General features: G+C 37.8%; 3 protein-coding genes across 3 annotated transcripts; all 3 read left to right on the top strand.

The window, feature by feature from the left end:
• The first annotated feature begins 1,959 nt into the window (after positions 1-1,959).
• LOC110737384 (CO(2)-response secreted protease-like) lies at positions 1,960-5,708 on the top strand. Its single transcript, XM_021917738.1, has 7 exons — positions 1,960-2,671; positions 2,953-3,493; positions 3,587-3,687; positions 3,981-4,223; positions 4,327-4,441; positions 4,557-4,770; positions 4,993-5,708. Exons 1-7 carry the CDS (start codon positions 2,508-2,510, stop codon positions 5,541-5,543), a joined length of 1,929 nt encoding a protein of 642 aa, XP_021773430.1. The 5' UTR covers positions 1,960-2,507; the 3' UTR covers positions 5,544-5,708.
• A 3,756-nt stretch (positions 5,709-9,464) lies between these two features.
• Positions 9,465-10,491, top strand: LOC110737459 (uncharacterized mitochondrial protein AtMg00810-like). The gene is made up of 3 exons (XM_021917819.1): positions 9,465-9,735; positions 9,826-10,064; positions 10,111-10,491. The coding sequence occupies exons 1-3, from the start codon at positions 9,465-9,467 to the stop codon at positions 10,489-10,491; spliced, it is 891 nt and encodes a 296-aa protein (XP_021773511.1).
• A 3,556-nt stretch (positions 10,492-14,047) lies between these two features.
• LOC110737385 (protein SIEVE ELEMENT OCCLUSION B-like) lies at positions 14,048-17,968 on the top strand. The gene is made up of 7 exons (XM_021917739.1): positions 14,048-14,781; positions 14,874-14,984; positions 15,138-15,586; positions 15,690-15,799; positions 15,936-16,081; positions 16,200-16,673; positions 17,032-17,968. The coding sequence occupies exons 1-7, from the start codon at positions 14,110-14,112 to the stop codon at positions 17,701-17,703; spliced, it is 2,634 nt and encodes an 877-aa protein (XP_021773431.1). The 5' UTR covers positions 14,048-14,109; the 3' UTR covers positions 17,704-17,968.
• Positions 17,969-72,089: the final 54,121 nt, after the last annotated feature.

Raw genomic sequence — 72,089 nt, forward strand, 5'->3', positions numbered from 1 at the left:
TCCGACGGATTTACATGTCCGTTAGAAGCAATCCGTCGGAATTCAGCTGATTTCTAGTAGTGAGAACATTGTTAAGTTTAAGGTTTTTGTTTGTAAGGGAGGTATGACCATAACCAATAATTGGAATACGATGTCCATTTCCTACTAAAATGTGATTTTTAGTGCTTAAATTAAAAAGGGGAAGAAGAGTACCGGGATTGTTTGTCATATGAGATGTTGCACCCGAGTCCATGTGCCATCCACTTTCCGGAGTTGAAAGACCCATTGACGAATATGCACTGCCAAGATCAGTTGGGGTCATTGGTGGGCCATATGAAGCCGGGCCCATTGAGTAAGCTTGCTGAGGAGGCCTTGTGAGAACAGGCCTAGGCTGATATGGGCCGGACGTGGGAAAGGGTGCTGGAGGCATGGCCCAAGACTGCTGCTGCCAGGCTTGTTGCTGATTGGGCCACTGCTGCTGTTGTTGGGCCCATTGAGGCTGCCCAATAGAGGTGGGCTGATTTTGCCATTGTTGTTGAGTGTTCTGCTGCTGTTGCGTGTTGGGAGATGCACCCCGACTTGCACCTCCGCGACCTCAGCCTTTGCCACGCCCCTCCCGCCGCCACCGCGACCTTTCCCGGTGGTAGTGGCTCCTTTGCCGGCGGCCGGTTGAGATAGTTGCTGCGGTGAGGAGTCCAATTGCTGTCCCGTTTGTTGTTGAGCAACGAACGAGGCTCGAGGAGGTGAAGAGTCATAGTTGCGCCGAGTTTCCTGCAAAAGAAAACGTGAACGAGCTGTGTTGAACGAAGGCAACGGATCGGTCTGAGCTATCATGGTAGCCACCGTATTAAAATCCGTCTTGTTCAATCACGCAACCAATCGAAGTACCAATTTTTGATCGGAAACCGGTTGGTCGATATTAGCTAATTGTTCAGCGATGCTCTTCAATTGTTGATAGAAAGCAGTAACATTGGCAAAATTTTCAAGATGAAGAGTATTGAATTGATTTTCAAGGTACACTGCCCGAGTACTCTTGTTATCTTGAAAAATATCCTTTATGCAGTCCCAAATCTATTGAGCGGTTGATTTCCCAGCCAGCACTGTGGTAAGAAGATCAAGAGAGATTGTTCCGTAAATCCATTGCTTGACTATGGCGTCTAAGCGAACCCAAAGAGTATCGGAGATATCAGTGGGCTTCGGAATTTTGGGATCGATATGGTCGAGTACGTTATATGCACACGCATGGTTCTCAAACAATTCCACCCAACTGGAATACTGAACATTGGTGTAGTCTAGAGTAATTGGGATAGCATTTTTTATATTGTTGATCGTAAGGGCCGGGTGATATTCATTCACTGGTGGCGGTGGAGGAGTATGTTCGCCATCTTTAGTCATAGCGTGAGGCTAGATGAAAAAGGCAGTGAACGAAGAAGAAGAGGCAGTGTAGTGTAGCGAAAGCAAGAAAGCAAAAAAGGAAAAAAAGGAAAAAATAAGGATCAAAACCTAAAGCTGTGATACCATGTTAGATTTCGGGAAAACTCCTCAATCTGGAGTGTGTACCATTGATCACTTTAAATAATGTTACAAGCTTATCCTAATCACGTTAGGAATATAATAAGATAATTATACAAAAGCTAGTAAGATAAACATACAACTATATACAAATATATCCGACAAATATTAACTAAAGATAATATCTATCAATAACTAATACTAAAATAGTAACCGCTGACATCATCTTATTCAAAAATTTAACACATGTCATGCTGTCTCTAAAAATTTTCCCTCCAAAATTATAAATGATGTCATAAATTTTTTATTTTTTTATTACATTTCGGTAAACTATATTATTATTAATATCAATTTCTGAAAAACAATCTATTTTTTCTGACATTATATTTTTTTTCTTCCTCAAATATTGCTTTCATCATTCAATTTTTCTATGAGCTTTATTTTTTTTTTCTTTTAATATTTGATGTATAATTTGTTTTGAGATTTTTTTGCTTTTAATTTGATATGAAAAAATAAACAAATATAGAAAATTTATTTGTTCAAATCGTGTATCGCACGAGACGTACTAAAGTGAGATAATTTTTGGTGGGATTCGTCCCTCATAAACAATATTACTTATTTTATTTTATTTTAAAATCATTAATTTATTTATAAACTTCATTATTTATTCATTTATTTATTTATCGTGGTTGACTATTGACTTATATATTTTTTTTAAAGGGTTGACTATTGGCTTATATTTATATAGGGACTTCTATATTTTAATTAATACTCAATATTAATTTAAGACCCGAGCATGGCTCGAGCATTATCTAGTTTTATAAAAAAAATTTAGCCATAATGTAAATTTTATTTTGACTTATTGATGCAAGTGTCGATTCGGGTGAATGTTTGGTCGTGTCAAGTTGGGTCATTTCATTTTAAGGCAGATGAGGATGTTAAAGGCTAGGTCAGTTTTTGACTTCTTTATGTAAGTATGTAATAAGGCAAAATTTTCATATGTAAGTACGTACATTATGAGTAGTAATATAACACAATATCAGCTTACCATTATTGTTACTGTTTCAGGAATATGGCCTGAATCTCCAAGTTTTACCGATGAAGGTCTTGGAGAGATACCTCCAAGATGGAAAGGAGCTTGCATGGAAGGATCCGACTTCAAGAAGTCTGATTGTAACAGGTACTTACTCGGAATTTTGTCGCTTGATTCACTTATCTTACTTGCTCAGTTCCGATTTATCACACCCTTTGTTTTTTGCACATAGCTTTAGGTGATCAGGTTGAAGGGTAGTTAATCTGGTTATCAATTGTTTGTAGTTCATCTCGAGACATGCATATATCTATGACTATTTGTATTATCACTTGATTTTCCGGAACAAGGATTAAAGGGCAAAATATGCTGCTATGTGTGCTATCCTAAGTAAACATATTTACTTGTATGTTTTAATATACTTTTCACAGGAAATTAATTGGAGCAAGAAACTACATCCAACAAGGCGGCTTTGGAAAATACAGCAACTCCACAGCCACCAAGTCAAGTGATTCAGCACGTGATCACGACAGCCATGGAACTCATACAGCATCAACTGCAGCAGGAGTCCAAGTTATGAATGCTAGTTATTTTGGATTAGCACAAGGCACGGCAAGAGGTGGTCTACCATCTGCTAGGCTTGCAGTTTACAAGGCCTGCACAATAGACAATTGCTCTGGTTCCACAATATTGAAGGCTATTGATGATGCTGTCAAAGATGGTGTTGACATAATATCAATATCTTTGGGCATGGATTTACTTTTACAAGCGGATTTCTTGAGTGACCCGATAGCCATTGCAGCGTTTCATGCATATCAAATGGGGGTTATGGTGGTATGCTCAGCCGGAAATAGTGGTCCTGACCCATATACTTCAGTGAATACAGCCCCGTGGATATTTACTGTTGCTGCTTCCAATATTGACAGGGATTTAGAATCAACCGTGCTCTTAGGAAACAATGCGAGTTTCAATGTGAGATGACACGTCCGAATACTTATACACCATTGTACTACATTGACTTAGAAAGTTTGGCATTCATGATGATTGATTTCATTTTCTATGTAGGGGTCTGGCATCACGTTGTCAAATCTTACTATCTCTAGCCAGTATCCACTAGCATTCGCAGGAGATATGGCTTCTGCATTCACCCCTTCATCAGAAGCGAGGCAAGTCTTGTTCATTAATTTCCAGAACCAAGTATCCTCAGATTGAAGAGACTCTAAACACACCATTATGCTACAATCATACCCATGTCAGACTTTTGACATAAGTAAAAGGATACTCAAAAACTGATCTTTAGTCTAAAATCATCGAAATTTGTCATGAAGTAGCATTTTCAGACAAGACACATATCAGCATAGTCTATCAGACATGAATTCCCAAGTTAACATACTGTGGATGTAGGAGCTAATAGTATAGTCCTAATATCTCAATATTTAACACTCAAGTTTTCTTGCAGCAACTGCTATCCAGGATCTCTGGATCCTAAGAAAGTGGCTGGGAAAATATTAGTTTGTTTGAACAATTATCCTACTATATCACGGCGGATAAAAATGTTGGAGGTACAAGATGCAGGTGCAAGGGGCTTGTTATACATCAGTAATGTTGAAAAAGGTGTACCATATGATTCAGGTTCTTTCCCATTTATACAAATTGGAGAAGATGATGGAATTCAGATACTGAAGTACATTAATTCTACAAGGTATGTGATTTCATTAAACCTTAAATTGTCTTTGATGCTAGAAATTTTTGTCAAAACGTATCTTAAGGTGAAGTACGAAAATGACTTCCAATGTCCACTACAGGGAACCAACAGCGACAATTTTGTCAACCGTCTCTGTGGAAAAATACAAACCAGCACCAACTGTTGCAGAATTCTCATCAAGAGGTCCTGGCGAATTCACTGAAAATATACTTAAGGTACAAGTTAGTACACTCTTAGACGGTCTTAGTGTTGATAGGTTCACCTAGACACAAAATTATATACTAATAAGTTAGATATCTATTCAATATTCTGTTTCTTATATCATTGCAGCCAGACATTATGGCTCCTGGGGTTGCAATACTTGCAGCAAATATTCTAGAAATTGAACCAGGACAAGAATCTGTTGAAAAAGAGCCGTCGAAATTTGCTATAAAATCCGGAACATCCATGGCTTGTCCTCATGTAACTGGTGCTGCGGCTTTCATTAAGTCCATACACCCTGAATGGACACCTTCCATGATTAAATCAGCTTTGATGACAACAGGTAATACTGCAACAGTGCAACTCCCCATATTTTTACACTGTAAATACTCGAATACATATCCTGCTTGTTTATTACGGAGTACAATACAAGTTATACAGTCATACAGACAAAAACTTACAGCAAAGACATGTTTAACAATAGAGCTTGCAAGTAGATAATCATTACTATATGTTATATAACAATGTTCCAGTGAACTCATAACCTTTCTCATATATCTTACAGCAATTGTTGCTGATAACATCGGGAAAGGTTTAACAAATAGTTCCGGAGACATTGCTAATCCACACGAAACTGGAGCTGGGGAGATAAGTCCAGTAAAAGCCCTTGATCCAGGACTCGTATTCCCAACCACTACAGAGGATTACTTTCATTTCTTATGTTATTGTGGATATAAAGAGAAAGTCCTTCGATCTATGTCAAGCACAAAATTCAGTTGTCCAAAGGATACTTCAGACGCGATAATATCCAACATAAATTATCCATCCATCTCCATAGGTGAACTGAAACGTGATCACGAAAAAAGAGTTACTAGGCATGTTATCAATGTTGGATCATCAAATGCATCATACACCGCCACTGTACAAGATCCAGAAGGCTTAAAGGTAAATATATTTCCAAAGCAGATAGATTTTCACAAGGGTTCTACCACAGCTATATTCAATGTTTCATTCCATGGGAAACAAGCTCAGAAAGGCTATAATTATGGCTCATTAAATTGGTTCGATGGTGTACACAATGTTCGAGTTGTATTTGCTGTAAATATCGTAGATTGATTGAGGAACCACAATCCCACACGCACACCAACAATATAACCAATAATTTATACATTCCTTACAAATGATATATAGGAAAAAGATTCATTCTTTCTGCTAAATGTATAATATATGCTGTAACATGTGTATATTTCATACTTACCTCGATGATTTATCATTTGAATATAGTATAGTGTATGAAGCAGTCTGACATCATTTATCCTACTACATTTGAATGTATTTATTTAAAGGAAAATTTGCGAAAAAAGGTCCATTTAAGTGGATTATCTTGTGAGATCTCCTAACGTGTTTATGGCTCACTCTTGTAACCCTATATATATTTGATCAATGGAATCAATCCAATCTGAGGAGTTTACACAAAATCTAACATGGTATCGTAGCACAGGTTTTGATCAAACCTCGTTTCTGCGATTTTTTTTTTTTTTACTTTTTATTTCTCCTAAACCTAGCTGCCCACCTCCCTTCACCGCACCTCTAGCCGCCCACCATGACCAAGGACGGTGACAATTCATCTTCCTCTTCCCCTGAATATCATCCAGCCTTTGGAGTGAATAACATCAAAACTGTCTTCCCCTTGATTCTTGATCGTGACAAGGTTCAATTTTCCAATTGGGTTGAACTATTCGAATGCCATGCTCATGCTTACAATGTTTTAGATCATATAGACCCCAAAACTTCACGGCCAACAGGTTTATCGGATGATTTATGGAAGAGACTTGATTCGATTGTTAAGAACTGGATTTATGGCACAATCTCTCATGATTTGCTTGAAACGATTTTGTGCAAGGGAGCCACGGCTCAGGAAATTTGGGACAAACTCAAGGCAATTTTTCAAGATAATAAAACAACTGGGGCGGTTTATCTTGAAAATCAATTCAATGCTTTACACCTCTCCAATTTCAATGACATCTCTGCCTATTGTCTTGAGTTGAAGAATTTGAAGGACCAATTAGCCAATGTCAATCAAGCGGTGTCGGAACAAAAGATGGTGATTCGGTTGGTCTCGGGTCTCGTACGTACTGATTTTGACACTGTTGCTGCCATCATACAACAATCGGACCCTCTGCCATCGTTTGAAACGGCTCGATCTCTTCTTCTTCTTGAGGAGTCGAGGCGTGCCAATGATACGAGTGCCCCTGCTTCTTCCTTTGTAGCCCAATCCAGCAATTCGGGCTCCACCAGCACCACCACCGCGCCACCACAACAGCAGCAGCAACCGACAGGCAGGGGTGGCGGCAAAGGTGGTCGCGACAGAGGGTGCGGTCGCGGCCGGGGCAAAGGCCGGGGCCGTGGGCAGCCACAACAGCAGCAGCAGCCCCCACCTCAGCAAGGTGCGCCTATGTGGGGGGCTGCACCGCAACAGCAGTGGCAAGGGGCAGCAGGTCAGCAGGCTCCGCAATGGGGCTACGCTCCCTATCCGCACCCACAACATTGGGCAGCTCCTCGACCTGCCTTCCCTCAGCAGCAGCACCATATGCAGCATCAACAAGCCCACTTCACAGGCCCCCAACAACAACAACAATATAATCAGGGTGCGCAATCGGAGTATGGTGCTACAATGACTCCGACAGAGCTAGGCAACGCATTTGCAACTATGAGCTTGCCAAATTATGACCCATCATGGTACATGGACTCCGGAGCTACTTCCCACATGACCAATCAAGCCGATAAACTCTTACCCCTTTTTAAGTTAAGCACTCATAATTATATTCAAGTGGGAAACGGTCAACGCATTCCAATAACGGGTTATGGTCATTCCACTATTGCTAATAAATCCCTTGCTTTACGTGATGTTTATTAGCTCCACAAATTATCAAAAATTTAATTTATGTTCGAAAATTTACTTCTGATAATTCCGTGTCTATAGAGTTTGACCCTAGTAGTTTTTCTGTGAAGGATCTTCGAACGGGGAGTCTAATAACCAGATGCAATAGTACGGGGGACCTCTATCCTGTGACCACCACTCCGTCAACTTGTCTAGCCACCTCTCTCATAGCCTTGTCTCCATCTACATGGCACAACTGTCTAGGACATCCCGGGGTGCCTACTTTAGATTTACTTAAAAGTTGAAATTTGATTGTTTGTAATAAGGAGCATGACTCCAGTACTTGTGTTGGTTGTCAACTGGGAAAACATATTCGCTTGCCTTTTTATCATTCTAATAGCACTACTCATTCTGCTTTTGACATCATTCATGCCGATTTGTGGACTTCTCCTATTCGTAGTGACAAAGATCACAAATATTATCTAGTGCTTTTAGATGATTTCACTCATTATGTGTGGACTATTTTGCTTGCCTATAAATCTCAAGTGTTTCAAACCTTTCTTAATTTTCGACAATATATTCTTACTCAATTTGAACGTCCTATTAAATCCTTTCAAAGCGATCATGGTCGCGAATTTGATAATGATCCGTTCAAATTATTTTGTGTTAAAAATGGAATGGTTTTTCGCTTTTCATGTCCTAACACATCATCCCAAAATGGCAAAGCCGAAAGAATGATCCGTACGATTAACAATGTTAAGCGTACCCTTCTATTCCATGCTTCCCTTCCACCTTCCATGTGGCATCTTGCTCTTAAAACCGCAACTTGTTTACTAAATATTTTGCCAACAAAAACTCTCAATCAAATCACTCCGGCTCAGGCTCTCTTTGGGGTAGTTCCGTCCTATGATCACCTTCGGGTTTTTGGGTGTCTTTGTTTTCCGAACTTGTCCGCTACTATGTATCACAAACTAGCACCTCGTTCCACACCTTGCGTGTTTTTGGGTTACCCTTCCGACCATAGAGGTTACCATTGTTTGGATCTCAAAACCAACAAAATCATCATCTCTCGTCATGTCACTTTTGATGAGAATACTCTTCCATACCGCAACATTTCTATGTTTCGCCAATCTGATTATGATTTTTTGTCCTCCGATGATCCTTCTCCGTATTTTTTGCATCACCCTTCATTGCGTTAGTTTGATGCAACAACATCCCAAAAACACACCCCCTAACCCCGGACAACCTAGTCCGCAGGCAGGCCGCGGCATTCTGCCTCACACTGCAGCCTACCCGCGGACCAGCCTGCTTGGCCCTGCTACCCCGCAATCTGCTGGCCAGGCAGAGCTTCCAGCCACCGCAGCTGCTTCGCATAGCCCCACACCGAGCCAGACAGTGCATCTAGGCAGCCCAGCCACGCCTTCTGCTGGCTCGGGTAGTGCTGCTGCACCACACAGCCTAGCCACGCGCACTGCTGGCTCGGCCTCCCCTACCTACACACCTCCCCCACTTCGTGGCTGCACCCCTATCACAACAACTCGTCCACCTCCCTCTCCTCAAATGCAAACACGTTCCAAACATGACATATTTAAACCGAACCCAAAATTCGGCCTTTCCATTACCCCCCGAGTCATCCAATAACCCGCTCCTCGCTCCCTAAGAATCACAAACAAGCCCTTTCCGACCCTAATTGGAATTCTGCGATGCATGATGAATATAGTGCTTTAATTAATACGAGGACATGGGAATTGGTTCCTAGGCCTACGGGGGTGAATATTGTTAATTGTATGTGGCTTTTTCGTCATAAATTGAATTCTAATGGTGATTTGGAACGACACAAAGCTCGTCTTGTTTGTAATGGAAAATCATAGGTTGAAGGAGTGGATTGTGATGAAACTTTCATTCCAGTTGTGAAATCGGCCACTATTCGCACGGTGTTAAGCTTGGCTATGACTCGTAAGTGGGCTATTCATCAACTTGATGTTAAAAATGCTTTTTTACATGTTGATTTGAAAGAGTGTGTGTATATGCATCAACCCCCCGGTTTTGTTGACAAGAGATTTCCAGGCTATGTTTGCAGACTCCTTAAGGCTCTCTGTGGTCTAAAACAAGCCCCCAGGGCTTGGTATCAATGATTTGCTAACTTTCTCTTGCAGATGGGGTTTGTCATTTCTAAGAGTGACAATTCTTTATTCATTTTCCGACACAGGAATGATGTGGCATACCTTCTATTATATGTTGATGATATTGTGTTGGTCACATCCTCGGATTTGTTACGTGAGCGAATCATCTCTCACCTGCGTACAGGATTTCCAATGACTGATTTAGGTCCTCTGAATTTTTTTCTGGGCATTGCTGTCACTCGTACTCCATCATACTTGTTTTTATCACAGCAGAAATATGCGCAGGAAATTTTAGAGCGCGCAGGCATGGCTAGTTGTAAATCTGCGACGACTCCAGTGGAGAGCTAGACAGAACCTAAATTTCATGATCCAGCACTATATCGCAGTCTTGCAGGTGCTCTTCAGTATTCGACTTTCACTCGCCCTAACATTGTTTATGCAGTTCAGCAGGTTTGCTTATTCATGCATGACCCTAGAGAGGCTCACTATGATGCATTGAAGCGCATCCTGCGTTATATTCAGGGCTCCATTAATCACGGGTTATACTTATATCCTTCATCATCCTCGCAATCGATTACTTATACTGGTGCAAATTGGGGCGGGTGTCCTGACACTCGTTTGGTCGACCTCAGGGTATTGTTAATTTCTAGGTGACAATCTCATTTCTTGGTCTTCTAAGCGTCAACCTACTCTTTCTAAATCAAGTGCAGAGGCAGAATATCGTGGCGTAGCAAATGTTGTTGCCGAGGCATGTTTGCTTCGTAATCTTCTTTTGGAGTTACATTGTCCTCTTAGAAAGGCCACCGTTGTTTATTGTGATAATGTCAGTTCCATTTATTTATCTCATAACCCCGTACAGCACCAACGCACCAAGCACATCGAAATGGACATTCATTTCGTTCGAGAAAAGGTGGCGTTGGGGCATGTACGGGTCCTGCACGTTCCTTCACGTTATCAATTTGCTGACATCTTCACGAAAGGCCTACCTCGACAACTATTTCTGGAATTTCGGTCCAATCTCAGCGTACGTCCTCCTCCCGCTAAGACTGCGGGGGTGTGATAGAATATGATAAATATTCTCGATATTATTTTGTATAGAAGGATATATATAGTTTGTTAATATTCTGTAATTATCTTGTGAGATCTCCTAACGTGTTTAGGGCTCACTCTTGTAACCCTATATATATTTGATCAATGGAATCACTCCAATCTGAGGAGTTTACACAAAATCTAACACTTTTTATAAAAAAAAAGGTGGCACAAAAGGTCCTTATATCCCATTTGGGTTGTTGAGAGGGTCCGTTGACCAAACTCCGGCGTTGACTAGAATTTTTCCGCCCAAATAAAGTCGTGACAACTTAAGTACCTCTTTTTTTTAACTTTTCCCTCCTTTTCCCTCTTTTCCCCTCGATTTCACCCTTTTTCCCCCTTATGAAACCCTAATTTCAGACCCAAAGTAATCACAAATCTTGAATTCTTATCCTTGAAATTACTTTGTGATTACTTTGGGTCTGAAATTAGGGTTTCAAAAGGGGGAAATCGAGGGAAAAAAGAGAAAAGGAAAAAAAAAAGGTAACTAAAGTTGTCACGTGCTATGCAAGTGACTTTATTTGGTCGGAAAAATTCTAGTCAACGCCGGAGTTTAGTCAACGGACCCTCTCTACAACCTAAATGGGATATAAGGATATTTTGTGCTTACTAATCTTTATTTTTATTTTTAATTTTTTATAGAAGGACCTTCCTCACAAAGTCGACCATTTAAAAGGACTTTCCTCGCAAATTTTCCTTATTTAAATTAAAGTGATAGCGCAGTTCATATTATTGTGAGGGAGTCCTACTTTATCTCCTTGATGAACATCGTTAGATTTGGGGATAAAAATGGTTAGCGGTTTTACACACTTTTACTCTAAGATAGACACTTTTAGAAACAAGCGTCATGGATATAATGAAGGTAATCTATGTGAGAAAACAACATTACAACTACTAGCACACAAAGGCCAGGGTTGCCCCACAATACAATTGTACTCAATATAAGCAATTTATTTGTTTTGGAGGAAAACTCTATGTCCCACAATGGTGGGATAAGGAAGATTTTACTTATTTTATATATTGGAACTTTGGAAGAAAAGGGTTTAGTTGTCCTGCACTGGTGGAGGAAGAAAGTTTTACTTGGTTTTTATATGAGGGTTTAATGTTAGTTGTTTAAAGTGTTTTCCTACCGCTCTGATCCTTCTCCGGCCCCTAGGGCGAATTTTGCTTTTAAGATAGTGTTCTTAACACGTCACAACATTATTGCCGATATACATAGATGATACATTAAACAATTTGGCCCACATTTCAATCTTTATTTTCCGATTTTACAATATATCTACCGACAATTGGTGTTGTTATGAAAAATCATCTAGGTATCAAAATACCCCGTCAATCTTTTAACCATGGTTTCTCTATCCTTTGTGTTTTTTATTTTATTTTATTTTATTTTATTTTATTTTTTATATTTGTTGATAGAGGTTAAATAAAGAGTCTTATTGGGACGAAATCCTTATTGGTCAACTAGCTAGGCATGGGTTATTCGACATTTTGGCAATGTCACCACTCGTCATATCTATCACAAATCTAACCATATAACAGCTTATGTAACAGTTTTAAACCAATGCATGCAAACTCACAAAGATATCGATTCTTTTACAAAAAGTAATTTTTTTTTTCCACATAGGTTAGGTTTTAATCTTGATATAGAAGACCTATAATTTATAACTCCTCTGCTCCTCTCTATGACTCTACATATAATAAAAGAGAAATTATCTTATTGGTTTAAATATCAGTAAGTTTTACCGTGCTCATCATTTAACTTCAATTTGATAGAAATTTAAATATATATGCCATTTGTGCTGCTGAAGTTTTTCTTTATACTGTTTTTAAAATTTATTCTCCCCTTGACTGACTCATAAAGGAAAGTAAATCACATTCTCGTTACACGTGATTTTGGCTACGTAATACCATTGACATCATTTGTTAAAATTTACATGATTTGGCAACTTCAAGCTTTCACCATTAATCACTCTTAACATTCTTAGTTGTTACTCCCCCGTTTAATAATGCTAGTCTCGTATATTATTTTAGCCATTTTAAAAAAATCTACCCATATTAAATATATAACATTTTTAACTTAATTTTTTTTGGAATTGGTTGGTTGTGGATTGATGACAATAGTCTATGTAAGAAAATCTTTACCTTGAATTATACTATTATGAATTATGCTTTCCTAAAGAAAAAAAAAATCAAAAAACTTAAGGTAAACTTATTATGAATTATATTGTACTTTCATGTTAGATTTTAAATATTCTTCTTTTTTTGTTATATGTAATTGATTCCACATGGACTAACATTATGAAATGGAGGGACTGCTAATTTTTACATAGTACAACCATTCTTGAAATTTCGACAAACTTTATATGTAGTGTATTTTCAAGGTTGTTTTTTTTTTTTTATAGAATTTCACTAAATTTCATTTCATTCCATTTATGTCAAACTCTGTATATAGCCTCACCCCTTGGTTTAGCCTATGCACTGTTTGAAAGCTTTTTTACTCATTTCTTACACTATATGTTCATAATTTTAGAGCTAATAATGGACATGATCAATACATAATTTTAGAGCTAATAAAAGGAGTATGTACATTAATTCGTACAATATTGATTTGGATAATACTCGATTATTCATGTTATCATTACTATGTATAGTGAACTAGAATGCAGAATTTAAGATTCTTTTTGTAGCTTGGGAAAAGAAGCAAGGAATGAAATATTTCTTTTTTGTCTGTTCTTGTAACTTTAATATGTCTTCTTAACTGATTAAAGAAAATTTGTGTGCAAAAGAGCAGCAAATGTGATATAGAATCAAGTAAAGTAGCAAATAAATAAACCTAGAACTTAGTTTATGCCTTTTACAATGCTTTTATCTTACGATTAATTTATCATTGTCTTACCCAATCACATAACAACATCAATTATTCAATGTTTAGGATTAAATTTAGATTATTGTGTTTAATTATGGATTAGAAAGTGTAACTTTTAGTAGCATCTCAGGATTAACTTATTTAGATTCAATGTTATCAAATTAATTTGCTTCATTATTGCAAAAAGAGGCCGAAATCCTTAGACTTCACAAAGTAAGCTCTACCTTCGACATTGTATTATTAATAATAAACCAGTAAGCTGGACTTTAATGGTCAAAACATAAAAATTTCGATCATACACTGGTTGATATTATATTGGGTAATGGTGTTTTTTTTTTTTTTTTCTCTAATGATGATTTAAATTGTCACGGATTATATGCCATTGGTTTAATTTGTAGCAAGGGTCATTTTCGAGAATGGTTTCCTATTAAGGCTACATCCAATATTCTTGTTGAGATCTTATTCAAGTAACTCAGAACAAACCTACAGCAAAAGAAAGTGAAAGCTAAAAATGAATGGGACCTTTAATACAAGGCTTCCACTTAACTACACAAGTTTGATAATGTTTATCAATGGAAGTAAGGAAGTTGATTCAGATCGCTTTATTCCTTTTCGAATGCTATATAAAGGGTCAATAACATTACCATGAAACACACAACTTTACCCTGATTTATTCTATTTCAAACACAAAAGAAAAGGGTACCGCGCTTTTTAAGCACTATGGCAAACAACCCTCTGACCTCCAATCTTTCAACTCCACTGTCTTCTTCCTTGACACCAGCGTCAAGGACTGCTGCTGCTGCTGATCAGCGAGGCATGTACTTGCCTTCTGATGATGCTAGATCACAACTGCCAAGGGGTGTTGCTGATCAGCGAGGCTTGTACTTGCCTTCTGATGATGCTAGGTCACAACTGCCTAGGGGTGCTGCTGCTGCTGATCCGCGAGGCATGTACTTGCCATCTGATGACCGAAGGTCAATGGTAGCACCACCAAGAGGTACTGAACGTGTTGGCAAGTCACCATTGCCTTATGATGATGGCAGCAGGCTTCCTTTAACAGCATATGATCAGGGAGGCCGGCTACCTTTATCATCGAAAGGTAATGACCTTGGCCTGGCCCTTGTGCCATCTGATAGCCTCGGAAGACCTCTGCTACCAAGAGGTACTGAGCATGGAATGCGTTATCCATCTGATCGTCATGAGCCCTTGGGGCTACTACCGAGGGGTACTGAACGAGGAGGCATTTTTCTGACATCTGATGATCATTCTCTCGTCAGACAGGTTGAGCAGCTGCATTTTCCTGATGCTCGAAACGTTGATGTCAGGCCACTACTCCGTCTTGTTGAGGATATCATTGACCGATCCACTCAAGCTATTGAAGGGGAATCACTGGTATGGTGATTAAATTACTTGTATTATTCAATCTAAATTGTAGACTACAATATTTCCTATTTTTACTAAAAACTCTGTTTTGATCTTTGCAGCAGGGTACTATTATCTCAAAGAGAGAGGCTTCCTTGGAAGGTAAATATACCCTGAATGGTCTGCAAGAAGTTCCCGAATTACCACTTATCGTCGAACGAATTTCCTGTGAGGTAATTGCATATCAGCACTACATTTTACTTATGTCATTACACTAAGCTAAATAGCTCAATAAGTTATCTATACCTCAGATTTTAGAGTTAATCGAGATATGTGTACAAAATTATACAGCATTTGACAGTTTATATTTTATATACCTGATGCAGATGACCTGCAAGGTGCTAAGTGGTGTTGATGCACACAATACCACCCTCGCGGTGCTTGATATGTTGCAGCACTTTTCTTGGGAAGCCAAGGTAGTGCTGACACTAGCAGCATTTGCATTGACATACGGAGACTTTTGGCTTCTTGTTCAAATTTACTCTACAAATGCCCTGGGGAAAGCCATGGCGCTTATCAAGCGATTGCCAATGGTTATGGAAAAAGGAGGAGCATTTAGGCATCAGTTCGATGCAACTAATAATCTTATAAAAGCTATGCTTGAAACAACCAGGTGCATTGTAGAGTTTGGAGAATTGCCTTCAACATATATCTCACCTGAGGATCCGGAAGTCAAGGCTGCAATTCATCATTTTCCAATTGCTGTTTATTGGATTGTCAGAAGTGCTGTTGCTGCTGCTACGCACATTACAACTTTGTCTAGCAGGGGACTCGAGTAAGTAAACTGACCACAAGTTAATTATATTCATATTAAGTTTAAGCAAGATTGAATAAATTCATTACAAGAAATAATAATTTTGTTTTCATGGAATTATCAGACATGGAGCAGCTACTTCTGAGTCATGGGAGCTCTCCAACTGGGCTCACAAGCTTAAAACCATTAGCGAACATCTCAGGGAAACACTGTCTAGGCTGTATCAGCTCATAGGTTCGTGAACATTACCTTCATTACAATGCTTTCATGCAACTTGAGTCTTAAAAATAGCGCGACAATATAAGTAGTATACATTGTAATGTAAGCATGTTACTAAAGCTCTAACTGAGGATACTAAAATTTCATACAGGGGAGAAGAGGGACATTGATGCTTATAATATGATAAGAAAAATTATCTACGATACAATTCATGTTGACAACATGAAAGTCTTAAATGTCCTCATCTATGCCCAAAATGAGGAGCCCCAACTGTATGATGGTCCATCAAAGAAAAGGGTAAGTGATCGTTTTAATTGTCAGCTCCTATCAGTGATCATAATAATTTATATATATGAATTTCTTTAATTTGATTTGTGATGATACGAGTTTGTTGGCTTCTCTGGACAATTCTCAGGTCCATCTTGAAGTGTTAAGGAGGAAAAATGTGCTGCTTCTCATATCAGACCTGGACATCACTCAAGAAGAGCTGTTTATGCTTGAGCAAAGCTACACGGATTCAAAGGTGCACTCATACGACATTGTTTGGATCCCGGTGGTAGATAATCCACACCAGTGGACAGATGCTATGCACGCTAAGTTTGAGAACTTGAAGATTTCGATGCCCTGGTACTCCGTTCACCATCCTTCAATGATTGGAAGTGCAGTCATCAAGTTCATCAGAGAAGATTGGCACTTTCGGGGTAGGCCTATCCTTGTGGTGTTGGATCCTCTTGGGAAAGTTGTTAGCCCAAATGCTATCCACATGATGTGGATTTGGCAAAGCCAAGCTTTCCCCTTTACAAGCGTAAAGGAGGAGAGTCTTTGGGAGCAGGAGACTTGGAGGCTTGAGCTCTTGGTTAATGGCATCGATTCAAAGATTTTGGACTGGGTAAATACACTTAACATTCTTCTACTTAGTTTGGCTTCTAAATGAACAATCATGTTTTGCATTGTTTTTTGTTTACGATTTTCTGATTTTTTGAAAACAAAAATAGGAAACAAGAAGAATAATCATGATTTGAATAATTTTTACCAATTTTAAAATCATTATATGACATATATCATATGATTGAAAAACAAAAAATTTAAAAAACAGAAAACCACAACAATACCAAAACAAAGCAATAACAAAAGTTGTTTGTTTTTTAACCCTTACATGTTTAGTAATTAAGTTATTGTGCTCACATTTGTTTTTGTTTCTATCAAATAAAGTTTGGACTTAAGAGTGTTTTGATTTGTGTGAACAGATTCGAGAAGATAAGTACATCTTTGTGTACGGAGGGGATGATCTAGAATGGATCCGTAAGTTCACAAGGGAGGCACACGCAGTTGCACGAGCTTTGCAAGTTTCAGTGGAGATGGTGTACGTGGGAAGAAGCCACAACAAAGAGCTAGTTCGAAGGGTAACTGAAGCTATAATGACTGAACAACTGAGCCATTGTTGGCAAGACCCAACATTTGTTTGGTACTTCTGGACAAGGATCGAGTGCATGATATACTCGAAGATACAGCTAGGGAAAGTCCATGACCACGGTGATAACATACTTCAAGAGGTTGAAAGGCTACACAGCCATGATAAGTCCCACGGCGGGTGGGCTATTCTTGCTAAAGGGTCAAAAATCATAGTCCATGGACATGGAAAACTTACCCTGGTTACCCTGCAAGAGCTCGAGCTCTGGAAGAAGAAAGCTGAAGATGAGGGATTCCATTTAGGATATGCATACCATTATAACGAACTCCATCGAAAGGAATTTCCGTGCCATAAGATTGAATTTCCATCTAATGTCAAGGTTCCTAAGAGTATGCTCTGCCCTGACTGTCGTCGCCACATGAAAAGCTACCACTCCTTCATCTGTTGCCATGAGGACTACGGCGTTTTTGGATCGGAGTTTGTTCCTGGTCTTACGTACGAGGGTTGAATTGAGGCCTAATGAAGCTAAGCCATCTTACTAATAGTTTTGTGTGATTTTGGCGTGCTGCCAATCTAAAAATATATGTTTATTTCCAATAATATAACTATATAAGCATGTGTTATGGCAACTAAGTAATGTGTTAAATAATTTCTTCAAGGCTATTGAGAGGGAATGATGATTTGTAACTCAGCCAATTAGTGGTTGAAATATTTGTCTTGTTCGACAAATGTTATTACTTATACAATAAAACTATATGAAATCGTTGTTTCAATGTTTGTCATATTATTATCATACGAAGTATTAGCTTCTGATTTTTTCTGATAATGATGTATTTTTCTTCTGCTAAGGTGATTTTTCATGCACTTTAGGGTTTATCTTGTTCTGAAAAATAATACTCATGATGACTAAGGTAATTAGTGAAAGAATAACGGTTCTTTAAAAAAAATACATAGCTAAAATAGCAATTGTTTGTAGCTTTCTACCAATTGTAGCTGGGAAGAATTGGAAGGTATATTAGATAGATGTACACAATGCTTTTCATTCGGAGATTTAGATGAAGAAATATACATGAAAATGCCTCCTTGGTTTTAAAATTTTTTATTCTAACACAGTTTGCAAAATGAGAAAATTATTTTATGGTCTGAAACAAGTGTCCCGATGCTTAGTTTGAAAAATTATCAACAAGTCTAAAACTTTGAAAAGATATTGGTTTAAACAATCATATTCCGATAATTCCTTGTAAATTCTTTTAAAGGGTGCGTTACAGTTAATGTCAATGATATCAATATTGCAAGGAATAATAAGTGTTTGGGTCGAATTAAGCCTAATTGGGCCCGGTCCATAAATGATTCAATCCAAGTCAAGATCAAGACCCAAGCTTCAAATCCTGCCAAGTCAAGCTCAAGTCAACAGCCCAAGTCATCATGGTCAGCCCATATGATTCAAAGCCCATCTCTTCTCCTTGTTATGCTAAGGTATAAAAGCTTTCAATCACATCATTTATCATTCATTCACATTCAAGCCTCAAGCAATTAATACTCTTGCATAACTTTCTCTCTCTAAACACTGTTTAACTTCGGCATCGGAGGGGCCTTCCTCGGCACAACCCCCGAGACTAGTTTACGTGTGTTTGCTGTGCAAGAAACCCTCGCCCCAGCATCTCTTGGACCGAGACAGTCTTCAGCCACCACTCAGGACTTTCGACAAGGTCCCATTGTTTACACCCGAAACAATAAGTTTGCTTTGGAGTGTTTTAAAGTATATTTGTGTGACAAGGCCGATTTAGAGATTTTGGAAACCCAGAGCGAATGAACTAATATATTGGGGCCCAATAAACTAATATATATATATATATTTTGAAAAATGCATAACTATAATTTTGTTTTATGTGTAAATAAATATTCTTTTTTATTATGAGTACTTTGAATAAACAGTCGAATTTAATTAATTCTCTATTTAGAAAGAGAACTTTATACTATCTCCGTTACTTATTATGTGCAACAAAGGGGTTATTTATGAGACATAAAATATTCCTTTGTTGCACATAATAAGAAACGGAGGTAGTAATAAAAATCCAATCACATACAAATAAAAATAATATTCTAAAATATACATATTTTACCTCCATAAATTACTAAAAATTCTTGACACTTTGGAGTGTGTGTCTAAAGTTGGTAAACATTATTTACCATAAATTCTAATTATTATATACATTAAAGCATAAATATGTGAAATCTTGTTAAATTGTTTCTATTTATATTTTTCAAATTTCGAATTTTATTAATTTTACCACATATAAAATTAGATATATTAATGGTTTGATTTTTGCTAGAATCTGTGTAAATAGCAAGTGTACAATACTTTTAGAAACAAAGGCATGTCTTGTCATAAAAAAAAAAAAAAGGTATGTAGTATATCATTATTAAAAAAGAATATAACACAGTAATTTATGAAATACAAGAAATCGTTCACTATATGTAGACACATTAATGAGAGTGAAATAGCTTAACACTCAAGTGGTTAGAGCTTTCCTCCCGATTCCAGAAGATCCTGAGATCGATTCTCACCCCGCCCTTGTGGCTATATCTAAACACCAAAAAAAAATGTAGATACATTAATAAATAAAAAAATTTATTGAAAATCTTTTATGAGCACCTTTGCCATTTTATTATAGTACCAATATTTTGGGTGCAACTATATTAAAAATAAAAGAAGAAAGTTAAATATACTAGCTACGATAGTAAAAAAAAATAACTTACCAAATTAGTATATGAATAGAACTACAACTAATTTTATGGATTAAGTTTTAAAGTTCAAATATTTAGAAAATTTATTGTATTTTGTATCCAATTTTTTATGGGTCTTATTTGGAGATAGGTTTAAAGTAATGAATAGAGTAAAAAGAATTTGAAAAAAATATGAGGGTGTTCGAGAAGCTTTGAACCCCCGACATTAGGGGGAGAGATCTTGGTTTTCAAAAAATACATGAATCATTTAGGGCTTGTTTGGTTTACCTGATTTTTACTTATTCAATCTTATCTGATCTAGTCTGATCTGATTTGATCTGATCTGGTCTGATCCGATTGGATCTGATTCGATTGTCTGATTTGACTAAACTCTGACCTCAAATGTACGATAATCTGTAAGGAAAAATAATATCAAGTGCGATCTAGTTAGATTCGTAATAATGTGTATTTTTTTAATTAATATGTAATTTTCATAATTTTTTTAATTACAAAATTAAAGATATTTAGCGATAAAAAAATGCATGTAAAACGATGATCTAATCTGAACTTATTTTTTCATTTGATGTGAAACTTGTTTTTTCTGAAATAAGTAAAAATAAGGTGAATTAAACAATACAAACTAGATTAGCCTCGTGCGATGCATGGTTTTAACAAATCAAATTGTAGTGTTGAACTCGCAAATACTTTAAAATAATCTTCCCGTTAGATAACTAATTAATATACTTCCTTTTTTTTAGTTGACACCTTTCTATTATCACGCTTGCCAATGCTTGTTTTCAACGATTAATAGCTCTAATTATCAACATTATAAAATTATTAAATGTGGATATTAATATAAAATATACATTGAAACGATTCAAACAAGTTCCCACCTGAATATGTTTATCTTATCTATAAACCACAAAAGCGAATCAAAGTATGTTATATGAATAGTATAATTGTACTCAAACGGTGTCAACTAAAAAAAAGGAGGAAGTATTACTTAAAATAGTGTTAAGTTTGTAATGCATGACAATGTCAATCGAGTAGTTAATGTTAATTTTACTTAATATTTTCACATTTTTGCCATAGATAAAATCCTATGTTGTTAAGTGATACTCTCTCCGTGTTTAAATACTTGCTCAATTTCTCCATGCACGGAGTTTAAGGAGAAATTGGACAAAGTAATAAAATATGGAGGTAGTGGGGTAAGTGAAAGAATAAAAAATTGTAAAAAAAAAAAGTGTGGAGAGAATTGGAGGAGAGAGAATATGAAATTTATAAAATATGATTCATGGTGGGTCCACTAGGTGGGAGAAATTAATTAAATATTGCAAAAACATTCCAAATAAGGAAATGGAGCAAGTATGAAAAAGGAAAGTGGAACAAGTATTCAAAAACGAAGAGACTAATAATACAATCAATGCTTTCAATATGATTGACCTGTAGTGGCCTAAAAAAAATATAATTGACATGTAGTGGCCTACTTAAAATTAAATGAAACAACACCCAAATTCTCAAATACAGAGATCCGTAAAAAAAAAAAAAATACATAGAAATACTACAAAGCTCCATTATTTATCAATCTTTAAAAGGGAAAAAAAGTATCATCAACAACACGTTCTATAGTATGTCAAAATATTAAGCTTAATGATTTTTTTTTTTTAAAAAAAAAACAAAATTTTTGTATTAAGAAAATATTTTCATTTGAAAAAAAAAAATTAAAATTCTTATATTAAGAAGCAACCCCAACAATATGATTAATCATTTAAAAGCAAACCAATCATTAATATGAATTCTAAGTATAATATTTAAATTTCTGAACATACAATATGCTCTAAATAATATAACATTGGTGGACATTAATATATTAAAGGAAGAAGAGTAGAACAAAAAAAAATGATCGTAGGTTATAAGGAAAAAAGATGATCTTCATCAATGGTGGTCGCAAGTGTAGCCACAATCAATATTACCACCTTTATCAATCGGAATTCGAAACTTCCCAAAAGCCTCGATATTATGACCTTTAGAATAAGTTTGACAAAAGAAAGACGACAATCCCATGATATTGACATACAAACATCATTAGATTTGTTTCAGCCAATTTGAATAAATAATTTAAATTACAACAGTAAAACCCAAAGAAGAAGGATTAATGGAATTGGAGAGATGATTAGTGAAAGTTTAACTAAGGGAGATATATTAGTAGATGTTAATAATAAATTAATGGAATTGGAGAGAGAATTTCAGAGCATTGGATTCACATTAATGAATTCAAACAAACAATCAAATTGAATTGAAAATGTATTTGTAAATTTCTTAAAACTTTTGGAAGTTTAAACATTGGTATAAAGGAATTGAGGAAAGGGAATGATAGATATTTTAAATCAAAAGAAAGGATAAGTAGAAAAACAACTATCCATTAATATCCCTACCTTTTAGAAATACAGTAGTCAGTTTATTTTTATTAATTTAAATTATTGATTTATGTAAAATGTATAGTAGCTATGGATAAATACAAAAACAATTGTACCAAGTCATATCTCATTATTTTAGGAAATAATAGTTTACTAAACTATCACTTAATATATTTTTTTTCTAAAAATAAGCCATACACTTTTGTGCGGAATTTTTTTTTTATAATAAGTTGACACGTGTACAAGTTTGGGCGAAAGATGACGTAAACAGTTGCTACTTTAGCATTATTTATAGATTTTTCTATGCACCCTGGTCCATCTAGAATAGATGGATCACCTACCAAATGGAACATATATATATTGAATGAAATGCAGCTACTCTTCTTATTCTTTTCATAATTCTGTTTATCTCTTTTACCTCTTTAAATTTCAATCATGATTTTAATTCATTGTTTTATTGTCATACTCGTTTAGGACCTGTGCCATGCACGATAAGTCTAAAATTTAACAAACTCTAAAAAACAAAAACAACTAATTTTTTTTTTGACAAAGGCCACTACAAAACAAACAAACTAACAACAACTAATGAAAAGACCAACAAAGGAAACGCCGCTCACGAGCACGGACGACCAACCAGTGCGCAGGGACAACCCATTCCAGAGGCACTTTACAAAGCTGGAAAGAAGAGAACTTAAGCAGAATCTCCTGAATCTCATGAAACAGCCACCAACAAGAAATATCTACGGATGCGGGACAACGAAACAAAGAGACCAATTGAGCACAATCTGTATATAGTAGGATCCAAAGATAGCCATGTCGAGCAGCCATGCGAAGAGCCCAGGTACAAGCCTGAAGCTTGGCTTGGAGAGCACTGGCCACACGACTTTCCCTAGCACCGCCAGCAATGACGGTAGCCGACGAGACTCGTCGAAGAACCCAAGTTGCTCCTACATCATTATCATCACATAGCCAGGCTCCATAAAAAAGGAGACATTGGTTAAGCAGATCTGATGTATTCCCTCGTAGACACTGACAATCCGACTCTCTTCTCATAGATAAAGGCCGTTTTCCTAAGGAAAGAGAATGCTGCTGAAAGCCTTGAGCTAGAATTGCCCGTGCAGTCCATTCTTGAGAAAGATGAAGGATCAAGGAAGGAGACCACACAGCCTGCCATTTAGAGAAAGAACAGTTGGAGCCCAAAGGAGTCTAACATAGGGACAATCTCTAAACATATGAGAAGTTATTTTAGAATCCGTACGACAGAAGATACAGAGCGGGTCCACTAGGATACCCTTGGAAAGAAACGAAACCAGAACCGGTAAAGCATTATGAAGAAGTTTCCAACAGAGGAGCTTAAATCGGTGAAGCAGCAGGACACCCTAGAAGCCTTTCCACCACTGATCAGAAGTCGGGGTACTAGCCATCGAATCTATCGATTGCTGCACTAAGAGGGAGTAGGCTGATTTTGTAGAAAAGCTACTATCCCTAGGAAATTTCCATAGAAAAAGTCATCCATAGCTCGGTGCGGCCTTTCTAGCGCAAAAATACGCTGAGCCGACTTTCTGTCAAAGAGCATATGGATTTTAACTATGTCCCACGCGCCAGAACGCGGAATAATAATAGAAGAAACATGAGTCGGGACATCCGACTCAAACATAGAATCTTTAAGTTTCAAGCCTCCAGGCAGCCAATCATCCTCACGTAGTGTAACCCAGGAACCCGAGCCAACCTTCCATGATAAACCTCTATTTAGGACCGATTGTCCCTCCAGCAAGCCATAACATCCCCAAGAAGCTCTGGAGGTGACGTTGAATTGAAAGAGCAAAGGGAAGGATACTTGGCTCTTTTACTTTGGACAAAAGCAACTGAGGGTGTTGGAAAATACGCCATTGTTGACGGGCAAGCAACACCTTGTTAACCACTGCCATACTACGGAGACCCAAACCTCCTAAACCTTTTGGAAGGTGCAGAAGTGAGGTAGAACAAAACACCATACCTCTTGAAGAAGAAGACGATTTCCACCAAAACCGGGCCAACATATTATCAATGTAGTTACAAATCGAAGCTGACACTTTAAAGACTGATAAGACATGATTGAAAGAGGTCACCAAAACTGAATTAATGATGACCAACTTTGCCGCCGCAGATAAATGGAGGGAATTGAACTGAGATATACGATCAAAAACCTTGTCAATTAAAAACCGGAACTCATAAACCTTACTCCGACCAAAGTTCATCGGCAAACCCAAATACGACCCTAGATATGGCTGATGTTTCAAGCTCAGACACTTGCCAGGTAATCCTTGTAATCAGGAGGGGTATTAGGACTGAACTTGACAAAGGATTTCTGAAGATTGATCGTTTGTCCGGATATCTCACAAAAAAGGTGAACCAACTAGTTACGTATAACAAACATAGTATGATTAAAATTATCAAAGATATGGAACAAATTATTGAGTCTTAATTAATTAATGAATAATAAAATGTAATACATAAAATTATTAAATTGAGTAAAAATATAATCATTCTTAATGTAGGTTAGTTGGGATACCAACCTTTAATTTTAGTGAAATTAGAGGAAGCATTAATGCAGAGTTGTGAGACAAATAAAAATATATCACAACATAAAATAATACTTCCTCCGTTATTTTATTATTGCACCATAAGGGTTTGGCACAAATTTTTTGATAGTGGAAAAAAGGATGAGAGATAAAGGTAGAAATACCTAGTTGCCCATGTGATTGTATGCACAAAATAAAAGTAAGGGTTGAAAAGCAAGGGTATATTAGGTATTTATAGTGTGAACACATAAATTTCTTTTCCTAAAATGGATATGGTGCAATAAATGTGAAACTTCCTTAAAAGGTAAGTGGTGCAATATTAAAAAAACGGAGGAAGTATAACAAATGTACTAGGAAGAGGGAAGAAGGAAGGGAGATAAAGAGAGAGTTATAAAAGGTTGGGGTGGGGACCACCTGAAAGGTAAAAAATGATTTCACATGCAAAAAAGACAAAAAAGTATTAGGACCACAACTAATGAGAGTATATTTTGTACCACTAAGGATTTTTGTAAGTACCATTGAAGATGTATTGTGCACCACTAAGAGTATATTTTATACCAGTGAAGCTCCAATGGAAATAATTGATAGCTTAATGGGACATTTGAACCTTTTTTGAAATACCACTGAAATTATATCTTATACCACTGAGGGTATATTTTGTACCACTGAATCTATAATGACAAAATTTAAATCCCGTATGAAATGACCAACCTGCCCCTGTGAGAAAAAATGTTGGAGGGAAAATAATAGACTTGATATGTATAGTGTTGTTTAAATTTAGTTATTTTTTTAAATAAAAAAAGGAAAGAAAGAATGTTGGAGGGAAAAAACAGCACCAGGAAGTGACACGTGTCAATCCGGGTGTCTGTTTTAGTATTATGTTATTGATTAATTTTTTTTCATCATAAGCTTATTTTCTCCATCCTTTGTTCTTTGATTTTTTTTTTCTTCCATTAATTTCTACATTTTACCGTTAACGTGATGGATTTACTCGTAATTCCTAAAGAGACCAATCCAGGCTAGTTTTATTATTTCATTGTGATCAACTGAATTGATATCTTGATTTTGAGATGAATTTGCGGATGCGTTGATTATTTTAATATAAATTGAATTTTCAAAAGCTAATACGATCGCTTTCAATTCATTCTCGATTATGACTGATTAATCTATTTTAGTGTGATGAATATTAATGCAAGTTTCTTAATTTCAATGAACTTTTGATTAATTGATTGTATGATTTGATATTGTTTAATTTGATGAATTTGATTATTTCACTAGTAGAAAAAATGTCATTTGTAACCCCTTATTTATAACCAACAATACTTTCTTAGTTACCTTTTGTGTATTTGTAACTACCAATTAAAAAATCCGTTACAAATAATTAGTAATAATTTGTATGACTCATGTAATCGTAACTGACTAAGATTTGTTGGTTACAAGTAATTGTTACTGTAACTATCAATTTAATTGACTGTTACGACTACTATACTTATAATTTATATAAATATATATTTGTAACTATCAACACATAGTCGGTTACAAATAATAATTTCATTTTATTTTAACTTTATTTTTTCCAATAAAGAAATAGAAAAAAACTAAGCTCCCCGAAATAAAATAATAAAACCCTCGACCTCCCCTATTACCCCCAACCTTAGTCTAAAATTCCCCCCAAAATAAAAAAAAAAAACTCCCACGAAAATTCACCCCCAATTAACTCAGAAAAATTGGTTTTCTTTTGAAGACCACCACCAGCAAATTGGGCTTGAAGATCGTCATCCTCCTGCTCTTGAAGACCGCCGAAGTTCAGTCGGAGTTCTGCCCTCCACAATCGCTGGAGTTCCGCTAAAGTTCCACAATCGCTGGATTTACGCTGGGTTGAAGACTGTCGGAGTTCAGTCGGCTAGTTCGACCGTTAGCCACCGTCAAGTAGTTTTAACACTTATTAGGGTATGTTCGATAATTATTTGGGTTTTTTTTTACATGCAAATTGGGCTCTTTATTTCTTTGGCTATTGTACTATAGAAATCCTAGGGCTATGCTTCTTTGTTTTTGCAAGTTCTGATTGTTATGTGTCTGAATTTCTGAATTCCAAGGGCTATGCTTGAAATTCGAGAGTCTTGCTATGCTTGTTTGAATTTGCGATGCTAAGAGTTTAGGGGTAAATGCTATTGAAATCTAATTTGGAAAAAACCAGGGGGGATATTATTTAATAAATGAGAAAAATCGTAATAACACTGCTCATAAGTGAACAGTAGCAACTTCTCATACTTTAAATGGTATAGATTAGGAAAAGCACTCAACTTCTTTGTGCTGACAGAACTTCCTTGAGACCACCTATATTAAAAATGAGTGATCAACAAGATAACAACAGTTCAAAAACATTTGGAACAATGACACAACAGTAATGGACCTCCTATACTGGCCACTGATGCTACCATGCTTTCACTAAGAAATTCACAATCAGAGATCCAAACTACCAATAAGCAGCAAATCCATGTAAATCCTTGAATATAAGACCAACACAACCTTAAGGGTCATAAGAACATCAATCTTACTTCTTCATACTAAATACTGACACTAATTAAAACATGTATGCAACCATACTAAATGTTTGCTAATCATTATGTGAGTTTGATTTTATTATATTGAATTTAAATTTATATTGAATTATAATGGATTCAAATTTCTGTTTTAATTTTTTGTCTAAATTTTCAGTCTATATTGTATTTAATACCTATTTTAGTTTTGGGTTGTGTAATGTTTCTGAATGCTTTGATTAGCTTGGTTTTAAGTGTTATATGTGTTATCTCATTGTGGACTGAGGTGGATTTTGTCGATCTTCGGTTTATGAAAATTTAGATATATAGTCCATCTTCCTTAATTAGTGTGCATTATTATATCATGGATATATATACTTTGTCGTTTAAATTCTAGTTATGAATCACGTCATAACTGGGTAGGTATTTTGCTTTTTTTTTGGTATTGAATATAACATGTTATTACATTTTAGAAATGAATTTTGAATGGATGTATGATGCAATTCGAACTTCACCTGCATACTTGGAAGGAGTTAAGGAGTTTTGTAAAATTAATGTGCAACATCAGTGGAGTGTTGTTATTGAACAAAGACTTACTAGGGCAAGACCTATCTTCTACCCCTATTGTCATTGCAAGAACGTGAAGAGGTGGGATGCTATTATGAAAATAGAGGAACATTTTATTAATCATGGGTTCATGTCAGACTACACCATTTGGTATTGTCATGGAGAAAAACTTATTCTTATGGGTAGTTCATCTTCTGTTAATAATGATACCGAACGTGATAGGGAGTAGGGTGGTAGTGATAATAATGATGGGTTTGATCATGAAAACATTGATGATGAAGATAACATTAATGATATGATGGAAGGGTTGGAGGATCGTGTGAATGAAAATTCTTGTAAAATTGAGGAGGTGTCAAAGGCTGCAGAGATACCACTATATCTTGGTTGTACAAAGTATTCGAAGCTTTCGGGGGTGTTAACATTATTTACTTTGAAAGCAAAGAGCGGTTGGACTGACACGAGTTTCACTTTATTGTTGGAAACTCTTTTGAATATGTTCCCTGAGGGGAATGACATTACTAAGTCTACCTATTATGCGAAGAAATTGATGTGTCTCATGGGTTTGGGGTACACCAAGATCCATGCATGTCCTAATGACTGTGTGCTTTTTCAAAAGGAGAATGAAAACTTAGATGCTTGTCCACAGTGCGGTGAGTCTCGATACAAGCGGGAGGGTTTAAACTTGAACCGTAAGAAGTGGCCGCCAGTTAAGGTCGTATGGTATCTTCCAATAATTCCAAGGTTTAAGCATCTGTTTTCAATCAAGCAAGTTGATAAAAAATTGGTGTGGCATGACAATGAGAGGAAGAAAGATGGTTTAATTAGACACCCGACTGATTCATTGCAATGGAAACACATTGATAAGACATTTTCAGAGTTTGGTAATGAGCCTAGGAACTTGAGGCTTTCGTTGAGTATAGACGTGATGAACCCTTATGGCACTTTAAGTTGCAAACATAGCACATGGCCAGTTCTTTTGTCGATATGAAACTTACCTCCTTGGTTGTGCTAGAAGCGAAAGTACATCATGGTGTCACTATTAATATCAGGTCCTAACTTCCTGGTCATGGCATAGATGTGTACTTGGAGTCGCTCATAGATGATTTGAAGCTGTTGTGGGATGAAGGTGTTGTGACATTCGATGCTCATACCGGGACGAATTTTAGACTAAGATCCATGATTTTCTATACCAATAATGATTTTTCCGGCGTATGAAAACTTGTCGGGGTACAAAAAAAAGGACATAAAGCATGCTCAGTATGTGAAGATGATATGCCGGTTACATACCTAAAATATTGGGGTCAAAATGTGTATTTGTATACTAGAAGGTCACTTCGTCGATACCATCCATATCGAAAGATGAAGAAACAATTCAACGGGTTTACTGAGAAAGGAATGAGTCGTAAGTGTAGACACCCATTTGTGTCTCCCCAAAACCAAACCCTGTGATGAATACCTTTCGCGTCGAATCATAATCGAATAAAGTGAAGGAAAGTTTACCAACAACAAACCAACTTTTGCCTCATTCTCTAAAAATAAAACAACCTTTAAATCTTCCCAAAATAGACAGAAATTTACATTTTTTCTCCCAAAATGAACCAAGTAGGTCACCCTACCTGTTATACCGGGTAAAAAACCACTTGTCATAATATCATTGGTCAACGTTTTTTTTATTTTAATTTTTGCTACTTTTTACAAAAAAAAAAAAAAGAAAAAAAACCCAAATTCATCCTTTCCCACCACTATCAGTCCCACTCCCAACCAGCCACCTTCTTAACCTTCACCACCATCACTTCCACCCCCCTACACCACGTCACCACCACCTATGTACACTACCAACAACAGCCACCATAGAAACCACCGAAATCACCATACCAACCACCAAATTACTATACCAACCAACGAAACCACTAAACCAACACATCCGAAACCACCAACCAACCCACCAAAAATATCGAAACCACCATACCAACCCAGTAAAAGCACATAAACCACCATACCAACCCACTGAAAACACCATACAAACCACCAAAACCACCATACCAACCCACCCCACTAACACCAAGATAAAAAAATCCACCACCCGTAACCTGCCATAACCACCCTCTCTCACCACCACCAAGATCCAAAACCACCCCACCGACACCCTTAATTTTCCAATCTTCCAATTCTTCTTTATTTTTACCATCAATTTTTCACTTTAATTTTTTCGATTTAGGGATTGTTGGTTTGGGGGTTTCATGGGGAGTGGGGTATGGTCGAAAAATGTAGTGGAAAGGGGAGAGGGAGTGGTGGCTAGAAAGGGCATGGTCGGAATTGGGAGGTAAAGTCGTGAAGGGGGAGGGGAGAGGTGGCTAAAAAGGTGGAGGAGAGGTGGCTGGCTGTGAGGAGAGAGTGGTCTCTGTTTTTTTTAATTATTTTGTTAATATGTAAAAAATAATTAAAGGTTTTCAATTAAAAAAAAAAAGATAATTAAAGGGAAATTATAAATATGACCGGTTGTATAGGTTGCTGGTCATTTGGGTTCATTTTGGGAGAAAAACTGCAAACTTCTATCTATTTTGGAAAGATTTAATGGTTGTTTATTTTTGGAGAATGGGGAAAAGGTTGGTTTGTTGTTGTTAAATTTTCCTAAAGTGAAAGTGTGGAAAGTCTAATGTTGTGGTTAGTTTTTATTAAAAATCTTTCTTTCTGTTTTCGAAAACCTACTCTATTTTATGGAAATAGTCAATCCAGTTTAGTTTGGTCCACGACATGGGCTCGATAATGATGTAGTTGGATTGGGGTCAAAAAGAGCTTTCCAACGATATATTATAAGCCCAATTCCAATGAATAATGAGGAAGTTATGGTCTAAATACTAAATTGGGTCCAGTTTGGTTCTTATATGCGGCCCAATGATCTAGAGGAGGGCTTCTTATGAATTATTAATCCTAATGCAATTAGGATTGATTATAATCTTCTAGATTCTTCTAGAAGGTTCTTTTGAATCCTAATGGGATTAGGATTAATAATTATGTTTTATGAGTTTTATTTGGAATAAAAGAGGTGTTTTTTGTGAAATTACAATTTTACCCTTTGTACGGACTTTTATGACTTGATTTTATCAGAAAGTGAATTCCGCGTTGAAAACGCGTGGAAAACCTTCTACGTCACCAAATGACAGGTTTTGTCGCCTGGCGACAGACCCTGTCGTTGGCGACAGAAGCATGTTTTATTCCTTTTCGAACTCTAATTCTTTTTATCGATTCCGGACTATTTTTTTATAAATAGGGTCGCTGGACCTCCATTTTTCAATAACCAGAATTCTCTAATTCTCTTCTCTCTCTCTAAGCTAAAGCTTATTCTCTCTTTCTCTATCTCTTTCTAAGCCTAGCCTTTTACAAACAAAGTTCCTCATACATTAGGACTAGACACACCCAGCCAAATTCAAAGTTGCCTACGCCTTACACGTGAAAGGTTTAATATTTCTGTGGGTTTGGTCCCAATTCTCTATTTCAATTATTTGATTTAATTGTTTGATTTTTTATTTTCCTTGAAGTTACTAACGTGTGTATTTCGTTATTAGAAAGAGGTACAAGGCATCCAAGTAAGTAATTTAATTGCTTTATTGATATTTGATATAGAAATCATGTTTAGGTTGTTATTTTGATTCCTAGTATCATGTTAGGATGATTTTCCTAGTATCATGTTTAGGGTAACGAATAAGTTTCTTATATCAAGTATGATTTCTATGATGCTTCCTATTTTCTTTCATAATATCATGTTAGTATCTTTTTAGGGTTAAAGCTTTGATTTTTATTGTTTAGTGACATGCTAGAGTTTGTTATTAATCTTGTTAGTATCATGCCTATGATCTTGCTATTAGTATTATGTTTTAACATGATTATGATTGTTATTATGATTATTATTATCGTAATTATGATTATTTTGGTGATGATCAAAGTTATGATTATGATCATTATTATGATTATTATTATGTTGCTTGATTATATTATCTTTGCTTGATCACGCCTTTTATGCATGTTTAAAGTGTAAAGTCCTATGATTTTAAGTGGTAAGGACATTTAAGGAGAGTACCCCTTACGATGGGATCACCCTCCTTACAGTGGCGACTCCACCGGGGACTTAGAGGTTATATGATTAATTCGTAGTTATGGTCCAAGGTATCCAACACTAGGTTGCCTATGGGTTGTAACGAGAATTAACTTAGATAATCTCTAGTTAGAGAGCGAAACTTGAACGCATAATATCTTCCTTTTGCACAAGAGTAAAAACCAAACAAGCAACATTGCATCATGCATAAGCATATCACGCTTAAACCATTGGGGATTGACTCATTGACTAGGGGTCGCCAACACTAGGCGTCTATCCCAAAATCAATAACAATCATCCCACCCATATCACCAACAAAATGTTGGGAGGGCGATGTCATAGGTCAACACGTTGAGTGATTGATTTATGCATCGCTTTTTAAGGTATTGTACCTTTGGACACTCAAGCCTTTTTTGACCTTAGAATGGCATTGCGTGAATCTTAACTTATGACATGCTTATGTGATTTTGTGACTATGTGCAACGTGTTAGGATAGTTTTTTTTTTTTTTAGTTTGGTCTAGATTCCCAATTACGAAGTTGTCTCTTCGTGGTTTAGCGTCATATTCAAAGGATAACATAAAAAAAAATCAAGTAAAAAAAATCGAATAAAAGAAGAACGCTCGAATTAAAAAAAAAAAGAGAAAATGTTACGAGTAGGTGGCGCGCGCAACTCAAGAAGTTGCGCGACCCCTCCCATTGCAAGTTATTTTGTTGCGCGCGATAGCCGCGCGCAACATAGTAACTTGCGTGCACCCACTGGACGAGTCAGTTTTGATTTCTCAAAAAACAAATTGACTCGTCCAAACAATATCTTCATTGAAGAAATGTTAAGGGCAATGTTATCCGTTTGAGTATATTTTGCGTCTTTTTTCTTTTTTCTTTTTTCCTTTTTCCTTTCAAAAGCAATCATATCGATTTACTTATCCTTTTGTACTCCTTTAGGGCCGATTTTCAAGCTTGGGAAAGAGGACCCCCGGGCACTCGCATTCTACGTTTACCACCCAAGGATCAACCCCTTTCAAACCATTTTCCTTCGACAACTAATCCTAGTCCAACAACAATGACAACCGTCGAAGAACTTCAACAAGAGATTCTTTGTATGAGAGAGAAAAAGGCTCAAGAGGCCGAGGAGAGGAGAATTAAGAAGATGGAAAATGCTGAAAAAAAAAGTCGAAGCGTTAGCCTTACAAGAAAAGATGGAGCAATTATCTATCAAAGAAAAGTCATTAGAGAAGCTTGTTCTTCGTTCTACAATGGGGAACAAGTACTTTGACGCAGAAAAGTTTACTCCTCCCCCAGGACTTGCTTTACCAGAAAAGTTCGTAGCTACGGACTTGCCAATATTTAAGGTGACCAATAATCCACAAAATCATTTAATGTGTTTTACTGGCACTATGGCACTAAAGGGAGTTGATCCTAAGCTTTATGCTTTGACTTTCCCTTTATCACTAGACCCAACCGCGAGAGAGTGGTACTATGGACTAGATCGTAAATTTAAAGCAACATGGGAAGATGTAGTTTCGGCTTTCATCACCCAATACGAGAGTAACGTAGAGTTCAAGTCAACTTTACGTGAACTCGAGATGCTTAAGCAAGGCGGCGATGAAGGTTTCCTTGCTTTCTATAGTAGATGGCGAGAAAAGGCGGACCACCTTTGCCAAAGGCCTCCTAAACTCGAGTTAGTACAAAAGTTCATTGACAGTTGTCATGAAAAGTACAACAAACATCTACGTTACCTTGGTCTAAACACTTTTCAAAAGGTCTATTCTGTGGCTACTAGGATTGAAGATGATCTTGCTAAAGAAAAAGCAAACAAACCTCATTTTCATCATCAACCTAAGAATAACTACACGAAGGGGAATGATAATGCATCATCCTTTATTGATGTATTTGCGATTTCCACGCAATACAATAAAACAAATCGATATGATGATCCTAGAAAAAGATGGACAAAAGAGAGAAAATTTACTCCATTTCCTGTAAGCTATAAAGAATTGCTATAAAAACTAACTGAAAAAGGCTTACTTGCCCCAATAGGGCTAACACCACCCCCTCCACTAGAAAAGAGGTTTCCTCAATGGAATGATAGTGCTTATTGTGCTTATCATAGAGGCGTTGGACACGATACAGAACATTGCTATGTTTTAAAGCACAAAATACAAGATTTAGTAGGCGATGGGAGAATTCCCACGCCTAAACCTAACGATAATGCATCCCCCTTAAGGGTATTTCACGTCGAGGAAGACCATATGGGAAGTGACACGTTAAACCTTTGGACTATATCACACCCATAGGAGAACCTCTATCCACAATACTCATAGGGCAACTAATGAAGTATGTGGACTATGGGATCATGACTTTCGAGACTTATATGTCTCTAAGTATGCCGCCGTCCCACCTCCATCTTGTTTGCAAAATGAAACAAATGTAGCGCTTGACTGGGATCATTTCTTGGGGAAATCGCAAGATTTATCAAATCTCTCCTTGGATGAACAATGGCATCAAGCACAACTAATGGAGCATCTTGAAATGGAGGCACGTCCAAAGCCTCTAGAAGAAAGTTGGTCTATGAATTCTATGACTAACCCAAATGAGATAGATCATTTTAACTCGTTCTGGGCGAGTCTACCAAGCACCACCACCAAATGGATCTTCGACCACACAAAATCAAACTCAAGGTCAAACACAAAATACAATACCACCTCCATTTGAGGTGGAAGATCCATTGGTCAAACAACTTCGCCAATCCAAGGCAAATGTTAGCATTTGGGAACTCCTAAGTACTTCTACAGAACATAGAAATTCTATCATGAACGCTTTAACGGCTTTGTCTGTAAGTACGGACACAACCCCTCAGGACCTCGTTAGCTTGCTTACTAGAGAGAAATCCAACAAGTCAATCGTTTTCACTAATGATGATTTGCCTTTAAAGGACACTACCTACAACAATTCGTTATACTTAACTGTGGGATGCAAGGGATACAATATCCCTCTAACTTTGGCAGACAATGGGTCGACTGTAAATGTATGCCCATTACGAACGACAAAATAATTAGGCCTAAATCCAGAAAAAGATTTCCAATCAACAAAACAAAGCATAAGGGCCTATGACAATTTGAGAAGATCGGTGTGTGGAACTGTTAAGCTACCAATTACCACAGGCCCAATTCAAAAGATGGTTGAATTCCATGTTATGGACATAAAACCTACATTCAATCTTTTACTTGGACGTCCTTGGATACATGAGCTTGGTGCAATACCATCCTCACTTCATCAAATGATTAGGTTGAACTATCAAGGGCTTCTTATGACTATACATGCTTCTCCACTCAAAATAGCAATAAATGATAAATCACTCTTAAAAATAAACCATGATAATGATGAAGAGGACATGTGGGGATTTTCCGTGGAGCCAATCTTCACAATTGAAATGGAAGAAGACTTGGAAGAACATTGAAGCTTGATCCATATTCCACTCGGATAGTAAACAACATCTTGCTTAAGAGTAGTTACTTTCCTGGGATGCCTTTGGGAATAGGAATGAAGAAATCTCTCTTACTTCCTATCCCAAATAAAAGCTTTTCCTTTGGATTGGGATATAAACCAACCAAAGAAGAATTGGACTCTCACGATGCCAAAAACAAAGCACGTAGAGACAATAGTAAGAAAGGGATAATCACTTTACTCCCATCCTATGAACAAACACTTAATGGACAATTCATTAGGGAGGGAGAAGATTACCATGCTACGACTTTCTGGAACCCTTAGTTTTGGAAGGAATGAAGAAGCCTGGATTAGAGATATTTCATGATTGCTACGTCTTGGATGACGATCTTAGTATCATTAAATAAAAACAACCAACTCTAGGGTGCTATGATGGGCAAGCATTTAACTTGCTATTTGGACTAGAGCAAAATTATGTCGCAACAATGACCAATCAAAACGCCATTCAAGATGAAGCCTTTGACCCAACCTCGTTGATCACCCCTTCAAACGAAACTTTTGAGCATGGATGGAGGAAATCTTTCAAATGGATCAATCACAAAGGCGATAAACTGGAGATCGTCACAGGCGAAGGGAAGATGTTTGATGAATCAGACGATGAATCTATTATAGACTCTAGGGAAGTTGAAAATCTAGGCCTTGTGGCCATTACTGAGTCTTTATTTTCTAGTTCTAAGGACGAAGATCACAAAAAGGATTCTTCTCTTGATGTACTCTCTTTTGATTTTAATAATATGAGCTCTATTTCCGAGTATATGCCTTCTCTTGAATCTTTCGAATGCTCTAACAATCAATCTAATGAAGATGATAACATAAATAAATTGGTTGAATTAATGAATGAACGAGAACAAAAGAACCCTATTGTTGAAGAAACTGAAATAGTTAATATAGGAACTAACGAAAATAAGAGAGAAGTCAAAATTGGCTTAACTCTAAATCCAGAAGAGCGATCGACCCTCATATCGACGCTCAAAGAATTTGAAGACGTGTTCTCTTGGTCATACAAGGACATGCCTGCAATAGATAGGGAAATCGCGGAACATACCATTCCCTTGAACCCTACTTCTAAACTAGTAAAACAACTTCGACGAATGAAACCTGATGTCGCATTAAAAATAAAAGAAGAAGTACAAAAACAGTTGGACGTCGGTTTTATTCGCGTATGTAATTACCCAGAATGGGTAGGGAACATCGTTCCAGTCCCTAAAAAGGATGGACGAGTTCTTATGTGTGTTGACTTTAGGGATCTTAATAAAGTTAGCCCTAAAGACGATTTTCCTCTACCACGTATTGATATATTGGTAGATAACACGGCTGAACATGCGATGTTATCCTTTATGGATGGATACGCAGGTTACAACCAAATTTTAATGGCAAAAGAAGATGAAGAAAAGACATGCTTTATTACCCCTTGGGGAACGTATTGCTATACAATCATGCCATTTGGTTTAAAAAATGCAGGAGCTACGTACTAAAGTACGGCTACGACTCTCTTGCATGATATGATGCATAAAGAAATAGAAGTGTATGTGGATGATATGATCGTGAAGTCGAAAGATAGAATGGGACATATAAAATCTTTACGCAAATTTTTCACTCGCATAAAAGAAAATAAAATGCGATTAAATCCACAAAAATGCATTAGTCGATTTATCAACAAATTGACTATGACTTGTGAGTCAATATTTAAAAAATTGAAAAAAGCGGAGAAACATGAATGGGACGATCAATGCCAAAAGGCCTTTGAGAAGATCAAAGATTATCTCAAAAGTCCACCAATTTTAGAACCACCAGTACCCAAACTACCTCTTAGGCTATACATTACAGTTACAGACACAACCACAGGTGCCATGTTAGCACAAGAGGTAGAAAAAGTCAAACGTGCAATATATTATATAAGCAAAAAATTCATCCAATACGAAACTAAATATAGCACCTTGGAAAAGACAAGCCTAGCATTAGTGTGGGCAACCAAAAAGTTACGACATTATATGTTACCACACACTACTCATGTGATTTCTCAACAAATCCGATAAAGTATTTGTTTGAACAACCACCCATACAAGGAAGGATATCTAAGTGGTTGGTGATGTTGGCTGAATTTGAACTAAAATATATTCCTGAAAAAATCAATGAAAGGAAAAGTAATTTCCGACTTTCTAGCACAACATCCAATTCAAACAAGTCGTGAAGAAACTACTCATCTTCCGGATGAAGAGATTCTCATGACATAAGATGACAAATGGGTAATGTACTTCGACGGTGCGTCCAACCAAAAAGGATGTGGAGTAGGAGTGTTATTCATAAGTCCAGAGGGAGCACATACTCCAATCTATGTTAAATTAGACTTTGAGGTTACTAATAATGCCGCAGAATGTGAATCGTGCATTGTTGGATTAGAAGCAGCAGCTAGCATAGGTGTGCAAAAATTAGAGGTATATGGAGACTCCAGTTCGATTAAAACTCATACATTAAAAAATGGAAAATAAAGAACTCCACAATGATATTATACCAAGCACACCTAGAGCAACTCATCGAGCATTTAGAACATATTGATTTTAAATATCTCCCAAGGAATGACAATCAATTTGCCGATGCGCTAGCAAAATTAGCCTCAATGATCAACATTCCGGATCACTTAAACATGATGCCATTATGCGTTGATAGAAGAGAAGAACCAGCGTATTGTAACGCAATAGAGGAAATAAATGACATTGAAGAAGACAATCCTTGGTATGATCACATCCTCCAATATATTACTCATGGCAATATCCTGAAAATACTTCATTGATAGACCAACGAGCCTTATGAACACTTGCGGCCCGATATGGTCGAATAAATGGTCAATTATGCAAAAAAGGACCTAATGGTCAAAGTTTACTATGTATAGGTCAACCGGAAGCCACACGCCTTATGGAAAATACCCACAAAGGTGTTTGTGGACCTTACACGAATGGAAAAATGCTTTCAAAAATAATTTCACGACAAGGGTACTAATGGTCCACTATGGAACATGATTGCATACAATATGTTAAAAAATGTCCATAGTGCCAAATGTTTGCTAGTTTACAACACCTTTCACCATCCGAACTATACAATCTCACTTCCCTTTGGCCTTTTTCGACTTGGGGAATTGACATAATTGGAAAAGTCTCTCCAACAGGATCAGGAGGGCATGAGTACGTATTAGTTGCCATTGATTACTTTACTAAGTGGATTGAGGCTGCTTCTTACGTGAATATCACTTCTAAACATGTCGCAAAGTTTCTCGAACGAAACATATTTTGTAGATATGGAGTTCAAAATGAATTGATTAGTGATAAGGGATCTCAATTCAAAGCTGAAGTCGAGACCCTTTTAACTCGTTATAAAGTATAACATCATCACTCATTTCCATACAGACCTCAAATAAATGGAGCTATAGAGTCGGCAAATAAAAATATAACAGTCATCATTAAGAAAATGGCAGAAAATTACAAAGACTGGCCGAATAAACTACACTTCGCATTATGGGGTTATAGAACGTCTATACGAACATCAATAGGGGTAACTCCATACTCCTTAGTTCGGAATGGACGCAGTTCAACCAGTCGAACTGGAAATACCATTCCTACGCATCATACTTGAAAGTAAGCTACCGGAAGCTGAATGGGTAAGAGCGAGGTATGAAGAGATTTTATTCCTCGATGAGCGACGATTAAGAGCTTTGCATCATGTAAAAGTCTACCAAAGGCGCATTGCGTGTCATTTTAATAAAAGGGTAAAACCTAGAAATATAAAAGAAGGTGACTTTGTACTAAAGGAGGTTAGGGGTCCACCAACCGATCCAAGAGGGAAATTCAAACCTAATTGGATAGGTCCCTAACGCGTAATTGAAATCCTATCAGAAGGAGCCGTTAGATTAATGGATATTGGAGGAGATGAAATTCGCCAATTAATAAACATTGATCGGCTTAAGAAATATTACATATGAAATCCGGATAAAATTCGTTCACTCATACAACCAACTTTAATTAGCATTCAATTGAAAGATTCTAAGTGTCATGTATTTTGCCGAATAACACGGTAAAATACATAACACTTAGGGGGTAATTTAGAAATAATAAACCGTTTTAAGTGTTCAAATTTTTTCGAACATTACGAAAAATCTTCACACTTGGGGGGGGGGGGGGTAATAATACGAATTTTTAAAATAAATTTTTTCGAGACATTCGTAGCACAGGTGTCGCGCGCAACTGGAATAGTTGCGCGCGGATGTCACGCGCAACTAATTTTGTTACTCGCGACAGGCTCGCGCAATTCTAGAAGTTGCGCGCGCCACTTGATGACGAACTGCGAACCCGATATTTTTGCGTTTGAATGAAGTTGCGATTTCTACTTACGATAAAAAGAGGGTGTTTCTTAAATATAACATATACTCGGAAAATAAAATTAAACTTTGATTTAATTCTTTTAAACAAGGTTTGATTAAATTTTCATTTAATTTTTATCTAAGAGATTAAAGAAAAATAAAAAAATATACATAAAAAAACTAGAACCACGCAAAGACCTGATTTCGTAATGCGAATATGTAGGCAATCTTTATGATTCGTTCGTATCAAAATATAAAAATATGAAGCTCATTTTATTTCATTCAAAATTCAAAAGAGAGACACTATTGAACTAGATAGTAAATGAAAAAAAAACATAGTAGTGATTACACTTAATTAAAAAAAAAACTAATGGTAAAATTGTGTAACACTCTAAGGTTTTAGTAGGTCCTCGATTGTCACAGATAATGGAGGAGTAGTTTCCATCGCAACATTTTCAGAAACCTTGGAGCTTTCCCCTACTCTCTTCTTTTTTACCCAAACATTGTTTTTCAATTTTGGGATTGGGGCCTTTGCAACCTGTTTTCCTTTCCCTTTGACTTTTAGAGCTTTCTTGCGAGTATTTGGTGAAGGTTCTTTGATTTTCACACCTTGTTGCGCGGGTTTGGTGGGAGCTTTTCTTTTTGTTTCCTTCGAACGAGCCTTAGGGGATGAGAAGTCGAATTTTCTTCTCACTCCTTTGTTTTGGCCACTAGGAGGAGTAGTAGTGGTTGAATGCATTAAAGACTTAGGTGGATTGCGAGCGGTGGCGACTTGAAGTTGAGATCTAGCCTTGTTTAATTCACCCTTATCCGCCGCATTCATCCAAGCCTTGTAAAAGTAAGATATTGTAATACTCGCAGGAGGATTTTGTATTACCCACCTTGGAAGACTTGACCAATATTCCATCCAATGAGCAATCCTTTCGAGTTTAAAAGTCACATCTTTAGGGGCATCACGTACAATCTTGCGGAAGAATATATTGCCTCATCCCGTATTGTCTCATCACCCTACAAGGAAAAATATAAGTAGTACTAGATAGGCCTAAAAGCCTAATGTAAGGGCAATTGAGATTATTCCCAATCATACTATTTGTGTTCCACCAAGGAATCACAAACCGTATGTTAGGAACTCCATGACAGAAAAACGACGCCCATTCCTCTTCAATCTTATGCTTATAAAGGATTCGACGTCCAGGGAATGTCTTTACTTCATTAGCCTCAAGGTTTTGAGGATGATCAACAATTCGCAAATGCTCCATGAGCCAAATCTGAAAAAAAAAACAAAAAAAAAAATTATTTTGCGATTTATTACACAAGAAGATGGCGCGCGCAACTAAATAAGTTGCGTGCACCCTCTGCGTGCGCAACTAAATAAGTTGCGTGCACCCTCTGCGCGCAACTCAGAAGACTGCGCTGGTCATGCCAGCGCAACTTCTAGACTTGCGCTGATAATCGCCGAAAAAAACGTACGTGTAATAGGAGTTGACTTCTCGTGAAACCATTTTCGTTAGGATCTCCTCTAAGGCTATTCAAGCACAAAACGGTTTCCGCCAAAACCAAAGGAGCGGGTGAATGACATCCCTCTATTTGCTCTACTATGGACACCTTGAATAATCTCCATATTCTTTGCATGTCCTAAGTAAACAATTAACAACAAAACAATAACATAAAGAACAAATTTTAAAGCGCTGTTTAGTCATGTTGTCACGAGGGGCGACGAAGTGTTCAATAAATTGAATTAAATTCACGTTTTCTTCAGTTCCTATGTTGGTCATATCATTGTCGGACAAACCAAAAAATCTTTGGAATATAGGTTTGGGATCCGACAAGGTAGGCGAATAAGTCACAGGGTGAGTGTTTGTTGGGAAACCTAGCAAGGCCTCAAACTCACCATGAAGGGGGATATTTTCATCCCCTCTAAACAAGAAAAGATAGTGGTTAGAGTCCCAATGATTGACTGCGGCATGAAGAAAATCAAAGTTAACCACTAGTTGCATATAATTCAATAAAGGGTCTAAGTGGTAAATTTTGAAAGCTAGTTTGTCCTCAGTTGAAAGGGAAGTGACCCATTGCTTCAAATGTTGTTCAAAGGTCTTCACCATTGTTCAAAAAAAGAGAGAGAGAATAAGATTTTAGAGAGATTAATTCTTTTTAATTTCTTATGTTACTAAGCGAATGAATGCGAGATGATCAAAATCCTACACAAAACCATGTTTAAATAGACCCAAGAGGGGCAAATTTTCGGCAAATTGGGCTGAAAGGAAAGTTCACTGACAGGTGGCGCACATAATTACTTGCGTGCGACAGCCGCGCGTACGAAGTTACGTGCGACTTCCCTAACGCGGCATGTAATTATGGTTAATTTCCGTATTTTGGCTCATATAATGACAGAATCTTCACGAGATCTTAAGACGAATCATACGCTTGCCTTCTAACAATTTGTGTCTCTTTTCTTGCCTACTTTTTTTTATTTTTTTTATTGTTTTCTTATTTTCTTATTTTCTTGTTTTTTTTTCTTTTTTCCATTGTCTTCATACTTTCTATTTCTTTTTATTTTCTTTATTTTTATTTTTCCTACTTCTTTATTTTATTTCTTATTTTCTTTTACTTTTTCCTTCTTTTTTCTTTTTTTGAGTTTGTTTATTTTTTTGAGGGGGGTAAGTCAGGAACCCTTTCCCTCCCTCGATAATTTTTTCGTATTAATGTACACATGGAAACAAAAAAAATATATAATAATGACATATATACAAATGTGTCATATATACAAAAAAAATACAAAAAAATATATATACATAAGTTTCCTAAAAAATATATATATAAATGTGTACAAGAGGAATCAGGTGCTCGACGACTACTAGATGAGTATCCCCAAGCCTGAAATTGAGAAAAGATAAGCCTAAAGGAAAAAATGAAAGTAATAAACCGAAAAAAGCTTAAATCACGTACCTTAAAGATACGGCCATGCCATGTAAGCGAGATCCGAGGCACCTCAGTAGCTGCCGCGGAATCCATGACCCGGGTCGCCTTGCCCATAGCTGTAAGCATACGGGCATACGACACCTCCGCCCAACGCAGGTCACCTACTTGCCTCAAATCGCTGAGGCAAATAAGTAACCCAATGGCAAAACGCTCTCCCGATCACTCAAGATGGTGACGGAAAGAACATGGGCAATGTATATCCGAGCCAGCTGCTCAGGTGTACACTACCGGTCAAGCTCGTCAGCTAACAACTCATCGGCAAGAATCGAGTACGGACAAGATTGTGTGTACACGTGAAGGACAAGGTCGCGCAATCTCTCGTCTGACCCCTTAACGAGCTCTATAACTTCAGGCTCGCCTCCGAAAGGAAAACACGTAATCTTAGAGAAATCGAAAGGGGTAACCGTCATCTCTCCCCATGGAAAGTGGAAAGTGTTGGTGGAATCCCACCAAAACTCCAGCAATTCATGGAGGATAGCTAACGAAGTAGACTAGCTCGATAAATCCCAAAGAACCACCAGCTGGGAGTCAATCCCAGAAAGTGCTACAATCTCCTTTGCCACCTCGGGCAAACGCTCAAAATGGGCTCGCAGGTCACCAGAGCCGTACAAACGCATGCCAGTCTCACTCTAAAAAAAAACGGTTCTGGTTCAAAAAGGAGAAGAAACAAAGGAAAAGAAAATAGATGAAGGCGCGGAAAACTCACGATGCCGCGCCACCTCGGATCGAAATGTGGTGGTCTGGGTCCCACTTAAGGACCCTAAGATCCCAGTTGGGAGGAGCCTCCCAAACCACCTCCTCCTGGCGACGTCGATCGGTTGCGACGCGTCGCTCTCGAACCTCCTCGTCCGGACCAATAAGAACTTCTCGGCATCGACAAACCAAGGCGAGTCCATGCTATGACGGATAAAATTTCTTTAATTAGTTTATTTTATTTTCTAAACTAAACTAATATAGGTATTCTAGACCGATTTCGACAGCATAAGGGCTACCGATAGGGCAAAACACGAAAATCGAATGCCACCCATACTTGGGGGCTACGATACCTGCAATTAAACTCAGTAAATGGGGACTTTTAACACCCACAAAAGCCATCCTATACCAGTTTCAGCTAAGCATTCAAAGGATTTTATTCTAAAATCTCAAAGAATCAACTAATTCTAGACGAATAACAATAATATAAACATAATTATCGTCTACTAAATAATTTTGGGGTTCGAATATGGCAAAAATAGGCTAAGTATACACTTCGCGCCATTTTTTCGAATTCAAAATTTTCAAAATGTTAATTATGGAAGCAAAGCTAGTTCCAATAATAAAATTGTTGCATAATTAACAAGTATAACCAAAATGGGCAAACAAAATAACAAAATCCAGCAAAAAATTTGAGTGAAAGAAGCTAGAACGAACTTGAAACAAGAAACGCTCATACAAGGTTCAATACTTAACCATTTTTCATGAAATTTATTGCAAAACACTCCTTAAACATAGCATAACAACATAGAGCAAACAATTTCAAGAAAAATAAGCCTAATCGAAAACCCCCAAATTCAAAATTGGGGGTTTAACGATTCGAAAATCGTTCTAATTCAGTCAAAAAAGAGCAAATTTTAGCAAAAAACTTACATTGGATTAAGGAAAATATGAATTGAGAACGAGATTAGCTTCCTTCAGCTTCAAAAATCGCAAAAAATCGAGCTTTTTAGAGATAGAAAGGGTCGAAAATGGCGAAGGAAGGAAAAAATGGTGAAATGAAAAATCGCGCTTGCGATTTTCATTTTACTGACATAAATGCCGCGCGCAACTTTAGATATTGCGCATGGCATACCAGCGCAACTCTGAAAGATGCGCGCGCCTGGCCAGCGCGACCTTCTGAGTTGTGCGCGGATACTGGTCACTAAAAGGCCGGATTTTTTTATTTTGATCCATTTGATCATTTTTTGAACGGTTTTTTAGCTCGTTATTAGACGTAATGGCGCACAAATCATTAAAAACTTTTTAATTGCTTTGCATATTGTAGTTTATTTTCTTTTTTTGTTAGTTTTTTGCATCATATTGCATGCACACCGTGCTTTGTGCCTTCCCCAAGCATACGTTTTGAACGTTTTTTGTAAGAGTGCTTTAAGATGTTCCGTGGTGGTTCTTTACGTAAAAGCACCCATAGACAGGTTTGTCATTTTACTGTACTAACGTCCAAGTGTTCGGGTTTACCTTTTTTTTCACGTCCGAAGCAAAAAGAAAGGCGTTTTCATGCAGTGAAAAATGCAAATGGCGTAGTACAGTGTAAAATTGTACGGCGTAGGTGTTGCGTAAAATTTCACGCAGCCCAAGCTTTGCGAGATCCACCTCTCGGGACTAAAACGTAGAGAATTACTGTAGGCGTTAGCTCAACGAGTCGATAACCGCGTCGAACCTTCAGGAACATGCATTTCTTGAATGGGAGCAAATACGGCAGTTAGTGCGCTTACTAACTTACCGGACAATTAGGTGTAGAATCCGTCCCCTGTATAAAGAAGCGACGAGACGATGTCGCGCCTAAGTAGTCATGTGCCCCTACTCCCTAGACACGTGTACTCATCTTGTGGACAAAACTAACGAGAGAGTTGCTGACTTTCTTCCCTCGCACTGAATTTGGATATATGCCTCCAGTCCTGACACATGTATTTCTATCTTGTGGACGTCTGGCTCGAATACCGGACCATTTTGGCTCGAATACCGAAAACCCCTTTTTCATCTTTTACTTTGTTAAAGTCAAGGAAAAGTTTCAATGACATATCAGGGACTTTAGACCAATGATGACACGATTGAGAGGAAATCATCCCCTTTTATTCTTTCAAAACCGATCTCTTCTCATGACCTGACATCATCCAAAACACTTTTACTTGTAAGAGCGTTCTACAATTGCAAAGAATCAATCTAGATTCTTTAGCGCGTTAATACTAGGAAGGACCTTTTCTAGCCTTAATAGCTACTTGTTTCAAACACTTAGCAAATCAAGGATTGTTTCAACATCCTTAAACATTACTAAAAGATTCTCTATCCTTAGAGAACTTCGCAGAATGAGTCTCGAATTTATTTCCTTGACTAATTTGATCATTGTCTATTCCAGACTCGATCAAAGTGAGGGCTAACTGTAGACATCTATTTTTGGCCTCCTGTCTCGACAGGAAGTGCAATGACGATAAATAAAGCTTTCTTCGTGTTGGATCAAAGTGAAGAATACTTATAGATAACTGGTTAAGCCATAAAATACAAAAGACTAGCCCAAATTAAAGAAAAAGCCAAAACAAAGGTCCAATTAACTAAACCCGATCATAATTAGGCTTAAGCCCGTGCTTAAACCCTAATAATGACGGATTTAGGAGCGCCTAGGTTAAAACTTAGTGCTGCTGCAGGAAAAGTGGCGTGCATCTCACAAAGTCGCACTGGGCTGCCGCGCGCAACTATTTCAGTTGCGTGCGACACCCAGCGCATTTTCTAGGGTTGCGCTGCGAAAGATTTGTAATTATTCAAAGTTATACGAAAACTATAAAATTGAATCTTACCATAAAGCCGCGCGCATGTCCAAAGCGCAACTCTATAACTTGCGCTGGGTTGCCACGCGCAACTTCATTTGTTGCGCGCGACACCTCCTGCAGCAGATTGCTCAAAACCCTAAACCTAATCCTTCTCTATAAATACGAGCTTAAACCGAGGCTTCAACAGACGAAAATCAACCTAAAACTCTGGCGAAATAACTTGTGAACTTGTGCAACCTAGCCCTCTTGTCCTAAACACTCACCCTTTCGATACTTTGTTAATACGGTTGAGGTTCCCCAACAAGAAGGTGTCCATAAGTGTTCTAAACGGAGATCTAGCAAAGAGAAGTGGTAAATTCTTGAGCACTTAGTTAAATCACCTTAATTTTCTTGTTTAAAAGGACTTTAATTAATTAATTAATTAGTGTTGTTTGATCACCTTTAAAATAATTAATTAATCAATTCCACATAGTATCTTGCGTTAAATAAAGACTAGAATTGAATTAAATAATTGTTGGTGGATAACTTAAGCCAAGGCGAATTATGTTTATTTATTGTTCTTTCACGAATATTATTAAATAAGAATAACGACTTTTACAATGTAATTCCTACGTGAATTAATGTTTGTAAATAAAATTAATTAACATAGTTTTAGGTATCGCGTTGCATATATTGTTTGGTGATGAAATTGTGAAAAAGGAAGAGCTAGTAGAGGCCGTACTAGGGCTAGGATGACGATTCCTCTCTAAAAGGAATGTTATCTTAGTAACCTCGCTCCCGAACTTATTTCTGGTTTATAGACCAATTTGGGCATGGGTAAACTTATGATTTGTGCTAAATATTCCATGAATTCCACATGGAGGAAAGGCATGAACGAGGTTTATTAGTTTTTCCTAAAACTCATTGGCGACTCCTACTTGTTTTTTATAAAAAAGCGTGATGATAGAATCAATTCTAATTGGAGGTCCCCCAAACAGTCAGGAATTCAAATCCTACTATCTACACCCTAACAAGTGTAAAGTCCTAGGCTTTTAAGTGGCCAAGGGAATTTAAGGAGAGTACTCCTTACGATGGGATCACCCTCTTTACAGCGACATTTCAATTTTTTGCTCGAGTAATCACGACGAGTCTAATTAAACCGTTTATTTATGAGTTTGACTAGTTTTTTAATGGCAGTAACCATATTTAGTCCTTAAATTAAGTCTAAGAACTTAGGCCCATGGTCATACACAAGAGTTGAAGCATGTCACTTGCACTTTTTAAATAAAGCACACACTAACATATATGCATGTACTTTTCCTCTTTCATTGGACCCAACTGCTAGATCATGGTTTCATAACCTCGATGCAAAACAAACTTCCACTTGGAGTGATGTTGTAAAAGCATTTTTAACCCAATATGGAGATAACATCGAGCTCACAACTACCTTGCGCGATCTCGAATTGCTTAGGCAAGGGGAAAAAGAAGCTTAATTGAGTTCTTTTCCAGGCGGCGATCAAAGGTTGCTCTTATTCCACAAAGACCTCCGGATTATGAACTTGTCCCAAAGTTCATAGACAATATGTCTCCACCATACAAGTGCCATTTACAATACCTTGGTTTAGACACATTTCAAAAAGTCTATATTGTGGGAATATTAATTGAAAGGGACTTGATAAATGAAACCGTGAATCATATAGATGGACTCGATTTTTAGAGAGGATGTCACCTACGTCGGAATCGGACAAAGCTCGAAGATGCAATCTCAAGAAGTTGTCAACAATTCAAGATGTTGCACCTTAGGTCTTGTTTTGTTTCCTTCCTTTTTTTTATATATGATAGACTAAGAGATACATGCTGTCGAATCTACTTATTTTGTACTCTCATTAACTTATGAATAAAAAATATATTTTCACGTACGTTTATCTTTTTCTCTTTTCAATCTCTTTATTTTTATTTACTTGAATTAAATAAAACGTAAAAACACAAACATGCAATATCAAAAGGCATACATACTCAACACTTTAAGAATCTTGTTGAGCTTTTGCTTACAAGATGTATTGAATGAAAAGAGGCCCATCTTAGGCCCACAAAGAAAAGATATGATGATTTCGCCAATATAGGAGGCAACTTGAAACTCCACAAATATGATCCCATGTTCTTAACCTTAGATAAAATCCATGTTTTTGGCAGCCCTTTTAAGGCTCGCCAATTGAGCGTTAGTTATTCGACCTACATTATTCCATACCTTGGGATGTGAATGGTGCAAAGATATAAATAGGAAATTGGGGGAACGAAGCATAAGAGGAGGACACAAAGTTAGTCTAAATCCAAAAGGAAAGATAAAAAAATCATTCCAAACCCAAAACAAAACTTGCCAAACCCAAAACAAAACTTGTCAAAAAAAAAAAAAAAAAGAGAGATGACAAGGAAAAGGCACCTAATGTAGGATGTCGCCACACAAAGCAAAAAGGTTTCAGTTTGATAAGCAGCAAAAGTAAGGGATTATGGGAGTATACTTGAGCTCGTAACCCAAACCTAATCATTCCCTATAAATAAGAGCTTAAACCGAGGCTTTAAGACACAGAAAAATAACCTAAAACTTTGGCAAAATACTTGTGAACTTATGCAACCTAGACCCTCTTGTCCTAAACACTCACCCCTTTTGATATTTTGTTACTACGGTGGAGGTTCCCCAACAACAAGGAGTCCATAAGTATTCTAAACAGAGATCTAGCAAAGAGAAGTGGTGAATTCCCGAGCACTTAGTTGAATCACATTTATTTTCTTGTTTAAAAGAACCCTAATTAATTAATTAGTGTTGTTTGATCACCTTTAAAATAATTAATTAATCAATTCCACATAGTATCTTGCGTTAAATAAAGATTAGAATTGAATAAAATAATTATTGGTTGATCACTTAAGCTAAGGCAAATATTGTTTATTTTCTTGTCCTCTTCACGAATTTGATTAAATAAAGAATAACGACATTACGATGTAATTCCTACGTGAATTGGTATGTGTAAATAAAATCAACTAACATAGTTTTAGGTATCGCGTTGCATATATTGTTTGGTGATGAAATTTTAAAAAAGGAAGAGCTAGTAGAGGCCGCACTAGGGCTAGGATAATGATTCCCCTCTAAAGGGAACGTTATTTTAGCACCCTCGCTCCTGATCTCAATTCTGGTTTATAGATCAATTTGGGCATGGGTAAACTTATGATTCATGCTAATAATTCCATGAACTCCACATGGAAGAAAGGCATGAACGAGGTTTATGAGGTTTTCCTAAAACTCATTGGCGACTCCTACTTCTTTCTTACAAAAAAGCGTAATGATAGAATCAATTCTAATTCAAGGTCCCCCAAACAGTCAGGAATTCTAATCCTACTACACCCTAACAAGTGTAAAGTCCTAGGCTTTTAAGTGTCCAAGGGAATTTAAGGAGAGTACCCCTTACAATGGGATCTCCCTCCTTACAGGTGCTTTTGGATTTTTCTTCAACTCATCAAGACTAAGGATAGTCTCTCCAACAATTAACGGCATTGGATTTCTTCCAGATTCAATTTGCTCCAAAACAGTTAATATAATTACTTGACCCTCATTAGTTCTACCACTAGTGAGAAGATATTGATTAAGCATGCAAAAGAGAAAAGCCCTTCTTCTATAAACATGAAAAGATTCAGAATAAGGTCGATCAAAGTATTGGCGTGCAAATTCTTCTAGATTAACTACACTACCATCTACAATATTTGTTTGATCTCTGTCCCTTAAATTAAACAAGCGCTCAAAATCATTATAATAATATTCATTTATTCTAGGGATTACCGCAAGATCTAATGATGGGAAGCCTAAGATGGCACCAAATTCTTCTGGTAAAGGGCTAATTTCATCACACCCTAGTCTAAAGCAATGTATATCTGTGTCCCAATATTCTAAGGAGGTATGAGTGAAATCTATATCAAGATCTACCCCCTTAACACCATAAATACCTCCCATGTGAAAAAAGTCGAGTTCTTTTCTCTTCAGCAGTTAAAGACCGACACCATTCACAAGTGAAATTGCTAAAACTGTAAGTACTAAAGACATGATTATTTGTTGAGAAACTAAGATTACAATATGTTCGAATTATACAGAAAATCGGCAGATTAGGAGGCTATTTATTTACAAAATCGATACAGTTCGACTCCGGAAAGGACTCGGAATCAGCGCACTGAAGCGCCAAATGACAAGCCTGTTGCCTGGCGACAGCAGCAGCGCTCACCAAAAACGCTAAACGCGTGACGACATGAGGCACTACAGCGCTTCCTCAACGTGCTATTCAAACCGTGTTTTTTCTGGCTATGATTCGAATTCGTAAAATGACTTTACAATTTTTCCCTTTGTTCAAATATCCCACATATATTAATTTAATATATTTCCCTTCTATTTTCTTCTTGGATTTATTCAAACTTAATCAAATTTAGGCTTGTTTTAAGTCCAATTTATTTTTCATTTTTTCTTTTTGGGGGAGAGAGTCGGATACCCTCCATTAGTAATAACAATGACGAAAATTTTTGCGCAAAATTAATCACAATTTTTTGCACACACACATATGCACATAAAAATGAAAAATAAATGCAAAGATAATACAGTCATAATAGATAAGTCTATATATACAAAATATGCTAACAAATGTAGCTAATAAAATGAGTCGGTCAGGCAAAGTCCTATAAAAGTCAGAATAAATAAACACAGGTACAACTATGGCGCTGGAGGACGCAGATGATGAGGAATGTTCATCATATCAAAAAACTGTGTAGATCGAGGAGTATGCTCCCCACCAGCTCCAGTCTCACCAGGAGGAGCGAAACTCAACTCAGGACCCGTCCACCCAAGGTCGCCCTGGTGATAAATCAGCGAAGGCTGAGGCAGCGAAGGCTGCTACGGCGACGAGCCGACCTCGTACGTCCCACCACCTCTTGGAGTTGAAGTCGCCTCTCCTTGGCCCATCGCCCAGCCTGTGCGCTCTCAGATGAAGAACCCGAGCATTCCACCACCTCGATCAGAGGAGCATCAGATAAGCCACCCCGACCACTAGAAATAGTGCGGCGACCCCTCGAGCTAGACCTATCCGGCTCTCTCCGAGCCTCAAGTCTCATCCGAGTACGGGAAGGAATAGGCTATCCCTGCAAAAATAAATCAAGTCAGAGGCAAAGAAAATAGAAATATAAACAATGCAGAAATAAAGAGGAAAAGCTACCTCATGAACAGTATCGTCGCGACGACAAGAATTTTAAAGAATTTGCAAAGTACAATGATGTGGCCAGTTACTTTCTGATTTCTTCCTTGATTTTGAGAGCCACATCCGGTTTCATATGGCGTAGCTTTTGCTTGACAGACTTCATACCTGAAATGAGTGGTATTGTATGCTGAGCTATATCCTTATTAATCCCTGGCATATCTTAGTACGGCCAAGAAAATACATCAACAAATTCACTAAGCAAATTAATTAGCTCTTTTCGTTCGTCTGGACTTAGTGTTAATCCAATTTTAAGTCCTTTAAGAGTCATATCATTGGAAATATTAACTGTTTTGTATCTTCAATAATTGTCGTTTTATTTTCGTGTTCTTCCATTTCTTTTATTATTTGTTTGTCATTTTTATCATTAGCAAAGCAATATCGATTAGGGTTAGGGAAATGACACGCATCGTAAACAAAGGTATTCATCTACATCAAAGAGGGAAAGGTCGGTTGCGACCTCGTCAAAATTATTTGGGATAGAGGGAGGAGACTCGACAAGAGGTCAACACTAGGAGAAACTACAGAAGACTTAATAGCAGAAAGGGGATCAACCTTCGATCCTAAAGAATCATCTACAAACTCAGACTCGAACTCAGACCCAGACAATTTAGATTCATCAAACATAGGATCTTCGCCAATGGTCACTTCCAGCTTTTCTCCACTTGACGTAGTGATCTTCACCGTCTTGTGCCATCCCTTTAGAACACCATCAGCTGGGAAAATTAACTCAGATGGCTCAAAATCTTTGCTCGATATGACAGCTTGAATGAGCTAAGAACCATCATTGTTGATAGGCTTGGGTTCATTCTTTTCCAGTCCAAAAAGAAGATTAATGTTCATATCATTAGTGCTTGGACTAACTGGTTTATCAGCTGTTGAGAACTCATCGCCTACGTCGATGAAGTCACAATCGAGGAACATCTCAAAACCTGGCCACGCTTCCCATTATAGACGAAAGGCTCGGGGAATTCATAGCATGGGAAGTTTTCCCCCTCTTTAATGTACAAGCCATTGAGCGTGAAGGGTTAAGGATCCATGGCCATTGTCTTCATGGTTCGAGTAGTGTTTCATATCTTCCTTTGTTGGTTTGAATCCCAAGCCAAAGGTGTCTTTTTTAGGAGCACTACGGTGACCCTAAAGTTCAGCCATCTTTTTCTTAAGTCCAAGGGTCATTCCAAGGAAATGCTCTTGCTTCTTCATGATTGAATTGATGTTGGTATTTGAATAGGGATTAAAATCGAGGTGACACTTCTCCTCTTCTTCAATCATGAGAACATCGTCCAGAGAAAACCATAATAGATCCTCATCCTCCTCATCATGTTCTACTTGGACAATAAGAGTGTCGATAACTTGAATGCGCATGGGAGAGGCATCAATGGTGATTGGAATCCCTCAAAGTATGGCTTTTACTTTTGGTGCAGCGACGACGGAATCGCCTTTAGGTCATGAAGCTAAGGACGACCTAACAACAGATTAAAAGAAGCCTTAATGTCCACCACCTAAAACTTGGTACGACGCTCAATGGCTCCAGTAGTTATGTTTAGCATGATAGTACCTACAGCTTGACGGAGAGTATTATCATAAGCACGAATCCCTTGAGTAGAGGGGATCAATTCTTCTTTTTTTATGCCCAACTTCTTTGCAGCGTGCAGTGGGCATACATTGATTGCTGAGCCATTATCAACTAGGCTCATCGGAACATTTATTTTCCTACACACCACAGTGAAGTGTAAGGCCTTGTTATGTTGATCCCCTTCCGGGGGCAGATCCTTATTAGAAAAGGAAATCAGATTGTTGGTACTTGGCAATTCAATATTGAGAAAGCTAACAAGCCCATGAGGAGTCATGTCACTATCAACTCTTATCTTCACCAAAGCATTCATCACATCCTTTCGATGTTCGTGGGAGGTAGCCAAAAGCTTTCATACATTCATTTCCACTTTAGTCTTTTGTAGTTGCTTGATTACATCGTTGCTCAAAGGGTCGATGGGATCAACTGTTGGTTGTGTTTGCAGTGCGGGTAGAAGTGGACTAGGTTGTTGCAACCTTCCAATCCTGGTGAGAACCTTGACCTCAAGGTCCCCCCAAAAATCTTTGCTAGTGCCAACATATGAACAGGCTATATCTTTGAGATAGACATCTTCATCGTCACTATCCCAAATTTCATTCATATCTTCATAGTTTCAAACAAAGACAACTTCTGGTAGAGAGGTTCAGGGATATGCCTTTCCCCTTAATTGATTTTTCAGGGATATATTTTAGTTCTAATTCAGCCAACATTACCAACCACTTGAATATTCTTCCTTGCATTGGTGGTTGTACAAACAAATACGTTATGGGATTTTGTTGTGAAATCACATTAGTGGTGTGTGGAAGCATAAAATGTCGTAATTTTTTAGTTACCCACACTAATGCTAAACTTCTCTTTTTCAAGGTTCTATATTTTATTTCATATTAGATGAATTTCTTACTTATGTAATATATTGCGTGCTTGACTTTATCTTCCTCTTGCGCTAACATGGTCCCTGTGGCCGTTTCTGTGACTGTGATATATAGCATAAAAGGTAGTTTGGGTACTGGTGGTGCTAAAATTGGTGGACTTTTGAGATAATCTTTAACTTTCTCAAAGGCCTTTTGGCATTTATCGTCCCATTCATGTTTTTGCTCTTTTTTTCAATTTTTTAAATATTGGCGCACATGTCATTGTCAATTTGTTGATAAATCGACTAATGTACTGTAGTTTGCTGATGAATCATATTTATATAGGGTTCTTAGGCACGTTTATGTTAGTTTTTATACCTTTTTTTTAGTCTTTTTGGTCGATTTTAGGGTCATATTTGCATAAGTCATTCTATATCGCTCTATTATGCTCCGTTTGTGTATTTCTTAATGTTTCAGGTGATTTCGTAGTCATTTGGACGCTTTCGAAGTATTTGGAGAAGATTCGAATGATATTTGAATGGAATTAGATGGATCGAGTTCATTAACTGGGGAATTTACGCTCGTGGATGTTGTCTCTAAGGATTATATACATGGGAATTGAAAATAGCATCCACAAGGATCGATATGCACTTTTCAGAATTGAATTTGAGTTAGAAACAAAGGAAAACGAAGGCTTGCAAAGTACCAAAAAGGACCTTTGTGCATTGTTTTATCCATATATCGAGTTCTACAGATCAGATTGAGGTGATTGAAGTTGGGTTGGAAACTAGACTTGAAGAGCTTTCCAATATTAGGTCTCACGCCTTCATACAATTCCTAAATTGTGAGTTACAGCCTTCTGAAATCGGACTTGCAAATCTGCCAGCAAGCGCCCAGCCATTGGGCGATGGTTTAGCCGCACAAACTACCCTTTGAATCTGCCTAGCCCGATGGAAATCCATCGGCCGATGGTCGTCATCGCAGCCCTTGATCACTCGACCATCGGCCATCTGTCGGGCGATGGGTCTGGCGCGCGGGAAACTTGTTTTCCGTCGATCGTAATTCTCTCGACCAATTAAAAGATGACCTTTATTACTTTTATTTCATTATTTTATTTTATTTAGGATTAGATTTTAATATAAATACTTGAGAGGATTTTATTTTCCTCTTTATGCTTTATTTTCTAGATTAAACGCTTCTTAGTTTTTTTCTCTCCATTGTTGAACCCTAGCTTTTCATCCTCCATTAATTCAATCATTGAGGTATTTTCATTAAATCTTTTGTTCTTTATTTATTTTAATAATTATGAATTCAAGTTTAATTATCTCTTTTGTTTTCTTTATTTCAATTATGCGTGAGTAGTCATTTTCTAGAGTTAAGTGAGGGAAGCCATGTTTATACCATGATTATTTGTGCTTATTTATTCATAAATTTATGAATTAGGGTTTGAATAATTCCAATTGATTTGTGCTTTATTGTTTGATTCATGTAATTGGCCAATATCATGAGTTAATTATTTAGCTAATAAAAATTAGAATTGAAAGATCATATTTTTAGAGGCTTAATTACAATTGGCAAATTTGATTATGTTAGCGACCGAACTACATATGTTAATTCGTAAGTGTTAATTCTCGACCGTAGGATTAACAAGTGCTTTAATTATTCGACCTAGTTTGTTTATTAATGGATTGTTTGCATTTCTTGTTTTGGTATAAGCATGGTGGACCGAACTTATGCCCTAGACTTTAATTTGTCTGTGAACAACCTTATTTTCATTATTATCATTCTTTAGTTAATTAATCATCAAATTACTCTTCGTTTGTCGAAATAGTTTATAATAATTGGGCAAAAACTAATAGAACCCGTCTCCTTGTGGGATTCGACCCGTATTTGCTAAGTCTCTGCTAACAGTAGACACCATGCACTTGCGGTATAACTTTTTGGTGTGCTTGATGAGATTGTGAGAGATGATACTCTTTGTGAGTTAGCTAATGATCCATTAGAAGTTGTTCTCACCCTTGAGGTCTCTGAAGGAGAAGGAGATGCAGAGATTGATTCCTTGATTCGTGACTTGGATGCCCCTAACACTGCGGGGTTTTAGGTAAAGGAAACTATTTGTTCTACTTCTGAGTCACAAGTAAAAAAGGTAGAGTTAAAACCTTTGCCTCCTCATCTTAAATATGCATTTCTTGATGATAATGAGGAATGCCCTGTAATTATTAGTGCTAAACTCGATGATAGCCAAGTTTCTAAGCTTTTGACTGTGCTTCGCATGCATAAAAAGGCAGTCGGTATAGCATTGATGATCTTACAGGGATAAGTCCTAATTTTTGTATGCATAGAATCAATTTGGAAGAGAATCATCGCCCTTGCATCCAACCACAATGTCGATTGTATCCTAATATGCAAGAGGTGGTGAAGAAAGAGGTAATGAAACTTCTTGACGCGGGCATCATCTACCCCATCTCAGATTTTAAGTGGGTGAGCCCGGTATAAGTCGTTCCTAAGAAAGGGGGGACAACTATTGTTAAAAATGATAAGAATGAACTAATTCCTACTCGTGTTGTCACAAGTTGGCGTATGTGTATCGATTATCGCAGGTTGAATACAACCACCTTGAAAGATCACTTCCCCTTACCTTTTATAGATCAAATGCTTGAAAGATTAGTAAAACATAGTTTTTTCTGTTATTTGGATGGATATTCAGGTTTCTTTCAGATTCCCATTCATCCGGAAGATCAAGAAAAGACAACGTTCACATGCCCCTATGGTACATTTGCTTATCGCAGAATGCCATTTGGGTTGTGTAACGCCCCTGCGACGTTTCAAAGGTGTATGATGGCCATTTTATCTGATTTCATTGAGAACATCATGGAGGTATTTATGGATGATTTCAGTGTTTATGGTTCTGATTTTGATATGTGCTTGCATAATCTTTCTAAGGTGCTTAAACGTTGTACTGACGTCAATTTGGTCTTGAATTAGGAAAAGTGCCACTTCATGGTCAATGAAGGAGTGGTACTTGGTCACCTTATTTCTGATCGTGGCATCCAAGTTGACAAAGCAAAAATTGAGGTGATTGAGAAACTTCTCCCTCCCGTGAATGTCAAGGGAGTGAGAAGTTTTCTTGGTCATGTAGGGTTTTATCGCCGATTGATAAAAAAATTTTCGTAAATAGCGAAACCCCTCACTCAATTATTGCTTAAGGATGCCACATTTGAGTTTACTGATGCTTGTATGGAGTCTTTTAACAGGATTAAGGAGGCATTGATAACTGCTCCTATCATACAACCTCCGGATTGGGATTTTCCATTCGAGATCTTGTGTGATGTGAGTGACTATGCTGTGGGAGCCGTGCTTGGACAACGAAAGAACAAGGTTTTGCATGCCATTTACTATGCTAGTAAAACCTTGGATGAGGCTCAGATGAATTATGCCACCACTGAGAAAGAGCTCCTAGCTATTGTGTATGCTCTTGACAAGTTTCGAACTTACCTCATTGGTTTGAAAGTAATTGTCCACACTGACCATGTCGCTCTGAAGTATCTCCTAGCAAAGAAAGAGGCTAAACCGAGGCTCATTCGATGGATTTTTCTCCTTCAAGAGTTCGATTTAGAGATTCAAGATAAAAAGGGTGCCGAGAACGTTGTTGCGGATCACCTCTCTGACAGGGTAAAGTCGTATCCCCAAATCAAAAGTAAATACCTAAGTCCTCTAACTAAAGTAGATAGGGAAGTAGGGTCAATCTCCACAGGGAAACAAGTCTTTCTATTCCTAATTAACTAAAATAATCTAGATTATGAAGTAACCAATATTTATATATGAATAAGAAACTAAACTCTGAAGATTGAGAATTGGGAGAAAACAATATATAAAAGGATCTAGGGTATAGGTTCACCAATAAATAATACTCCAGGGTTGAATATAAGAATCATTCATCAATGCATAATTAATCAGATAATAAAGGGCTTTCGCTACGTATTATAATCACACAATTAATTTACCGGTATTAAATCTCATCTTTCGAATCTCGACCTAACTATTTATAAATTAACCTGCCTATTGAAACTAGACCTAAACATCAATTCTCATCTGTCGAATCTCGAATCAATATTGTCAAACTCATGCATAAAAGATCAGGCCTAATCTAGTCACAGAGCATTAAATCAATCAATAGAAAATTAATCTAGCATTGATAATTAACAACAACAAATTACCCCTTCGTATTATTCATGGATCCCCATAAACCCTAGAAATAAAAACTACTCACACATAATAGAAACTAAACTAATCAAAGCAATAAAGCAAGACATGATTAAAGGAATAAAATAAACAACTAAGATTAAGAGAAGAGAAATCGTTACTTAACTAATCTGTATTAGTGGAAAATAATTAAGAACAAGAGTTGAGAGAAAAGTTAAGAGAGAGAAAAATCCTAAGTAGAGAGAGAAAGTCTCAGAAAGAAGATCCCCCAAAATTCCGTACAAATCTCGTACTTAAACGTTTCCTAAAACAAAAATTAAAACTAAACTAATCAGGCTATATAAAAACACGCGCCCGATCGGGCGAAGGGCCGCCCGATCAGGCCCACCTTTTTCTTCGCGTTCCTTCTCCGCAGCATCGCCCGATCGTGCTAGACGCTCGCACGATCGGGTGCGCTACAAGCACGCACAACACCAACGCCGCGCCCGATCGTGCTAGACCTTGCCCAATCGGACCTTTGCTTCACTTCGAGGCTCGGACTTCGATTGGGCTTGATTTCTCGGTCCAAATACCTCGGAATCCCAATTACGGAGCCCTTAATCACCGGCTCGATGACTCTAACCGGACTTGGGCTTCAAAGATGGTCGTGCACCTCCAATCCCGTAGTCGCTTCATGAAAAACCCGAGAAAATGCTCCAAAGGCGCAATTTCCTACAAAACTCAACAAAGACTACGAAAACACTAGAAAACAAAAATTAGTAATAAAAGTGGCTCGAAAGAGCCAAAAACACTACTAATTATGACCAAGGGACGGGGGTAAATTACATATCAAACTCCCCCAAGCCAAACCTTTGCTTGTCCCTAAGCAAAGATCTCATCAATGAATCAATAAAAATGCTTCACCCCAAAAGTAAAAATCAAACACAAACGATCCAGGGTAAATCAAATAAACATGCTTCAAAATCAACCAATCAAATCCATCTAATTACCAATCTTCCCTAACAATTGTCAAATAGAATAAACTACAAGAGCATATAGAATTCAAGACTAGGGCTCACACACTCAACTCTCATTTTTGTGGCGAGTAAAAGATGTACTCGATCGCTCTCCATCCAACCCCTTTATGTGAAAAATGCCCTCCCAACTCACACTCTCGTGTGTATAAAACAATGAACGCTCAATCCTACTAGTCGACTCGTAATATGCCAAATCATAACTTGCATTGATAAACACACTTTCACATTCATACAATTCTATGCACAAAGGTCGGAAGGTCTTTAAAGCTTGTAATGTAAGGCTAGGGTAAAGAGTAGGATAAATTTGGGAGTATGTGAGAGGAAAGCTATGCTTAAAGGAGCCATATCCTAATAAAACCCATCATCAAAATAAATAATGATCAACATCTCCTACATAACCAACTCTAACATCAACCAAATATACTCCAATCATAATAAACAATGCCAACACTTACAAATTCACTCATAAAAATATAATAATGATGAAATAAAGTGAATAACCAAACTTTATTTCCAAAATTGAATTTTTCATTGAAGCTCAAAATTATTTCTCTTTGATCAATCTCCTACTAGAACATTTGAACATTAAACACTTTTTTTCTTTTGAAGTTCACTTACTTTTTTCAACATATTTTTTTCGTTGAACTTCCCTTTTTTTTCATAACATCATGCTTTATTTTTTCAAGAAAATATAACTCTCAAACTCATCAAAAATAAACATGATAAAAAACAAAACAACTTCTCAAAAACCCACCCAAATTGTGCAAATAATAAGCACACTACAAACTCCCTCACCTCACTCACTAATAGCTCCCCCAAGCCAAGCTTGGGACTAGTAACCAATGGGGCAAAATAGGCTTGTAATATGGCTAATAAAACAAAAAAAAAGTCAAGGCAACAACATGGGTAGCAAGAAGGGAACAAATGTATCTACAATGTTTGGAGGCTACGTAAAAGAACAAATGCCTTCGTCCTCCACAATGTGCATAATAATGAATCATATAAATATTACTAATAGTTGCAAACCAATACTCAAATTCATTGACATACCAGGAACTATGGAACTATCACACATTCCTTACCAAATAAACTAGTCAAGCACTATATTCACAAGTAGTTGGACAAAATTGACGCATGTTAAAGTTTCAAGGCAATCAAACATCAAATCATGATCAACTAATCCACAATTCCTATCATCCAATACCAAGAATCAAAACAATTTTCTCAAGTAAGGGGCACAGGGAAGCATAATTTACAATTCATTGGAATGTATTTTTGGATTTTTTATTTTTCAAATTTTTTTTTATTTTTATATATAAGAAAGCAATAAAAAACCTACACTAGGAAAGCAATAAAAACTATACTAGAAAGCAAATAAAAAGAGAAAAGGAAGAGAATTACCAAGCAAAAGAACACCCCCCTAAGCCAAATCAAGCAATGCCCTCATTGACTTGGGAGTTTAGCCTACTCCTTATCCTCATCCATCCTCGAATAGCCCCCTCCGTGGTTAGAACCGGCTCCTCCATGGCTAGAGCCACCACCTCCATAACCCGAACTACCTGCAAAGTAGTTAGGGTCCACATTCCCCCCAATCCCACCAAAAGGTACATCGGTCCCATAACCATGGACCGATGAGTAGTCGACATAGGTACCGTAGGCACTTGGGTTCGTATATCCACCTTGCGGATATTGGAACCAATCGGGAACAAGTGGATCGGGGGGGGGGGGGGGGGGATAGCCCCCCGACGGGCATAATCATCATACATGGGGTATAAACCCCTCCCTAGGTTCCTCTCCACATACCCCACCCTTCTATTTAGAGACCCTACTCTAGTGTCCAAGTCTCTAACCATACCCTCAACTCTCCCTTGCCCCATCTCAATCCTATCTAATTGGCTCCTAAAAGCCGAAAAGTCATAAGGGGCGTTGGGGTTAATGTTGTAGTTGGTTGAGGAAGTGGGAATATCATATGTAAAGGGTGGAGGTGGTGGGTAGTGTGGTGAATGGTGATGAGCTGAGTGGTCTATGGGAGATTGGTGGGGTTGAGGTGAAGGGTGAGGTGGTTGAACCTCACCTTGACCGTTAATCTCGAAAGTGTAAGAAGGTTTCCCCTTCTCAAATTTGGTCAAGGTAGGGTTGGGTAAAGTGAAAGCATTATCCCTCCTACCCGATTCCCGTTGAATCACCCACCAAGTCTCACCTCTCATGACATTAATCCAATTAAGGCCACCTAAATAGGGTAGGTCCATAATAGTTGGACCGGCTACCTTACCGTCATCGTTAGGGACAAAGTTAAGGTGTTTGACCGCTATGTGTGTTACTAGGCCACCAAAATAAATGGGTACCCTAGACCTACCCGCCTCGGTCGCATTGGCCACCCGTTGGAAGTGGTTGGCCATTTTGTGGACTATGTTGAGCTTTTCACTCCTAGGGATCATGTATGACCCTAGCAATTCAAGCTCATCCCGCCTAACATTAGCGGGTTCATGCCTTCCAAAAATGGTAAGGCCAACAAACCGTTGCCAAAGCTTTGGCACGGGATGTTGTATCCAAGTGCCCTTGGAATGTTGGAGGTTCAAATTAGGATCCCCCGTAAGGGATTGATAGACAACGACAATGTTTTCTTGGGGAGGTTCAATTGGCCTATCCGATTTTAACTCAAAAAGTTTGCCAAATTCTTTCAATGTCAATCTAACATCATTATTAAATAATCTAAATTGAACATGAGAAATTAAAGCATTAGATTTTATGACATTAAAACTAGAAACGAATTCTAAGGTTAAGTAATCATAAGTATCGTAATGCATGTTAAAGAAACCACTCATGCCAACTCCCTTGAACAACTTTTCTACATGCTTATCAATTCCTAATCTAATAAGGGTGAGGTGATGAATAAAACGAGTGGGTACCTGCCTCGAAGTGAGGTTGATCATCCTTTGTTTTTTCCCTTGGGTGGTAATGACCACCCTCTCCCATCCCGGAACTTGCAAATCCGGGTCAATTATGGTCTCTTGTTGCCTTGAGCTTTTCCCCCTTAAAGTTCTTGATCTCTTGAGAGCCATTTGTGAGTAGAAAAGATAGGAATTGAAGACTTTATCTCTCTTAGGGTTTAGAGAAAATTGAGAGAAAGTGGTAGAAATTAGGTGTAGATTGTAGAGAAAGATGAAAGGATTAAAAATATGCAAAAATTTTTGAGTTTTGATGGAAGGATTGGAGAAGATCTTAAGAATAAGTGAGTTTGAAGGTGTAAAAATGGAGGTTTTAGAGAGAGAAAGTAATGGAGAAGAAGATGAAAGAAGAAGAAAGTGGGGAAAGAAAGAAGGGGAAAAGAATTAAAAGGTCGGCCAAAATAAGGCGCGCCCGATCAGGCGAGCATCGCCCGATCGGGCGAATTATGCTGATTTCCAGAACCTTAGTTGCGCGCCCGATCGTGCGCGAATAAGAACGAAAATTTTGCCCTTTCACTCGCCCAGTCGGGCGAGCTTCGCCCGAAATTTCTTTTCCTTCACTCGATTTGCGCCCGATCGGGCATCCTCGCCCGATCGGGCGAAAATTGCTCGAGTTTCAGACTGCACCTGCGCGTCCGATCGGGCGAAATTTGCTCAATTTCCAACTCTCCTTTCGCGCCCGATCAGGCAGCCACGCCCGATCAGGCGAAATTAAAGCTGAAATTTTCCCTTGGTTGCGCGCCCGATCGGGCGAGCTCTGCCCGATCGGGCCTGTGCCCAGTTAGATGTCCTTATATTTTTCTTCGTCTTCAAATTTTTCTAAGTCTTTTGACCTCTTAAAACTAAACCTGTACAAAAACACCTATAAACGGTAATATTTCACTCTCCTTGCCTCTCTAAAATTAAAAATAAAAATAAAGAAAAAGGAAAACTAGTCTAAAAAGCAAGATATACGGGTTGCCTCTCGCAAAGCGCTGGTTTATCTAGGTCCCGCACGACCCTCTTACCACAGTGAAATAACTAGGACCCTTGGCCTAACGCTTGATCGGGTGGTTTCTCACCCGGTCTAGCGGTGTTTAGGCTGCGATGCGGCTTCCTGACATACCCTGTGGGACGCCAAATCACCTTATCTAGTGGATCCTTCTTAACTTGGACTGGGGAATCTTCAATGCTACGCACCAAAGATCCTTCTTTGATCGAGGGTTGCTTCAAATTGTCATTGCATTCAACACTTGCAACTCGATCTGGCGGGGTACCTACCGTTGGCTCGATTTGCACAACTTGCTCGATCGGTTTCACCTTTTCATCTTCAAAACCAAGACCAACGATGTACAATGCTCTTTCTATCGCATCGAATTCCTTCTTCCATTTGTCTATACCATCTGAAAGGGATGCAACACAAGATACCACCTCCAAGGGATCTTTTTCAAGAGCTTGGGGCTTGTTAGAATAATTTTCAACCACATTAACACTGAAACATTTCTCCTCAATCATGGAGCTTTTAGGGGCATTATTCAGATTAAAAACAACTTTATCATCCCCTGCTGATAATGTTAACTTACCACTTCTTACATCTATGGCCGCTCCTGCAGTGTTAAGGAATGGTCTACCCAAAATAATTGGGGTTTGCATATCCTCAGCCATATCAAGAACAACAAAATCTACAAGTATATAAAATTTACCTACTCAACGGGGACATCCTCTAAAACACCTAAGGGGTATTTGAAAGAACGGTCGGCCATTTGTAGAGTTATATTGGTAGCTTTTAATTTACCCATATTCAACTTAGAACACACAGATAATGGCATGACGCTAACACTTGCACCCAAATCACATAATGCATTATCAATCAAAAGATTTCCAGTATGACAAGGGATAGAAAAACTACTCGGATCTTTTAATTTAGGTGGAGATTTATTTTGAAGTACGACACTACACTCCGTAGTGAAAAGCTACTGTCTCTACCTCACTAATAGACCTTTTTCTCGTCAATATTTCTTTCATAAATTTTGCATACGAGGGGATTTGTGTGATTAATTCAGTGAAGGGAACTGTTACCTTCAAATCTTTTACCACCTCCAGGAACTTACCAAAATTCTTATCCAAGTTTGTCTTCAATTGACGATTGGGGAATGGGAGTTTGATAATTGGCTTTGGGGCTTTATTTCCCTTATCTGGAGTAGCCACCTTCTCTGGAGTCGTAACCTGCAATGTAGAATTAGATTTGTTAGTACTATCCTTTAGCCCTGCAGGGCTAGCAACTACATTGTTTGGTTTTACGGAATCAAGATTAGCATTATTTAATAAAACAGGTTCATTAACTCTGGGCATAGGGGGCCCTTCATAGTTTGAACCACTCCTTAGAGTAATTGCAAATGCTTGATCCGTAGGTCGGGTCGGCTGTGCCGGTAGAGCTCCCTGTTGGCAGGCTTGTAGAGTAGCGGAAAGTTGCGCAATTTGATTGTCTACAATTTTATTATGTGCTAGAATTTGATCAATTGTCGCATCTCTACTCTCCATGTGCTTTTTCATATTAACCAACATTGCTCTAATTTCCACCAGAGAAGGGTCAGAAGATGAGGAGGGTTGTTGTGGTTGGTTCTTCTAGCTAGCATTGGGATGATAATATTTCTGCTGTTGTTGTTGTGGCGCCTGTGGTTCTTGTGGTGGTGGATTTTGAACATTAGTGCTCCGGTAGGAAAGGTACGGATGATTCCGATACCCAGGATTGTAGGTCTTGGAGTATGGGTTATTCTGCCTAAAGGCTTGGAAGGCATTAACTTGCTCCACGGAACTCCTGCAATCTTGCTCCCAATGACCTATAATACCACAATTTTCACAGAAAGCCTCGTTAGAATTGTTATTAATCGCAGAAACATTAGCTACATTAGCAGTGCTCAGATTATCTAATTTTTGGCAAATAGAGGTCAGCTGAGCTTGCAAAAAGGATACAGAGTCAACACTATGCTTCCCCTTGTTAGCAAATCCTCTAGGATTCCCATATTGGGAATTGTGTATCGCCATGTCTTCAATAACCTGACCTGCATCATCAACATTAAGATTCATAAATCTCCCACTAGCTGCAAAATCTAAAATTATTCTAGAGGAATTTCCAATGCCATTATAAAAGGCTTGGATTAACTGCCATTGTGCTAAATTATGGTGAGGGCATTCTCTTTGTAGGTCCTTGAACCTCTCCCAAGCCTCGTATAAAGATTCATCGGCTTCTTGGGCAAAGTTCTGAATCGCACTCCGTAGTACGGCTGTTCTCTCTGCAGGATAATACTTGTTATAAAAGTTTAAAACAAGAATTTCCCAGTCAGTTATACCAAGTGCAGTTCTATTTAAGCCATTAAACCACAATTTAGCTTTTCCAGTTAAAGAGAAGGGAAAGAGAATCTCCCTGATTTGGTCTTGAGTGACCCCGGCTTGCCTGATGGTGTTACAATATTGACAATAGTCGGCAATGTGAAGATTCGGGTCTTCACCCTTAGCTCCACTAAATTTCTTCCTCTTTATCATCGTTATAAATTTAGGCTTAATTTCAAATTGAACCCCATCAAGAGCCGGAGTAGGGGTGAGATGTGGAAAATCTGTAAGCATGGGTTGTGAGTAATCACTAAGCTTCTTTGGAGCTGTCATCTCTGATTCTGGATCTGATGATACCTCTGAATCGCTAAAACCAGTTGGAGGGTCTCGGTGATTATTGTTATTATCACCAGAATCCGCCAGGATTTGCTTGTAGAGATTTTTCTATCTATGAAAGGAACGTTCGATCTCAGGATCGAATGGGATGTAACCTGAAATGGAACACCTGGGCATAAACAAAAACTAGAAGCAAATATGAGATTTGCCTCAGAGAACTAATGCTCTCTAAGACAAAAAGAAAATAACCTAGACTAAAAAAATAATCAGAAATAAAAATAAAACCGTCTCCCCGGCAACGGCGCCAAATTTTGACAGGGTAAAGTCGTATCCCCAAATCAAAAGTAAATACCTAAGTCCTCTAACTAAAGTAGATAGGGAAGTAAGGTCGATCTCCACAGGGAAATAAGTCTTTCTATTCCTAATTAACTAAAATAATCTAGATGATGAAGTACCCAATATTTATATTTAAATAAGAAACTAAACTATGAAGATTGAGAATAGGGAGAAAACAATATATGAAAGGATCTAGGGTATAGGTTCACCAATAAATAATACTCCAGGGTTGAATATAAGAATCATTCATCAATGCATAATTAATAAGATTATAAAGGGCTTTCGCTACGTATTATAATCACATAATTAATTTACCGGTATTAAATCTCATATTTCGAATCTCGACCTAACCATTTATAAATTAACCTGCCTATTGAAACTAGAGCTAAAAATCAATTCTCATCTGTCGAATCTCGAATCAATATTGTCAAACTCATGCATAAAAGATCAGGCCTAATCTAGTCACAGAGCATTAAATCAATCAATAGAAAATTAATCTAGCATTGATAATTAACAACAACAAATTACCCCTTCGTATTATTCATGGATCCCCATAAACCCTAGAAATAAAAACTACTCACACATAATAGAAACTAAACTAATCAAAGCAATAAAGCAAGACATGATTAAAGGAATAAAATAAACAACTAAGATTAAGAGAAGAGAAATCGTTACTTAACTAATCTGTATTAGTGGAAAATAATTAAGAACAAGAGTTGAGAGAAAAGTTAAGAGAGAGAAAAATCCTAAGTAGAGAGAGAAAGTCTCAGAAAGAAGATCCCCCAAAATTCCGTACAAATCTCGTACTTAAACGTTTCCTAAAACAAAAATTAAAACTAAACTAATCAGGCTATATAAAAACACGCGCCCGATCGGGCGAAGGGCCGCCCGATCAGGCCCACCTTTTTCTTCGCGTTCCTTCTCCGCAGCATCGCCCGATCGTGCTAGACGCTCGCACGATCGGGTGCGCTACAAGCACGCACAACACCAACGCCGCGCCCGATCGTGCTAGACCTTGCCCAATCGGACCTTTGCTTCACTTCGAGGCTCGGACTTCGATTGGGCTTGATTTCTCGGTCCAAATACCTCGGAATCCCAATTACCGAGCCCTTAATCACCGGCTCGATGACTCTAACCGGACTTGGGCTTCAAAGATGGTCGTGCACCTCCAATCCCGTAGTCGCTTCATGAAAAACCCGAGAAAATGCTCCAAAGGCGCAATTTCCTACAAAACTCAACAAAGACTACGAAAACACTAGAAAACAAAAATTAGTAATAAAAGTGGCTCGAAAGAGCCAAAAATACTACTAATTATGACCAAGGGACGGGGGTAAATTACTATATAAAATGGACATATCACTCTCACGATTAAGATTTCAGTCTACTTCAGATAGCCCTATAAATGACTCTTTCCTCGATGATCATTTATTCTCTGTTTCTTCTGTATCTCCATGGTATGCTGACTATGCTAATTTTTGTGTAGGTGGTTCACATCCTCCGGATTTGACTTACCAACAACGCAAGAATTTCTACCACGATGCCAAGCGGTACTTTTGGGATGACCCTCATTTGTATCGAAAGTGCGTTGATCGAATGTTTGGGAGATGTGTAGCGGATTGGGATACCCATGGTATACTTCATAATTGCCATAATCTACCTTCTAGTGGACATCTTGGTTCTACTGCAACTGCCTACCGAGTGCTTGAATGGGGTTTCTATTGGCCCTCATTATTCAAGGATGCTCGTGCTTTTTGTAATGCATGTGATGAGTGTCAAAGAACGGGAAATATATCGAAGTGGCTAGAGATGCCACAAAATGGGATTCTTGAAGTCGAGCCTTTTGATGTCTGGGGCATTGATTTTATGGGACCATTTCCCTCTTCTTGTGGGAATCGGTACATTTTGGTTGCCGTCGACTATGTCTCCAAGTGGGTCGAAGCTATTGCGTCGCCTACTAATGATTCGAAGGTCGTTATGAAGCTATTCAAAAATATCATCTTTCCGCGCTTCGAAGTCCCAAGAGTTGTCATTAGTGACGGTGGTTCTCATTTCCATCAACGAACTTTCAAGGCTCTTCTTAAGAAACATGGAGTTACTCACAAGGTTGGTTTGGCCTATCATCCTCAAACGAGCGGCCAAGTTGAGGTATCTAATCGACAAATCAAGAGAATCCTTGAAAAGTTAGTCAACAAATCCCGCAAAGATTGGTCATTGAAGTTGGATGATACATTTTGGGCATTGCGAACGGCTTACAAGACTCCGTTAGGGACAACTCCGTATCGGTTGGTGTATGGAAAAGCTTGTCATTTACCAGTCGAAATGGAATACCTTTCACAATGGGCCGTCAAGGAGATTAATTTGGATCTAGAGAAGGCCGGTGAAGCGAGACTTCTTCAATTGAACGAGCTAGATGAGATTTGGCTTGATGCTTACGAAAATCATAGGATCTACAAGGAACAAACGAAGAAGTTTCATGATAAGATGATCCAAAAACGAGAGTTCAATAAAGGTGACAAGGTGTTGCTTTATAACTAAAGACTTCGACTTTTTCTTGGAGAACTTAAGTCTAGATGGTCCGGGCCTTTCACAGTCACCGATATCAAAGCATATGGAGCCATAGAGGTTGCTAATGAAAATGGCACGAAATTTAAGGTAAATGGACAACGTTTAAAGCTATATACCAAGGGTGCTTTCATCGGCAAATTGGAGACGATTTATCTCTCCGATACACCAATTGATGCTTGATACTAAGGTAAGAAGTCGAGCTCACGACTCTAAATGAGCGCTTATCGGAAGGCAACCCGATTTCCTGATTCTTCTTTATTTTGATTTTTTTTTAATTTGGTTTTTCCTTTTCTTTTTAGTTTCTCTTCCTTTTTGTTTTTAACTTTTCTTTCTTTTCTCCATTTTGTTTTATATTCATTTATTTATTTATTTATTTATTTATTTATGCTATTCTTCTAGTTTTTTTTTTTAAGTGTTAGTTTCATTTCCTTTTTTGTTTTGTTTTTGTTTTACTTCACTAACTCTATTAACGTTGTTTTTTTTTGTTGTTTTTAGTGAAGGTATATTTTTTTATTTTATTTTCATTTATATATAAAAAAAGGGGAAGCATAGGCAGCCAGCAGCAGGCACCAGCCCGCACAGCCAGCGGCAGGCTAGCGCCCGCTAGGCCGAGCCCCCACCAGCAGCCCAACGTTCTGCCTGGGCCGCTGGAATTCCAGCGCCCGTTGGTTCTGGCGCCTAGGCAGCTACACGCATCACCAGAAAAAAAAATAAGAAGAAAAAAGTTCCCAGCCTGCACAAATCCCAAGACACACTACCCCCTTCTCTCTCCACCTCTCCGCCACCCCACAACCGCGCACCGCCGCCTGCATCACTGGCGCCCCACCAACGCCCCACCAGCGCTGCTCTAAGACACCAGTCAGCCACCCTCCACGAAAAAATAACCAAAAAAAGAAGAACCCTAATTTTTCTCAAGGTTAGGGCTTTTGATTTTCTTTTTCAATTGGGAGAATTGGTTGAAATTGCAATTTAATTGGTATTTGATTTGAGGTAACCAAAAACAATATTGTTTTAGTTGCAAAAAGCATAGGTATTATTTTCAATTTTTCATCCAACTTCTCTTCTTGAATTGTTTACATTCATATAAAAATTGAAAATTTTGCCTCTTGTATATTAATATTGGCTTAGTGATTGAATTTGTGGTGATTAATTTTGATTGAACATTGATATTTGGTTGGTGGTTGATTGGAATTGATTCTACTTTGGATTACTAGTGTTGGTTGGAGTATTTTGTGCTTATTGCTATTTGATTGTGACATTGCATCATGAGAACCACAAAAGCCACTAGCTCTCACCCAAAGTCCACTCCTTCTCCACTTGCACCACTAAGATCCACTCCCACAAAGAGAAACCCACCTCGAAAAGCAAGAGCCTCACCTTCAAAGAAGCATCCCAAACTACCACATAAATCCCCTCCACATAAATCTCATACCAACCCACATTCCACCTCTCACCCTTCCTTAAGTTTGAGCAAAGAAGGCCTTGGTTTCTCACTTCAAGACTGAAAATCAAACCAACACTTCGTTATTCACAAGACAATGGTAATATCTTGGGGTTGACGATTGTTTGCAAGAAATAGGTCGAAGGTTTGGTTGGTCAAAAGTTTTAAATTTGAAGGAAGAGGTTTATCCAGATTTGGTTATTGAGTTTCTTACTTCTTTAGTAGTGTCTAATAATGGTGACATATCTTTTTCTATTGATGGAGTGGCACATTCAATGGCACCAAAGGAGGTTAATGAAATTTTCGAGTGGCCTTGTGATGGAACTATTGGCCCATCAGAGTTTGGTTCGTTTTGGGGTGACAAGAATGGATTACAATTTCACCAAAAAATGTTTTGGAGAGAACTCACAGGTCGAGATGATTGGAAAGTTGGTCTTACTAAGTCTTTTTCAATTGTGAACCCTGTGCCTCGTATTCTGCATCGCTTGCTTCTACAAGTGTTCTTTCCAAAGACAAAGATGGGAGAAATTGCTACAAGTGATTTCAGGATGCTTTGGTGGTCCTTACATGGTGATCGAGATAGAATGGGTCAATTAGATTTCGGAAAATTCCTCATTGCTGCATTTCTTGTGGAGAGAAACAAGCTGAAATGGCCTATAACTATGGGAAGCTTTGTAACCGTCTTTGCTACGCATCTAGGGATTGATTTGTCTTACTTTAAGAAGTTGAACTCATATTCACTCCTTGATACTGTGAGCATGGAACGATATGGATGGTTGCTGTTTCCAAAGATTGGTTTGTTTGTATGGCAGGTTAAGGGAGAGGAGAAGGACTCACATCCGACTCCTTATGTTGTCATGCCCACTCTTGCGACTCGAATAGGAACTTCGGATGCCCTTTTATTTTTTCCTACCCCCAACATCAAAACAATCATCCACACAGGTGTGCATTCTACAAAGCAAGGTTCTTCTTCGGCCCCTTCGCCTTTGGTTGGTGACTATTCACAAATCTCTCATACTCCTTCTCGTGGGACTATTCCATCCTACCCTTTCCATCATAGTGTCAGTTTCGAGGGGTCTAGCAGCGATTTAGTCACTATAGAGATGTTCAAGCAGTTCATGGCTAACATTGGTACGTTTTCTCTGGAGGTTATTGATCATTTCGGCCATTTGGAGCAACGGTTTCATGCCTTGAATTCGGAGGTTGTTTTTCTACGTCAGCAGATAGTAGCTTCTGGCACCACCGTTACATCTAATGGCACTACAGTCGACACCTCTTCTGTCGACGAGGTTCGATTCCTGCTGAGTGAGCTTTTCTTTCTCGTCTCTCTCTCTTGTATTTTATTTTGCCACAGTGAGGACACTGTGTTTCATTCTAGCTTGGGGGAGGGATATCTATCTTTTAATGCTTTCATAGTATAGTTTTATTGCTTTCTGTAGGTGTTGCATGGTTTGTACCGTCTCTTAGGGATGGGAGTTTACGTGCAACGAAAAAAATGTATTGCTTTCTTAGTTTAGTTGTGTTTTCGAATAATGCATTCTTGTGCCTATTTTCCATTTGTTTGACTTCGAACCGTGTGCGGATTAGATTAGACTCTCTTGAGCTTCTTCTCATCATAGTTATGATTTTGAAATTTGGTCGGTGTGCTTTATACGTTGATAACTGCGTAACAATGTAGCCTGCGACTAATTGGTTTGTGGAAAGATATTTTGCTTTATATTTTGCTAGGATATTTTTGTAGACCCCAAGCCATGTGAGTTTTCGAAACCTGATTGATTGACTGTCACATTTATAACA

This window comes from Chenopodium quinoa, unplaced genomic scaffold (assembly GCF_001683475.1).
Source record: "Chenopodium quinoa cultivar QQ74 unplaced genomic scaffold, ASM168347v1, whole genome shotgun sequence".
Classification (NCBI taxonomy): domain Eukaryota; kingdom Viridiplantae; phylum Streptophyta; class Magnoliopsida; order Caryophyllales; family Amaranthaceae; genus Chenopodium; species Chenopodium quinoa.

What these genes read in the sequence shown, in the direction of transcription:
- LOC110737384 (XM_021917738.1), top strand. Translation starts at nt 2,508, where the DNA reads ATGAGTAGTAATATAACACAATATCAGCTTACCATTATTGTTACTGTT. An exon ending in ACCCCTTCATCAGAAGCGAG is followed by an intron (nt 3,688 to 3,980) that starts GCAAGTCTTGTT and finishes GTTTTCTTGCAG; the next exon opens with CAACTGCTATCCAGGATCTC. An exon ending in ATCAGCTTTGATGACAACAG is followed by an intron (nt 4,771 to 4,992) that starts GTAATACTGCAA and finishes TATATCTTACAG; the next exon opens with CAATTGTTGCTGATAACATC.
- LOC110737459 (XM_021917819.1), top strand. Translation starts at nt 9,465, where the DNA reads ATGGGGTTTGTCATTTCTAAGAGTGACAATTCTTTATTCATTTTCCGA. An exon ending in GGAAATTTTAGAGCGCGCAG is followed by an intron (nt 9,736 to 9,825) that starts GCATGGCTAGTT and finishes GCAGTCTTGCAG; the next exon opens with GTGCTCTTCAGTATTCGACT. An exon ending in CTCGTTTGGTCGACCTCAGG is followed by an intron (nt 10,065 to 10,110) that starts GTATTGTTAATT and finishes TGGTCTTCTAAG; the next exon opens with CGTCAACCTACTCTTTCTAA.
- LOC110737385 (XM_021917739.1), top strand. Translation starts at nt 14,110, where the DNA reads ATGGCAAACAACCCTCTGACCTCCAATCTTTCAACTCCACTGTCTTCT. An exon ending in CTATTGAAGGGGAATCACTG is followed by an intron (nt 14,782 to 14,873) that starts GTATGGTGATTA and finishes TGATCTTTGCAG; the next exon opens with CAGGGTACTATTATCTCAAA. An exon ending in ATTCAAAGATTTTGGACTGG is followed by an intron (nt 16,674 to 17,031) that starts GTAAATACACTT and finishes TTGTGTGAACAG; the next exon opens with ATTCGAGAAGATAAGTACAT.